This window comes from Electrophorus electricus, chromosome 6 (genome assembly GCF_013358815.1).
Source record: "Electrophorus electricus isolate fEleEle1 chromosome 6, fEleEle1.pri, whole genome shotgun sequence".
Lineage (NCBI taxonomy): Eukaryota > Metazoa > Chordata > Actinopteri > Gymnotiformes > Gymnotidae > Electrophorus > Electrophorus electricus.
Genome location: NC_049540.1, coordinates 17446359 through 17507306, shown reverse-complemented (window position 1 = coordinate 17507306; position 60948 = coordinate 17446359). Strand labels below are relative to the sequence as shown.

Genomic DNA, 60948 nt, shown 5'->3' with positions numbered 1-60948 from the left:
CTACCTTGGGGCACTGCAAATATTCCGATATACTGAATACACCGAGGTGTATTCATGAGACTGAAGCATTTGGGTTTAACAACGTTGAAACCAGTCTCATTACAAAGACACAGAAGTAAAGCTAAAATTTCATAAAAACCTTGTAACTAAGGAGGGCATGCTGCCCCAGTGTTTGTAAGGACAGAGATCACTTCATTGATTCATAAAATTAGTGCAAGTACATTCACTTTTAGAGCAGTAGTTCCTATAATAACCACACCCAGGTTAGTAATAAAAACTTATGTTAATCTTGTTGCTCAAATTGGTAGACCCAGTATTGGGTCTTTATTCATCTTAAAAATGTGCAAGTAAAAATAACAAGCAAAGCTAATTTGATGTTATACAAAACTCTGAATTATGGCCAACATGTAGGGGTCTGATCTGTCATAGAATGGCAGATAAAACTCCACAGGGATTCCTGCCCCAGCCAAGTGAATTTTTCATGTTAAGTAATGCTTACTTCAGTCCCTCTAAAGTGATATGTGGCCCAGTACCCCCTCCTTTATAGATAGTTTAGGTAGATTAAGGTCTTGCACAAAGGCATCTTAAGGAAACATCATGAATTGTGTCTGATGGGTAAAGGGTAGGGAAAAAAGTTAAGAATTTAGTGATGTCCAAGGGGATAGGGTGTTTTGTTTTGGGGTTTGTTTTTTTTTTGGGTGACCAATATTTTCAATGTCTGAATAGTTTTCATTCTGCTGGTGTCTCAAGGGAAGTGGTCGGCTTGGTTTTGTACCATCGTATTAAAACAGGTTTGCTCTATGGATGAGGAACAGGGCTTCATGTTGTAACAAGATACCAAGCTGGGCTTTATTCCTGCCTACAGCACTCAGTTACATAAAGAGACATGCTGTTTTTGAATCAACTGAGTTAGTGTTGGTTCAAGTTGGCACACTGTTCATAGTTTAAAATTTATTTATTTATTTTGAGAGACAAAGAGGATACATCCCTAAATGCAATTACAGGGTATTCAAGGATCTTCTACCGACCTACTTTTAGGTCTAAAATTCATAATAAAGAATTCACAGAATTCTTTCTACTTCCACACAGTTAAACGCCTCGGATCATTCTAATTAATCAAAGCAGTGGCAGTGCATTAGAAAGCATTATGCTTCAGAACGATACTGACAGAGATTTCATATACCCAAAACCTAAAGGAGCTATGCTGAAATAAGACTTTGACACTTTATTTGACAGAAGTTGTACAAAGAAAAATACACATAAAAAAAGACAAAACAAACGCATAAAAAGTTAAAAGAACGCAGCCATCAGGCAGATGTACCTGCCTTAGCCTCAGGACTCCTCACGGACAGGAGTACAGCCGGAGAAGAAGCTGTTCTTGAAATTATTGAGTCCTCGTTTGTTCTTCCTCAGGAAACTGGGCATGCTTGGCTCTTCACACTCCTCACTGTCGCTATCAGTGTCAGCCGGGACTGGTTTCTTCTCGAGCTTCAAAACTGATGACAGGTGGCTCATATCGCCAATCTCCTGACAGTTACAGGAAAGGGAGAAAAATAAATAAATGTTTTTAAAAAACTTTAAAAATGAAGCTGCTTCCGTAGATCTTTTCCAAGCAGCAGCACACCAGCATGCTGCCTGGTTTGGTGTTGACGCACTATAATTTTTCTGACACCACCACCACAATCTTATTTAAAATAATTCTGTAGTGTTGTTGATCCACATACAATACTAGATTAACAGTCTTGCCAAAGTGATAAAAAGCCTTACCTTTTTAGTTGGTGGAACACAAGGTGGCCTGAAGAAGGTGGCATCTCGAGGGCTTACAGCAGTGGGGTCTTCAGGAATAGGAACCGAATCTCCAGATACATTTACTTCAGTGACATCCTGAAGCTAATAAGATTAAAAATGCAACAAATGAAGCAAAAGCTTGCATGAAGAACTGTTGCACCTCCAGATAGGAATGTGACCTCATTCTTACCACACTGCCAGGGCTCTCCATATTGCGACACTTATCATGGTCACAAAGACAGTTCTCTCCGCAGGTCATCTTCCCCTTCCGACAGCTGCACAGTTTATTGATGCAGCGCCCCTTACATGCACACTGTGGGGCACAAACAACCATGAAACACTTGGTGCCAAAGAGAAAAAAGTTCTAAAGGAACCAACTAAAATTAAAGTAAAAAGTGCGGCAATTGGGATTCCCCCCCCTTTCAGCAACATCATGTACTACCAGATCAGCTTTAAGATGTGATTGATGTCTCGCTGCTGGATTAAGCCACAGAAGGAGTCAATCAATTCACACCCTCCACTCAAACCTCTGTCCATAACCTAATCCTTCAGAGACATGCACCCTTAAGCCTACCTTTATACATACTGTATAACGACAACTGAAAAGCAAGGACTGCTCGGTTCCTTTTCAATAATGTTTCCTGATTGGTCAATACAGCCATGCAATGTTGTAATGTATTTTATTTACTTATTATTTGAGCGCCCAGGATAGGTCACAGAGATTGAGGTTTAGATACAGTTTAGCTAAGGTTTTTGAGTTTGGAAGCGGTCATTGTCTTTCCTTACTCTGGTCTCTTAAAGCATCGGTCAAGTGCTCTCACCCCAGTCAGTTTGGATTTCTTGGAGCCTCGACGGCTTTTCCTATTCTTGTCTGGACGCCACTCGTCCTCCTCCTTCTCGGACTCCGATGAGGATACCAGTTCATCCAGGTCAATGGTGGGGTCCTGCAGAGGGACTCGTGCTGTGGAGAATCTTTTGGCTTTGGGCTGAAGGAAGAGGTGCCATACGGTGGGAATTAACAGTATATACATGTTGGAATTCTGTATACCACTATGAGATTCCTTAAGATTTAACCTGACATTAACCTACAATTAGTCTTTTTGTTATTTCATTTCAGTTCAAATAACTAAAGTGAAGTAGTAGGTGTAATTAATAACAGTGACGTGCAAACCAATGTTTTAGCTTTACATTACAAATGTTTTAAGCTTGTCAAACCTCTTAAAGGCTCAGTAGCTTTACACAGTTCACTGCCTGAAACTGTAAACTACAAAAAAAATCAGGTTTTTAGCTTAAACACACACACACACACACACACACACACACACACACACACACACACACACACAATAGTATACTAGTATTTTACTTCAACATGAGGTGTAACTGGTTTCCAAATACTGTCAGCACTATGGGTAAGACAGTAAATGCATCGCCACTCTGAACATTGCAAGAGACCAGGTGACGATAAACACTGGACTGTTGAACTGCAAGGAACAGTGCTGACAGCCCTGAACTTCCTGCAGTGTATGGAGAAGTTCACAAACACAGCTGTAGCCTTAGAGGGGAAATTGAAATAGAAACTGATGACTTACCTTCGGAGGGACATATTCAAACGATGTGTCTCGGGAAACAGCGGGAGCCGAATTTGCTTTCTTTGAGATGGTCAGCTGAGCCAGAAGTAATTTCTGTTGATAACAAATGTGCCCATTACATAACATCTGTGAATCATTAAAACAAAACAAACGCATGCTGTCCACTTGTACAGGCATCATCAGATCTACCTGTTTGTACTGTTCATTTTCTTCTGAGAGTTTCTGGTTTTGCTCAGCAAGCTCTTGCATCTTCTTAATCTCTTCCTCCTGTCAAAGAATTTCATATCTTGAATGTGAATTTGACTGTTCGGTAGTTGTTGGAACTAACACTCCACGACATGGCACATTATCCAAGGAAAAACGGCCAGGCTGCTGAATATGAAGGAGGCGGCAGGAGATCAGATTGTACCTGGAACTTCAGGCGCTGCCGCAGCTCCCGCTCCCTCTTGGACAGCTCATTCTTGTCCTGGTCCTGCTCCTCTCCCGCAGGCTTGCTCTGGAGCTGGCTGAGGAGATAGAGCACCTAAAGGGCCAAGGCAGGAGGAACTGTTAAAGAACATAAACATGAGCACAAACACATGAATACACATATGCAATAAAAGACACGGGATGAAGGGACAGCAAATCTGTAAAAGTAGAAAGAAACCTTTAGCATTAGCACTGAAAGCAGTCATTACCAATTGAATTCTTCAGGCTCTCCATCACTGAGCAACAAACTTAGACAATGAAATATTGTATAATTTCAAACACATTAATAATTCAAACTTGCGTCAGATTTTTTCACCAGCATTACACAACAGAGAGGGAGTGGCTGTCCCTGGGAGATGGATGCAGGGACCTTGTTATCGGTTGGTGCAAAGATGGAGAGGTACAGCGCAATCTGGTCACTAGAAACTTTACCTTGTTACATTTAAAAGAAAATAAATAAACAAATAAAAAAAAATATGTTAAAAAAAAAAAAAAAAGCCATTGGTGGCTGCCATACCTTCTCCTGGTGCCTCTGTTCCAGCTCCACCAGGTGGCTCTGGTGCTCCATGTCCATGGTGGACATGAGCTTCCGCTCGTCACACAGCACCTTCTGCAGGTCCATGTGGTTGGCGCGCTCTTGCTTCAGCTCACTCTCCAGCTTGGCATTTGCCGTCTTGGAAGTTATGACCTGCATCACATGTCTTATGTCAGTCGGTGCTCAGGAGTCGTGGGTTTCAGAATGAACTTAGCATAATGGGTCAAAGCTTGTGTAGCCGTTGGTTATTTAAGACTGATTTGTAAAGACTAGAAAGCATCTTTTAAAATAAGCAAAGAAATGTTTTTTAATACAGAAGGGATCAAAATGAGCAAGACAATTTGTTACACATCCTCTAGTATCATGGTCACCAAAATAGTACAGCTGCAAGAAACAGTTTGAAATTTACATAGGGAGTTTGTGGTGAGGTTGTCCTGTCAATTTAATGTAGATTTAGGGGGGAAAAAATACTGAAAGGGGAATTAAAATGAGTTCCAAATCTGTCATTTTAATCAACCTTAGAAAAGCTACTAAATGCAATGAGGCTGGAACTGATTGGGCCCCACATCAGCTGACAGTCAGGCAGATAGTTGGCAGATGGAAGACTCAGAACTGAATTCACGCATGCTGCAGCACTGTCAAACAAGAGACACACACATTACACTTGATAACAGTCAGCATTCTGGAGTCTGAAAGAGTGGGATTCAATCAGTGGTCATCATGGAAAAAACTACTGCTCCCTAAGGAAAATATAGCTGCTCTCAGGTTTGTTAAAGATGATGCTCCACATCACTGGGGACGTTTTAAAATGTTCTATAATCGCAGGAGGAAAAGCTTGGAGGTTTCCTGATATGTTCGTAGCATCATACGTCCGTATAAAACCACAAAACGCTAAACCTTTTCCTAAACGTGACGCATGATAAAGAAATGCAAGTTTTCAGATAAAGTATTTTAGGCAAAAAACACCACCCTTTTTTAATGCTTTGAAAATTTTTGCTGATGTGGTTGACAACAGTAACTATCAATAATGCTGGCTCAGGGGTCAATCATTTATTAGTTTCACACTAAACTTTGCTACATAAATGTAATTGCTGATGGAAATGCCTGTTTAGACATGCATATTTAGTGCTTGGCCCATTCTGTATATGCATGTCAGGCAAAGAGGACCCGCCTGCCTGTATACAACACGTTTCCTGATTAGTTACAGCCAGACCACATTGAGATTTTAAGATGCTGATTACAGAGTCCAGGGAAGTCAGAGACATTTGCTTTCTCAGAGCAAATTTTTTAGCGATATCCATCAGAATGCAAATACAATTTAGCTTGGGTGTTTTTAAAATAAATCACTATTGTTTTAAACAGAATAAACTGTCAAAATAGACTTCATTTTCAATAAATCATATTCAAAAACTAGTAAAATATAAAACCACTTTCTTTTACATTTCAGTGCAATTAATTACAAATGCATTCAACCAGCTTCAAACTCACAGGAAATACACGTGCTCACGTGATCATGCCTGATCTGCATGTCTGGTTTGCACTCAACACCACAAGAAATGGCTGTACACCGAAGTTAAATTTCCACATAATGTTCAATAGGGCTCCATGGATATCATTTCTTGGCCACTGACCCAATACCAATAATTACCGTGAGTCTCAACCAATACCAACTGACCCAGTGTTCCTTCTGTACTTGGTGTTAACCTCAGAGAAAGATAAGCAACTAGTGTTCTTTCGACTACTTACTTTGTCATGTGATAAACGTGCATAAAAATTAGGGCACATTTTTGTCATGTGCTGCTTTTAGATGCAAATCGGTACTGGTGGAGCAAGTTGGTTAAACAAATTCTCAGTCAGGACGCAAGGAAGTCTAGCAATCGTAACGCACCATGTTTCCTTGATATTCTGCCCTGCTCATTTCATGTGAATGGTATAACGGAGCACTAGAGGGGACATGCTGCATGGTGCCCAGTGACCCAGCTGGCCAAGGCAGTGACTGAGGAAACCATTAATTTTTTTTATACTTTATATTTACATTTAGCTGGCGCTTTTATCCAAAGCAACTTACAATTATGACTGAGTACAACTTGAGCAATTGAGGGGCTCAGGGGCCCAACAGTGGTAACTTAGCAGTGGGCTTGAACCAGCAACCTTCTGATTACGATTCTGATTGTTCACGTGAGTCCACTGTACATGTAGACATTTTAAAGCCATATGTACTAAAAGGACAGCATGCGGATGGCCCTATAAAGTCAGAATTGACACTCACCTCAGTCATGAGGATTTTCAAGGCACTCTTGGCCTCCACAAGTGTGGTGATGGAGTCCCAGCGCTGTTTCACACGTCCCTCATTGTCAGCATCCAGAACCTTCTGCTGCAGGTCAGCTATTTGAGCACTCCTGTGTGTGCATGCATGCATGTAAGAAAACAGACGAAATCCAAAGAGCTGATGTGTAAAATACACTCAACACAGACATATAGGAAAATGACAGTGCACTACTGCGTCTGCTGGGTTTAGTTTAATGGATGCTAGTTTCTGCATGTGGCTGACCTGAGGTCCATCTCAGTCTCCAAGTTCTCCACCTGTTTGCTGATGGAGGCCTCCAAGTCAGCCTTGCCCTCCAGCTCAGAGATGGTCAGAGTGCGACGCTGCGGAGAGCAGGTGTAACACACCGGTCAGACACATTCGTACGTTAAAATGTGATGGATAAGATCAGGTGGGTTCAAACAGTGATAAAGAAGCAGACAAACAGGAAGATCCAACATGATCATGTGCTCAGGAAGGCATACTCTTTCCTTTGACATGCTATTAACCAAGATAATAAGGAAAGCTTCAACTTTGCACACAACTGACTATATTCCACGTATGAAATAAGTGTACAGCAATAACTCTACCCATCGCAACAGAAAAACAGGTTGAGTTCCCACAAATTAATTTCTCAGACTAAAACACAAATTAACAAATAGCATTGCATATCACAATATACGCACTGGACGGAATTTCTGTTTCTGGACTGAATTTCTTTCAGTTGCCTCGCACTTCCTTTTAAAACCATTTCATGCAATTTTAATATATTCACAAATGCTAAACTCACCCCAACTCAAACATGCTGCAAGATATTATACTGTATACTGTGTACGGAACTGCACTGTATACAAGTCCCCTTTACCCTAATGCACATAAATACTCCAAACTACAAGGCTGCGCTGAAGCGAAGCAGGGCTGGTAGAAGTGCTCACCCGGACTTTAGCTGCAGGTCTCTCCCCGGACTCCATCTGCTGCCGGAGCTGTGAGATCTCCTCAGCCAGGATCTTCCTGTCCTCCAGCAGGTCCTGCAGGTGCCGGCGGGCCTCCTCCGTGCTCACCAGCACTTCCACCTCATTCAGCAGCCACGCCTAAACCCGGGTGGGGCGGAGGAGGATGAAACGAGTTGCAGTGTCAGAGTGCATTCATTTGACGTCCATGCGTGTTGTCTGTTGCAAGTGAAGCATTGACTCCTGCAACTAACGGCGGCCGGCGTGCTCCAGAGCTAAACACAGCGGGCGTAAGGAAGCGGCACATACCTTGACCCGGCTGGCCACCCCCTCCATGCCTCTGTGCTGCACGTCCTTCCGCTTCTCGGCCACCTCGCTCCTCTTCTGAAGGGCGTCCTTCAAGCGCTTGTTGGCCGCAGCAGCCTGAGATCAAGAGTTTCAGTGAGCTGCTGACATAAGCACGGCTTCCCCAAAACAAGGCACAGCTTACTTCTGTTCTGTTCTCACAGGCTCCAAGTGCTCGTTTCCCAGTTTAGTGTCAAGGCTGTCAAAGTGCTTGACACATTTCACCTTTACTCAGACTCTGGACAAAATCTAACTGTATATACCGCAACAACTCAGTCCTTCCAATGGCCAAACTTGCAACGCAAGCAAAGATGAAGTAAACACAGGATGTAAATAAAGGAAAACTTGAAACACATTTGTAGCTCTACAGACCTACTGTCCAAGGCTGAAATAATGCCAACACATCTAACATTAGCCAATCTCAAATCCTTTTCCCTGCTTCATGCATTCATGAGCACAGCCCCTGTGTGTGTTGCTATTGCCATCTCTTAGTCATGTTGATATGGAAAGTTCAGGTTCAGAAATTTGTCCCCACGATTTTTCATTCACCAGCAGGTGCAGTTTATTACTTTAAAAAGTACAAAGTCCTGTGTCATGATTTAAACTTGAACTTGCACACCTCTGCACTTTGAGAAAGGTGGTTCATGAGTGTGTTTTAGAGTCCCCGTCAGTTACCTCCTCTGTCTTGCGGCGCAGCACGTTGGCCTGTTTCTGGAAATCTCTTTCAAGCTTCAGCATCTCATACTGCCGTTTACGATCCTACATCAACACAAAAAAAGTTAGGTTCAGGATGCCTGTTCAATACACAATGGAATGAAACACACACACACACAATAATCTACACAGAAGTTTAGGTCTGCCAGAAGGAGCCCACGGGTAACATTCTGCTGCAGACGAATTTCTGCGGCATTAGGAAAATCTGCACCTTCTCTTTGAGCTGCAAAACTTCTTTATCCTTCTTCTGCTTCCAGAGGCGGAACTTCTCAGAGTCCTCCTTCATCTGTCTCATCAGCTGCACCCGCTGGGCCTTCATAGCCTGCGCGCGCGCGTGCGCACACACACACACACACACGCACACACGCACACACGCACACACGATGTACTAACAAGCCAGATCAGTTTATCACAAAACGAGAAAGCTCACGCAAAAACACTACAAGTAACAAACACTTAAAGAAAGAAAAAGGAAAAAAGAATTTACACCTCAGTGGTGACTACATCACTCAAGCAAACACACAACAGTGCCCGGAACACTTAACCAACTGAAGAAAGACGCTGCATGAGCTTGTTAACCCTCTCCTCTAGGCAAGGTGGCAGGGCCTGTGTTGGCATGCTGGGTGCCCCACACACACCTGGATCTCCTGGTTGAGCTTGGCTACGCTGCGCACCGATGACTCTTTGAGCTTGAGCAGTTTGGACTGTTCCTGAAGCTTCTTTTTCAGCTCGGACATCTGACCCTCCAGCTCCTGGAGCCGCTTCCTGCGCTGTTCACTTAGCCTGCATGGTGGGGGGGTTTCCAAGCAGAGGGAATCCTCATTAGGTAAGTTTATGTAAAATGAAGGCAGCACAAGTGTTGGAGGCAGAGTCTCACTTTGCCTGATTGACGTCTTTCTTAGCCGTGTGCAGGGTCAGAATCAGATCCTCCTTCTCCTTCTGTAGGGTCCCCACCTCAGCCTGCAGGCTCCTGATGTTCTCCTAGGGGGGGTTGACAGCTTACGGGCTGTGCTCATAATGGCACCAGTAACAGACTTGTGGACTCAGCTGGCCACACACTGCCAATACTAGCTGCAAGATTTTGACACCAGGTAACATCAACACAATAAAATAAATATTCAGACTGCAAACAAGTATTTCAATTAAATTCTCAATATTAATTTCTCACAATTAACTCATCTTAAGTAACTGGTTCGACATATGGCAATAAAAATCTCTCTACTGAAGTTCCTCGAGCAATTATTCAACCTGAGGTTTGGGTGTACCCAATTTGGGCTTAGAATACAATGTTGCTTTTTTTTGCTTTTTTAAAATGCAAAAAAAAAAAAAAAAAAAAAAAAAAATCAACTTGCCTCATTCAAGATTCAAACTCTCAATATATAGCATCTAACCTTAATATGGAATGGCTCCACTGTCCTCTGGTAAAATAAAATTCCTCTGTGAGGAAAACAAAACTAAATTAAAAACAAAGCAAAAGAACTACAGAAGGAACCAGTCCATCTACCTGATGTTCTGTTTGTATGGGCTCCAAGTGACTGTCATTCTGGCACATTTTCTTGACAAAGGCTTCCTTCAATGCAAGGACCTTATTGAGTTCAATCAGCTCCTTGGACAGTTGAGCCTGCCGGAGAGCATGCTGGGTAGTGAAGGCCTCAGGGGAGTCTTTGGTTTGTGCGTCACTGCCGTTGGCCTGAAAGAGAACGGGAGGTCCCAGAAGGACTATGGCAACAGGCGTTTTGTATGCGGTAAGGATAGCCGCATTGTGCAAGTCTGCATGTGAAGAGTACCATAGGTGAGCCGCTGGCTGGGCTGCCGGTCTCTGAGCCTGTGGTGGTGCCTTCCGTCTCTGCCTCCGCGGTCAGGGAATTACCCGAGGTCATGGCGTCTATGGTGGCTGCGATCCCTGCGCTCTCGCTCTGTGGAGAAGAGCATGCAACTGGCACGTAAGACAGTCTCAAAAGGTCAAAGTCACACACGCCCCTGCTGGGAACGATTAGTGTGTAAAGCGGACCCGTGCTGGCGGCTCTCACTTGCAGCTCCAGGATGAGGTGCTGGAGAGTCCGGATGACCTCCACGTTCTCCTTCAGCTCCTGGTCTTCCAGGGTCTCCACCACCTTCTGAAGGTCCACTTTGCACCTGCACCAAAGACATGGAATGCAGACAGCATTCAGCGCAGCCATGTCAGTCTCCTAACACTGGAGGTTTTGTTGTTATTGTTACGAGTTATTTGTGACATGCCTCCTCACACCAAAAGGGAAAAAAACAAAAACAAACCAAAAAAAAAAAAAAACACTCCTGACTTACGCAGAGTGCTGCTTCAGCTCCTCCAGCTTGCTCTGCAGTTTCTCGTTGGCTTGTTCTGTCTAAGAAGTAGCAGAAAACCAGAGATATCAAAGGGCAAATAGACTGACGTCCTTTAAGACATCCAGGTCATCTTAGCATGACTGCAACCAAGGACAGGCTGCCTGCTATCACTGACCAAGGGTCAATGAACCAACAGAAGATTTGACCCAAGACGTTTGCATTCTAATCTATATTTATGGTTGTTATTGCACTTAAATATTAACCTAGACAAAAAGAATATATCCAATTAATATAAATTTGGAATGAATTCTAATAATACATCTAATATAGTTTAGTGTTCTCAAGAATGCAAAGCACCAGTAGGCGATCAAATGAAAACTGATGCATTTTATATAACAGTCCGGCTTTGCAGAAGAAAACAGTTATGCATTATAGAACTACATTAGTGTGCATTTCAAATCTATTGTGCTGAAGTAGTACGCCTCAACAAGACGGCGTCCAAACCGCACCACACCGAACCACGCTGTAGCTTTGCCCAGATGTCCATGAAATGACCTACCACGATGACCCTCTCACACATGAGGGCAGTCTGGCCCACAGCCTCGCTGAGCTCACGGCTCAGCTTGCTGTTCTCCTCCTTCAGACTGCGGTTGTGCTCCAAGATCTTGGCCACGTTCTCGGCCGGCTCAGACCTACGGCCCAGAGTGACAGCAGAGTCAGGGAGAGCTGCTGAGCACTAGGTTCGAGCTGGAGGCAGGGCGCTTCTATCACCATCCCCTCCATTGCCAATCCAGGCTGCAAACAATGCCATTTCCTGCCCCCCAGTACACGTCTCCCGATTTGGATCCTACCCTGAGAGGACAGGAGCGACTCCTCCCCGAGCATGCAGCAGCATCACCTGAAGCTCTTGCACCTGTGGGGTAAAGTGGACTGTTTGTGAGGCACGGGTCCACGTTTCTAATCCCACACCAGGAAAAAACACACCTTAAGACCAAACAATTCTGCAACCCATCCCCCCTCCTCAAACACCCACAACACAAGAACTTCTCAACAGCCATGGCTAGTGCAGCCGCTCCAAACCTGCTGTTTGAGCCGCTTCAGTTCAGCGGCACGCGGGTCCACATTGAGGATGGGCTTGTTCTTGATCTTACGGGCGCGGTCCGCATAGCGCAGTGTGTTGATCGTCTCCTCGATGTTGGAGTCGGCAGGACTAACGCACGCGATCATTAGTGTGTGGCTGTTCCCACCCAGGGAGTCTGCGGAAGAGCCAGAGAGGGAAAGAGTTGCCATCAAAAAATTAGCCTTTTTCGGATGGGCTTCCTCTGACCCAATGATCCCAGCGATAACACGAAACCCAAAACATGCTGGCTGAGCTGATATCGAACAAAACTGAATTTTACAGAGCACCGATAAGGTACTAAGACGCTCACCCTGAAGTAGACGTGTCAGCTTGGAGTCTCTGTAAGGCACAAAGGTGCCCTTCTTGCTCTCATCACCGAGGGCACTGATTACATTGCCCAAAGACAGCAGGCCTTTGTTGATGCTGATGCCTGGACAACAGAGCAGCTATGTTGGCAGGGGGGTACCCTGGTGCGTATACATATATCTCTGCAGAAGAACCTGGCACGTGTTCAAGCTCACCCTCCTTGAGTCGATCGCCCTCTGCCTTGGTTTTCTTCTGCCTCTCAGACCCGGCAAGGTCTACCAGGTGCAGTTTGGAGATCACCGTGTCACTCCTGTAAAGCACAACCCCCCCAATGCTGATCCAGAAGTGTGTCACCATCACCCTCTGCTTACTCATTCAAGCTACACACAAATTATTTCCGCACAGCCATCCTCACATTATTGCTAGTGCCTGTGTGAACTGGCAGTGAATTCTGCATTCTATTACACAAAGCTCTTCCATTCGCTGCTATAACCCTGCAAATGAACTTCAGGATCAATAAAATCCTTATCCATCTACAGGACCTCTAATGGTACCTAGCTACAGCCACATAGCACAGCATCCAATGTAGAGGTGAAAGCAGCCACACAGAGTCCACCCGAGCGGGACGGGCGAAAACAGCAAGTGGCACCACAGGCTCGCCTGCCCTGCCCGCAGCTCACTTGTCAGCCCCACGCCGCTGCTCCAGGATGACGGTGAAGATGGCGTGCGAGCGCGACGAGGCAGCGTTCATGGCCGTGGAGGCCACAGTGCGCGCGCAGTTGCCCAGCTCCAGACAGCCCACCATCTCCATGGCATTGGACACGTCCTTCTCCATTAGGCCTACAATCTGCAGCACCAGAACAGGAATCTTAATCCGTCACCACGTTAAGGTAATAACGGCAGTTAAACGGTTCCGCTTACTGGGACAGAAAACGGCAGCTGGTTGATTGGTTTAATTTGCCTTAAGCTTTTGAAACCTTGTTTAAGCATTGGTTATGCAGTAAATCAGTTCTGGAAACTTCTAGCAAAATTCTCTTACTTTGATGCCATCCTTTGGGTCTTCCCTGATACTAATAACTGGTTTTTCCTTTGAGATACACAACAGGTCCAATATCTCTTCATTGTAAATCTGAAAGGGAAAGCAGGCACCAAAATATTTTTATCCATCACTATGCAGCATTTCATAGATCATAGAAATTACAAATGAAACTGGCTACAAAAGCAAAGAACAACTACTTTAAGAGGCATTATTTACCTCAAGATAAGAGACAGAAATGAAGAATTCAGTGTCTGTCCTCTTAGCTTTCTCCTGATATATCTTCCTGACAACTCGAGGGATAACCCCAACAGTAGGCTCATTCTCTTGGTCTGATGTATACGTGCCACCCATAGAGAAAGTCTTCCCTGAGCCTGTCTGGCCGTAGGCTAGCACAGTGGCATTATAACCTGAAAATGGAACATATGAGAGAATTCTTCTTCCACTTCAGTTCTGAGCTTCAGCAACAATTCAGCAAAGCAAAATCTGACACACTCTTGTGTTATCATCTCGGCACGACATGTTTATTCAAACCTTTGAAGAGTCCACCCATTAAAGGCGAAACAGCAGTGTTAAACACCTCCTCTTGTTCCGTCGTTGGATCAAATACATAGTCATAAGTGAACGCTTTATCGTTGCCAACCACCACCTAAAACAACAACAAAAACAATTTTTTTTTAAAACATTATAAAGAATGCTTTATCTAATGCAATTTCGAAGTAAATAAAACGTGGTGGAGTTAAATCTGACCTGAGGCTCCCCGGGCACAAATGTGAGGCAGCGCTGACATCCCTCGCTAACTTCCTTGGGAATCAGTGGCCGACACCGAAGCGCAACTCTGACTGGGATCACTTTGTCGTCCTCTTTTGTCATGCTAAATTAGTGGGAACAGTAAAATGGAAAACCGTTGGTGCAGTCTACGATGCACACAACACTGCTATTCAGTTGCTTTACAAATATAGCTAGCTAGCTCGACACGGCACAAAAAAAAAGTTTAGTTCATCACGTTAATCTAGCTGGGCAAACAACCAAAGATGACTTGATAAAAGTCACACACACACACACACACACACACACACACACACACACAGTTCACAACCAGTCAAACGATGTCCATATTGCTAGTTAGCCAAGTGTTAACTGCCTGATAACGTTGCCAAGACACTTAAAGTGAGTGGTAAATATTTATTCCATGCATCAAGGCTAAATATTATTTAACACAATCAGCAAGAAACTAGCAGAGCACCTCGTCAGCCAGCTTGCAAGCAATAAAAATGCCGAGCTAGTAGCATAGCTACTTACGTGACTTGACGCTACCTAGCTGGTTGACTGGACTGTTATCCCCGAAAGAGGAAATATTTGTTGACTTTGTGGATTCAGCAATGCATAAACCGACTTTCTGCGAGAAGAAAAACACAATGTACTCAAACAAAACAATAAGATTATATTCTGAACTGCTGTCACAAAATACAGCTATCCTAAGCAAGTAAACTAAACACTGGCACGATTTTCTCGCTGTAGCGGTTACCTCCTAGTGTACCCGCCACTTTCAAATAATCAGCTCCACCTCCAACGTCACACGTCGAAAAATTATACATTGTGAAGGTCATTTTAAGTTATTGCCCTCTGCTGGTGAAATAGGAAAACTATCCATCCCCAAACATTTTACCGGCATCTTGTTTATCCAAAGGAATACTACAACTCCTGCATGAATTATCTACGGAAAGCATTAAAATGTATAACGAACACTCGAGAAATGAGTTTAACTGTAACGATTCTTGGATTTTAGGATCTTGTAGAAGGGTCTATGGTCCTTATCTTCACATAAGCAGAGAAAGTCACTAAACCTACAGTGATGCTATTATTTAGTGACTCAAATTAACATCATCACAAAAATAATCACCATCTTTTTAATGATACATCAAACAAATAGCAAGGAAGCTAAGACTATTCCTCATTTTAGAATCAAGAATATCTCAAGATGCCTCAATTGTGGACCCCATCTCATTCCAAGCAGTTTTTACTCAATTATTTTTTTTTTTTTAGACTTTAGGTCAGGAGTGTGTGGTCAACTACTGCAAACTTCTATTTTGTTGTCCATCAGCCATGGGAAAGCATTGGATCCCTGTCCTACTGCTTTATTGGTGTATTCCTCCAGACAGAGGCAAAGAGGTTTTGCTCTAAAAAGACATTGCATAGTTTGATTCCATTTCCAAGAAAGAAAAATAATTACTAATATTCATTTTTCTCACTGTTATGTCCACAGTATATTTATAAAGCTATACAGAGCCAACCCTGTGATTTAACATGTCTGAAAGTTCTGAATGTTGCAGTTATAATTCCTTTGGGTATATTGTACAACTCGTTAAAAAACGAACACTAACATATACGTAAGGAATAGTCTTGTTCATATATTTCCGGAGTACAAAACCTACTTGGAAATGGGTTCTGCATTTCTACAGCTTGCTGTTAATCACAATATTTAAACATAAAATTCAGCATATTGTTCAAGTGCAAATGACATTTCGTGTATAAAATTACATCATACAGTCAGCATTATTATTTTTTAATCACCAGAAATGGGAAAGAAAATAACTTTAAAATGTTCCATTGGTACAGCCTCATTTGAGTTCACATGTGACTTTGGCAGTAACTTTGATTTTGGTTACACTTGACTTTGAGAATGTAGGACAGATTGGGCTGCGTTTATATTTGTCGTTCGCTTGTTCCAGACCAAAGCGTAAGATGATGCATGCTTGCATTTTAGTCCAGGTTCGCATCTTACGGAACAAAAGCCAACACAAATACATATATTCTGTGATAACCTATTTACACACTAATCTAAAATGAAATGACATTAAATCTTTACTAATCAATTGATGATAGAGTTGATGCATAATATTTGAGCCTTGTACCAAGTAGCATTGTTAGCTAGCTAATCTAACGCTATCTGGCTAGTTAGCTAACATTAGCGTTAGCGAGCATAGCTATATTTGACAACCATCCCAAATTAACTAACGGAGAACAGGTTACGTAATCAGGATACAAAAATGTAACTACGATCCGTTACACTTACAGAAATTGTATTACTGGTACATTTAAAAATACGGTGATTAAATCACATCTTAGCACTTCTTTGTTCTTTCATCCAATTTTTAAAAATGGTATAACACAGTGAACTGGCTTTGTTCATGAAAAACACGAGATTTGGTTTTAGGAGATACGTTTCTTTCGTATGACATTCATGTCAGATAAATGTTATTGATTAATTTCGTTTGTTATTATTTAAGGGTAAATGAGAGATTAAGGAATAAACAATTTAATTCCAAAATAAGAGTGCCCACTTCAGTTTATACAGACACATTCAATGTGAGACTGCTAGTAGAATTAATTTTCCCCCCTTTAAATACACATTAGCACCAGGTGTGCCTATATACAGTACATTACACAGTGGAGATTAAAGTCCCAATCCCATTGTCCGTGGTGCCAAACACACGTCCCCTCCTGCCATGGCAGCATGTGCCCTATGCATGCGTCTTTGTCAGGCTCAGCCATCACTCCAGGCCCAGGACGTAGTTGATGCCCTGAACGAGTCCGATTATCACCGACTGCCAGGCTACGATATAGCGGAGCCAGTCGAGCAGCTGGCCGTACATGACATGAGGCCTCTCCCATCTGAGGACACGCGGTTAAGGAGACTCTTTTTACAATACATTCAGACCAGGAATCAGAGCTTTTAAAGCCTCAGACTTTAGGCAACAATTAGAGGCCAATTTTTGGAACTGGCCTTATAATAACGACTTTCCAGACTATGCCCAGTACAACCAGGAAACACTCATTATTCCCAACAGTGAGACACATGACCATCAATTCCAATGGAAATCTGAGCATCCTAATGCCAATAATTACAACTTGAAATTTCCCTCTTACCAGGTATTTTCATGAGATCTTTCAGAATACTTTGTATAAGGAAAGCACTGTTTGGGAAGCACCAGAATAATCACAACTAAAAGACAAAAGTGTGATATGATGCCTTTGAGTCAGGGGCTTTAAACTGCAATCACAGAGCCCCAATGCCCTGACCAGTGTCAAGTTTTCACTGTTCTAGCACTGTACATCCAACTCATGAAGGACTTAATAAGAACAGCACCTGATGATTTGAACAAGGGGTACTGGAAGAAAGGAATATTTGACACTGTGAAGCCTTTAAAATAAAAGGCATTATATTAAGTAAAGTGAAAAACTTTGGAGTGATAAAAGTTCACATGACTATCCTCTTGGGGAGCATCAGTGATCTTACTCACCAGAGATAAATAAATACAGTCCAGTAATATGAAATCCCTGTATTTCTTAACTATTTACCATTGAGTGATTGCCAAGTGAGTCAAGCTAATATCAGTCAGGACTAAATTTCCTGCACTGAACATAAAAAAACCTAATATTTATTCCAGATAGCAGAAACAACTAAAGGAAAGTTTATGAGTCAGCATTACATAAGATGAGAAGTGGTTCAGCATGTGGCTTCTGATATAAATATAAATCATACTCAACTGTTTAAGTCTCGAATTCTCACCTTTTCCAAACTGACCAGCTTTAAATAGCCATTTCTCTGACCACAATGTACACAGTAACAAAACTGTATTTGAATTGAACAATTATGTAACAAAGCAACACAGTTCCCAAAACCTTGGCATAGGTAGGAAGCCAACATGTCTAGAAAACATTTGGTCCTGATAACACAAAAGGGAGTGGAAGAGCAGGAATTTAATATCAACGTTACCAGGAAAAAGAAACCAAAGAGACTACCACCGTACTGTGCTGAGTCAGGGGCTTCAAACTACAGTCACAGGGCCCCAATGTCCAGACCACTGTCCATCCAACTCATGAAGGACTTAATAATAAGAACAGCACCTGATGATCTAAACAAGGGGTACTGGAAGAAAGGAATATTGACGTTTCTTTCGTATGACATTCATGTCAACTAAATGTTATTGACTAACTTTGTTTCTATTTATTTAAAGATAAATCAGAGAAAGAAGTTACTGACAACAATTTTTGCTCGTAGTCGTTAGATAAGCTTTTGCTTACAGTGATGCTCTGAAAGGGAGACAGGTCACCTGATTTACTGTCTGATTTTCAGTGCACCCCCTCAGAAATGTTTAAAGTGGTGAAGGTGCTTAATTTGTAATCAGAAGGTTGCCAGTTCAAGCCTCTCCACTGCCAAGTTGCCACTATCGGGCCCCTGAGCAAGGCCTTTAACCCTCAATTGTTCAAGCTGTATTCAGACATAATTGTAAGTTGCTTTGGATAAAAGTGTTGGCTAAATGATGTAAATGTAAATAAGTGGTGTGGGTGTGGCAGACCAACAGTGCACATACTGTAAATAGGGGTACCAAAGCATGAAGTCGTACAATTCTCCTCTGTTCAAGTAAGTAAAGCTTTATTTTATATTCAAGTGGAGCCCTTTTCCCAAGTATGTTATTCTGTATTTCATTAATTTTTAATTTATTACTGTTATGAAGGTATAAGGTGCATGTTTTTTATGAACGTACTTTGGTATATTAACATTATAATTATCTGATGGTACTAGATGGTGTCTTATTTATTAGCTTCATTTTCAGACCGAGAATGTATTCCATGCTGTAGGGGACCAGTGTTCTGGAACACCATCACATAATGGGGTAAGTATAAAGTAAGTAATCCAAATGTAATGGAAAGTTTATGTTACTTTAATAATAGTCCTTTGTATGAAGACACATCTTTTTATAAATTTTTAAAGTAGCTCTCCCAACCCTGTGTTTATATGTCTGGTGGTATTTTTTCCAAGTTGAAAATTCACAAAGAGACCATAAAATGTATGTAGTAGTCAGAACAGTGCTAGGAAGTCCTCAGCATCTCTTGACATCACATCCTGTGTTTGGTGCATTTGGTGTCTTTGGTCCATACTGTGTTCATACTTCAGAGTTACCTTGAAAGTGCACCAAGACCTCCTAGGTCAGAATGGTTTCAGTTATCTTATCGGATGTACAATTGAACGTCCCTAGATGGAAAAAAAAATTACTACCAATAAAACGTTTCTACAGAAATTATTGAATCGCTTAGTGAGTTAAAGAGCATTAATGCACTAATACCGAATAAGTCCAAAACAGGCTTTGCATTACAACTGTAGAACTTTAGCGCAAATCCCTAATGAAAGCAGAGTGGGTGAGGGACTTTTAACAACAGAAAAAGCAAGAGGGGTCCAAAGAAAACAGGAGGCACAGAGAGTGGGCGAGAGGCACCAGCAGGCAGAGAGTGAGAGACGACACTCACGCTCAGTGTAGTAGATTTCATGTCATTCCCCGCAGAGTTCAACGCTACACAGGTAAGCTTTATTAAACAGTCTTCCTTGCGAGGCTCGTAGACCACCAAGTCAGTCAGGATGCATTCTGAGCCATCAGCAGAACTGTGAATTCTAAGGAGATCGTGTCGAAACATAGCAAGCTCCTTCAACATACATGCTGACCACTGATTTTTTCAGTGCATTGGAGTTTCTAATGTTCCGCGATGTTCAGTTCATAGATTTAAGCACGTTGGCTAACGCTGTTAATATAAAGTTCTAAAAACGCTGTCAACACCACGCCTCTGTTCCTCGATTACTAGTTTCCGATCAATTTTATTTTGAAATGTAGTTTATATTTAGTCCACCGTTGCATTCTATCCGTTTACAAATGGGACCCGTGTTCATCATTTCTCTTAGTCGTTTGACGCAAAATGTCGTTTGACTCACAGATGTCTTTTCTTACCGATTCTCCCTTGTTATCATCCTGTGATCGTCCTCTATAAAGCTGCCATTAGCCAACCAGTAAACAATAGTCTCATCATTAAACAATCCAGGTTTCACTTCGCAGGTGATGGTGTAGCTTTTCTCTACGAAACACCACATATACTTGAGTTAGGACGCTGATTGTAGTTATAGTCTCAAACACCAACATAAAAAAAAAATAATTTTTAAAAAAAGAATTTGTCTTCTGCTATACAATAGAACGTACAACACGCCATTGATCTGAACAGTACCGTACCACTACTGCGAATAATCTCGGAGTAGCCTACATTTTGAATTCATTCCAGGTTCATTCTGTATAGATAATTATCAACACCCTTGTCGACACACAACTCAGTAAAAAAAAAGGAAAAAAAAAAAAAGAGAGCGTAAAAGAGGATTATTAAATACATATAGTTCTTACCTTGTTCTATGTGAATCAGTGCGGTGATCTTAGGACCTTCAATATCCCCAGAATCTATAAAACAAAATATTTGTCCATGTTTTTTTAACCTTATAAAGCAAACTATAAGTTTTGCTCGGACATGAATTGTGTGCGACTATGGTGTGTGTGTGTATAGATGTGTATGTTAAATGTGCAACGGGCCATTTATTATCAAAGGTGCTATATAGAGAAGATGGACAAGCTCCTAATATTAAAAGGAAAACACTGTTGGCAGCAGAAGCCTGCGATAATTGTGAGTGGATATCTCTCTCCCATAAATATACAAGGGTGTCGCCAGCGATTTTGGACCCCATGAACAGATATCAGATTGGGCTCCACCACCTCCTAATCGAATCATTTTTAGGGCCACTGTCAGTCACGGGCCCTTATAACCGTCCTAAATATAAATACCTATAATGGTGGCTACAATTAGCCAGTAGACAATAAGTACTCTGACAGTTAGAACAGATTAAATTGGCATACAAAGCTTACGAGCCCATTTAAATGCATAACATAAAGCCATATAGGATATACGATCCAGTTTAGAAATGAGACCGTAGCCGATTCATCGTACCATAATCAGAGAAAGTAGAAACAGGTGATGGATAACACAGGAACAGCCTAATGGATAAAATGTAGACACAAAGACACCCTACAAAGAGAACATCACATTGTAGATTTCATTCTGGAGACTCATTCAGCGCACCTCAATCATTGCATCTTAGCATTTTACCAAAACTTTAAATAACGAGCACCCGGTAGTTAAAAGCATTAAAAAATATATATTAAAATTACATCCCGAGGAAATTAATACTGTGAAGTATCCGCTTAAGTTTTTAATTTACCTTTAAGAGTATGTGCAAAGGTCATGGTTGTTCTGTTGAATGTCTGAGGAACAGAAGCGCGATTTGCCTATTTATAGTTTGTTTCCCTATTTTACGTCAGTGGTTAATACCACAACTACCGTCGTCACCCCTGCCCCCTTTTTCACACACACAAACAGTCGTTATTATGCAAAGGAAGTCAACTGACAACGACAGTGCAAACAATTGAGTGTACCGGAAACTTATTTGTTTTCCTATAGATTAACGCGCTGATCCAATGAACTTGTCAAATAAACCAGGTTCCTGTGAAATAGTGTATGGGTTTGGAAAGGATTAAGATGACAAATATTAATGAAAATTATAAACAAATAAAATCACAAGTTTAAAACTCAAAACATGTATGAAATTCCCTCTAGCATGCTTTGAAAACTTTTTCTAAGACCATTCTGATTCAAATGGAATCCCTCACTGTATAAAGCACTAGTAAGATGTGAATTTCATTGACAATAAAAGAGCTATTCATAATGCTTTGACAAAATGTTATTCAAGTTATGAAACATACGGTCATCCAAAGTACCATTTCTTAGGAGCCCTTGGGGACTCCACACATACATCACAAGGTAAACGCACAATGACGCAGGACTTCAAAAGAAACTGGCCACTAGCAGACTCACCTTTATGGGGTACCCCACACCCCACTGCCCTCAGGGGCAGAGTCGTGCATGTAGTCTGTTCCTGACCCAGAGACGTGCCCTAAGACTATAAATCACTTCACGTGTCCTAGAGCTAAAGAGATGATGGTCTGTGGGCTATTTATATTAATGTACTGTATAGAAGTCCTTCATTTAACCATCACAAGATGATAGTCATGATGGGAGATGAAACAATGGATTACTGCTGATGGTATCCGTAGGAGAGAGTGTTTCACTGGAGAGGACAAGGGGCATATGATACATGCAATGACACTCTATTAAATACATGTGTGTTAACAAAAGACTCAAAAGGATACAAATTATGATTAAAAATATTAAGACTTATGAACTGATGAGAAATGTTTTGGGGAAGTAGGCCTAAAATGAGAAACCATTTAATTCCAAAAGAGTCCCCCACTTCAATTTATACAGAGACACATCCAATGTGAGACTGCTAGTAGAATAAATTTTTTTTCCCCTTTAAATACACATTAGCACCAGGTGTGCTTATATACAGTACATTACACAGTGGAGATTAAAGTCCCAATCCCATTGTCCGTGGAGCCAAACACACGTCCCCTCCTGCCATGGCAGCATGTGCCCTATGCATGCGTCTGTCAGGCTCAGCCATCACTCCAGGCCCAGGACGTAGTTGATGCCCTGAACGAGTCCGATTATCACCGGCTGCCAGGCTACGAGATAGCGGAGCCAGTCGAGCAGCTGGCCGTACATGACATGAGGCCTCTCCCATCTGAGGACACGCGGTTAAGGAGACTCTTTTTACAATACATTCAGACCAGGAATCAAGAGCTTTTAAAGCCTCAGACTTTAGGCAACAATTAGAGGCCAATTTTTGGAACTGGCCTTATAATAACGACTTTCCAGACTATGCCCAGTACAGCCAGGAAACACTCATTATTCCCAACAGTGAGACACATGACCATCAATTCCAATGGAAATCTGAGCATCCTAATGCCAATAATTACAACTTGAAATTTCCCTCTTACCAGGTATTTTCATAAGATCTTTCAGAATACTTTTTATAAGGAAAGCACTGTTTGGGAAGCACCAGAATAATCACAACTAAAAGACAAAAGTGTGATATGATGCCTTTGAGTCAGGGGCTTTAAACTGCAATCACAGAGCCCCAATGCCCTGACCAGTGTCAAGTTTTCACTGTTCTAGCACTGTACATCCAACTCATGAAGGACTTAATAATAAGAACAGCACCTGATGATTTGAACAAGGGGTACTGGAAGAAAGGAATATTTGACACTGTGAAGCCTTTAAAATAAAAGGCATTATATTAAGTAAAGTGAAATAAAACTTTGGAGTGATAAAAGTTCACATGACTATCCTCTTGGGGAGCATCAGTGATCTTACTCACCAGAGATAAATAAATACAGTCCAGTAATATGAAATCCCTTTATTTCTTAACTATTTACCATTGAGTGATTGCCAAGTGAGTCAACCTAATATCAGTCAGGACTAAATGTCCTGCGCTGAACATAGGTAAAACTAATATTTATTCAGGATACCAGAAACAACTATAGGAAAGTTTATGAGTCGGCATTACATAAGCTAAGCAGTGGTTCAGCATGTGGCTTCTGATATAACCATAAATCATACTCAACTGTTTAAGTCTTGAATTCTCACCTTTTCCAAACTGACCAACTTTAAATAGCCATTTCTCTGACCACAATGTACACAGTAACAAAACTGTATTTGAACTGAACAATTACGTAACAAAGCAACACAGTTCCCAAAACCTTGGCATAGGCTGGAAGTCAACATGTGGTCTTGAAAACAAAAAAGGGAGTGGAAGGGCAGGAATTTACCAATGCTACCAGGAAAAAGAAACTAAAGAGACTACCACCGTACTGCGCTGTAATGTCCAAAATATTTGTTTTAGGAACTAAAAACAAAACTGAAAGGACCACCTATCCTAAGTCAGTCCAATGCTACTGCTAATAATTTCTGAATCATTCTGAGATTTCCTCAATAGCGAATGTCATCGAGGAATTTCATACAAATTAGAAAGAATGTCCAATTCCAATTATGGACCTCAAACGTTTTAATCACTAATGGTTAATTAAATAATTTACAACTGTTTGGTGACACCTGACTGCTATTTAGAGGTGACTGACATGCACACACACGCAAATGCACACACCCACCCACCCAACAAGTATAAAGGATACGGGTTACTGAACATCCGTTTTAGGTCCACTTTTTCTTTGCAATATGGACACGTCTGCTTCTTACCCACAATGCACCACCCTCGTATGCAAAACTCATGAAATCTGGGAGAAAAGGTGTTAAGGATGGAACACTGTAGCTTAATTGAAAAATAAAGAAATATGCAGTGTTATATTTTTCCTGTACAGATTGAGACATTAGTAGACAAACTGTAATAGAGCTGTATCCGTAATAGCAGTTTTAACTACAGAAATCATATACATAGAATCCAGTTCCTTGTCACTAATGAACAAAACCAATAGTGACAACAAAAACTCCCTGAGTGATGAGGAAGAAACCTTGAGAGGAACCAAGGCTCAGTGGGGGAATCCTTCCTCTTCTGATTGACATTGGATGATGAACTAATAACACAAGGAATAATCCTGCTTTTGCTTTTAACTTGAATTTGTTATAAAACTTAAGAGTAGCTTATAAGGCTTAAGAAATTACTATCAAACATTCGGCAGAGATACCCATATTATTTGAGAACAAAAGTATTTTGTCTGACTTGCTGCATATTTGCTTTTAGTTTTGTAACCAGTAAATAAGGGACAATCTGAGAGAAAAAAAACAAAAACAAAAAATACATCTGATGGGAAGTAAAAGGTAGTACATCTCTAATAAACCAATTTAAGAAATCATTTCCATGGTCCGTTTGGAAACTTTGATTGGCAGTCAAGAAAATTGGCCTCAAACTGCCACAATGGCTAATACTCCCTAGACCAGACGCTGGTTGTTCCTTTCTTGTTTCAGCTGATAAGACTACCAGTGGTCACAACAACGAACTCAACCATTGGCTGTTTACTTGATAAAATGTACTTCAGTAAGCCTGAAGACACCTGGAACAAGGATCCACAGAGAAGCCTCCAGAACGCACCTGGATGCAGTTCATGCTACTAACCAGGTAAACTAGTTAACAGGGACATCTGAGTTAAAGGATATGGCATTATATGATTTGCTGCAGAAAGTCATAAATAACCTGCTTATATATTTGGTCACATTTGTCCAAAATGAAAATAATTAATGATCACATCTTTGCAAACTATAGTTTCATTTTACATTTACAGCATTTGGCAGACACTCTTATCCAGAGTGACTTACGAAAGTGCATTTCTCATTTACTCAGAATGTATTTCATAAATAAATAAATTAAATTTGTCAAGCAGCAGTTAAATGGGGCAAGTAATTTTAGGCATTGGATAATGGCTGCTGCATGAGGAAAACATCAGAATTTCTGCTTTTTTGGCTTTTTGTATTCTTTTATGCAATTAGGTTCATCATAAATAGAAATAAGGTCATGTCTAGACAAGTGGAATATTTCCAAAAAGAGCAGTGCATTTACAGAGGAACATGTCATAGCTGAACTAAAACTAAAGCATGCATCTCATTCCAGTGATTCATTCTCTTTCATTCTCATTTCAGTCAACCAATGTCAATGAAAATTAGCAGATTAAATTATCTGTTGTCATGGAAATATTAAACATCATTGCTAATACAGACGTCTGACGCATGAACTCATGAACTCATGCAAACTATGACACACAAAGAAATGCATGTTATGACCACAATAAGACATACAAACATTTCACTGGGCAAGGAAGTGAGAAAGCAGATTCCTCTTTTTGTTATAATAATAATAATAATAATAATAATAAAATAAGAAAAAAACCCCCACAAAAAACACACAACATGCCATACTGTTACCATTGTAACAAGATACAGGTGCATCTCAGTAAATTAGAATACCATTGAAAAGTTAATCTCAGTAATTCAATTTAAAAAGTGAAACTCATATTATATAGATTCATTACACACAGAGTGATCCATTTCAAGTGTTTATTTCTTTTAATGTTGTTGATTATGGCCTACAGCCAATGAAAACCCAACGTCATTATCTCAGAAAATTAGAATATTGTGAAAAAGTTCAATATTGTAGACTCATGGTGTCACACTCTAATCAGCTAATCAACACAAAACACATGCAAAGGTTTCCTAAGCCTTTAAATGGTCCCTCAGTCTGGTTCAGTAGGGTACACAATCATGAGGAAGACTGCTGACTTGACAGTTGTCCAGAAGGCAGTCATTGAATCCCTCCACAAGGAGGGTAAGCCACAAAAGGTCATTGCTAAAGAAGCTGGCTGTTCACTGAGTGCTGTATCCAAGCATATAAATGCAAAGTTGAGTGGAAGGAAAAAGTGTGGTAGAAAAACGTGCACAAGCAACACCACAGCCTTGAAAGGATCGTCAAGAAAAGGCGATTCAAGAATTTGGGGGAGAGCCACAAGGAGTGGACTGCTGCTGCAGTGCTTCAAGATCCACCACACACAGATGTATCCAGAGCATGGCCTACGACTGTCGCATTCCTTGTGTCAAACCACTCATGACCCAGAGACAACGTCAGAAGCCTCTTACCTGGGCCAAGGAGAAAAGGACTGGACTGTAGCTCAGTGGTCCAAAGTCCTGTTTTCAGATGAAAGTAAATTTTGCATTTCATTTGGAAATCAAGGTCCCAATTCAATAAATTATTTTTAATACATAAATGTTGGCCTACTGAAAAGTATGTACAGTATATGCACTCAATACTTGGTCGGGGTTCTTTTTCCATGAATTACTGAATCAGTGCGGCATATCATGGAGGCGATCAGCCTGTAGCACTGTTGAGGTGTTATGGAAGCCCAGGTTGCTTCGATAGCGGCCTTCAGCTCGTCTGCATTGTTGGGTCTGGTGTCTCTCATCTTCCTTTTGACAATATCCCATAGATTCTCTATGGGGTTTAAGTCAGGTGAGTTTGCTGGCCAATCAAACACAGTCATACTGTGGTTATTAAACCAGGTACTGGTACTTTTGGCAGTGTGGGCAGGTACCAAGTCCTGCTGGAAAATGAAATCTGCATCTCCATAAAGTTTGTCAGCAGACGGAAGCATGAAGTGCTCTAAAATGTCCTGGTAGATGGCTGCGCTGACTTTGGATTTGATATAACACAGTGGACCAACACCAGCAGATGACATGGCTCCCCAAACCATCACTGATTGTGAAAACGTCACACTAGACCTTAAGCAGCTTGGATTGTGTGCCTCTCCACTCTTCCTCCAGACTCTGGGACCTTGATTTCCAAATGAAATGCAAAATTTACTTTTACTTTTTCACAATATTCTAATTTTCTGAGATAATGACTGGGTTTTCATTGGCTATAGGCCATAATTATCAACAATAAAAGAAATAAATGCTTGAAATAGATCACTTTGTGTGTAATGAATCTATATAATATACAAGTTTCACTTTTTAAATTAAATTACTGACATAATTTAACTTTTCGATGATATTCCAATTTATTGAGATGCACCTATATATATATTATTTTGTACTTTACTGACAATATTTTTCTTTGCTGACTCTGGGGGAAGGGCAAACAGAAACAGCCAGCTAAGACACCTTTCCACATTTCTGAAACAACCACCCAAACCTGCACCCATGAGCCCAAGTATGAGGTACCAAATTACTCATTTTTATCTGCCATGATTTAAGGATACACATGGTTGCAGGAGAGGCGGTAGGTGTTCTCCATGATGCCCTCCTCGTCCACGTCCACCAGAATGGCCTGGCCGCACACAGCACAGATGCTGTCTGACAGGTGCTTGGTGGGCATCCCCGACGCACTGTAATACTGACGTGAGATCGTGGGGGGGTGGAGAAAGCACAGAACAGCACACTGAGTTAGCTCGCAGCGACTCGCTGACCATTCAGAAAACGTTCAAGACACAGCTGAAAGTGTGAAGGTAACAGAGGAAACCACAAAACACCACTCACCCCTACTGTGGAGGCCATGAAGTCTGCACACATCTCAGCAAAGTCCCTGCCCAGAACGCCGTAGTACAGGCCGTAAAAGAGCAGGGAGACCCCAAAATCCATGGAGTCTTCTGGCTTTATTCTGAGCGGAGAGGGTGGAGATGTGGGTCACGTGATGGTTCAACTCATTTGGTCCATGACTTATTAATATAGCTGCTGACTCATGTCCCCCCCCCCCCCCAGTCTACATTTAAGCACAAAATGGATTCAAATCAAACAGAAAATCAAACCAGTCACAGGTACAGGGGCCAATCCGAAACAACGGCTAATTAATGAGTCAGCACATCACTGAGATATCTCTCAAAAATCACAAACTTCATTTATTACTCTTATGGGGGTAAATATTACACTTAACTTTCTTTGTCCACATACTCACAGATCACAAGTGATGCTGGAAGAATTTGGAATGACTATGCTTTAGTGTGTACTGTGAAAGGTCATACTGTTCACATGGTCAATTCCTCTTTGGTCTTTTCACTTCCTTACTGCTGACATTAAGGGCTTTTTCATGTTTTAATTTACACTACATACATTTATGCATTTGGCAGATGCGAATTACAATTTCAATCATGTGACCGAGATAGTGTAGTGTAGTGTTAGGAGAATTGCCCAAGGACTTTTATTGGTATAGCATGGTGCACTTCCCGGATGGGGAATTGAACCCCAGTCAACAAAGAGGAACAAAGGTCTTGAAAGAATAGGTCCCAAAATCAGGCTTTCTGTGAAATTAAGCCACCTAACGACCAGTTCCTCATCTGACCACACATTACTTGGAAACATCATCAGTGAACTATGCAAAATAGTCTTACAAGAAGAGTAATGTATGTGATGAACTGCTAATAAATAAAAAACAGGAAGTTAAATTATATAGGCCTATTTAAAGCTCCTTTTCTCTGCAGTGTTCATCTGCCAGTTTCCTTCTGCAATTCCCCCTACCAACTTTGGACAGGTGAGGGCTAACACGTACCTCTGCTGCCACAGACTACATCAGAAAAGGCTTGGAGACGATCACAAGCATCTGTGTGTGCCGCTGGGTGTACGTGACCCATTGTGTGACTAAAGGAGAGGAACTCTTTGCCACCCAATATGAGTGGGACCACACGCAGTCCCACAGACTCGAAGCCATGCACAATCACTGTGACACGCATCGAAGCCTATCTAATCTAAATCTAAACTGCGCCACATAACCGTCAGATTTCTTTGAATTTACCAATGGTTTCATTCTACTATAACAAAGGGGGTATGCATGGGTGTCACTGTCACTTCTGAGCATACAATTAAAGTTCTCGAGAGTTTAGAGACTGGAGCATAAACCTGGAACAGACAGCACCACTCACCTGAATATCAGATTGATACCAAAGAGAGTGAACATGACAACAGCATATCCCACAATTCCTGTGGTATAGCTCAGCTTATACAGGAGAAGAAACCATTTGTACACCAGCCTATAGAGAGAGAACGAACACACATCAACAAATTTTTGTTGACATCAATGAGCAAGGACATCAGCAGACACTGACTAGGAAGACGAAAACATGTCCAATGTATGATTCAACAGCAGCACTGACAAATAAACAACCCGTGACTGGAATCACTGTCACTGACAGAGCAAACATTTACCCTAATTACATTTTTGTGCTACAGAGGATAAACGACCTTAGGTAACACTCGGTGCCATAACCCCACACTTCTGTATGCAATATTCAGGCTGTGCCACTTGAAAATTAGATGGCGCTAGCGAAGCAGCGTGGTGTTACCTTGGCGTGGTGCACTGCAGGGGTTTGCGGGTGGCGCGGAACGTGATGAAGGCGGTGACCACAGAGAAGATGAACCATGTCACAAGGAACCGCCACCAATGCAGCTTGGTGGTGAAGTAGAGAGGGACCACCCACATCTGAAAGAGCGTCACCAGCTGAAGAGAAAAAAAGAGAGTACCTGAACATTACCTGGACAAATGAGGACAAAACAAGAGTGCTGGAAGGGCTTGCTCACTTTTTTGTTAAACAATATCAGTTGTTTATAGCCAAATACAAAGAACAGCACAGCAACAACCAACAACAACAAAAAAATTACAATCTAATAATCATTCAAGACATAATATTAAGAGTAATAGGCAACCTATTCCATAGGTTTGCTACTTAAAGCAAGTGATGTCTTAAAAGACACCTCTACTAACGCTAATCTGAGACCTTTCATTGATCTGTTTAGGAACTGGAAGCACCTGACTGCCCAAAATCTGCGTAGGCATCCAGTGAACAGAGTTAGCTGGTAACTGAATACATGTAATGGAGTTACTCAATGATGATGCAGAAGAAAGGTGACTTTTGCTACAGTATGTTTGTTTTGCTTTTTAAAAATGGTTTAAATCAAGTGAACAAACTTTTTTTTTCCAATGTCAACAATACTTATTGTTTGTGGATATGGATTTTATTTTCCATGTTGAGTAAAATGATCTTGAAAATAATTTTCTTTTTGTTTAATTCAAGCTGTCAATGTGAGGTATCATTTCTTATGTTATATCCCCCAATCATTATTAGATGATAAGATCCTGCTTTCAGTCTAGTTATAATGCAGTGAATGTGAAGAACCCAGATTACAATCTGGTTCTGCCCCCCTCTCAATGGAATGCGATGCAATTCCTAAAAAAGGTACCCTCTTCTGCAAAATTTCTAAAGAGATGAGTCCATGATCTATCACATAAGAGGTACAAACTTTGTTCTCATTGACCCCAAAACATTCAGTACCTATCCAGGATGTTTACACTGATAGAAAGTTAACATATTAAAACCCTGTGTGTGTGTGTTTATATACACACACACACAAAGTGCTTCTGAATCAGTAGGAGGAGGAACCAGTTTATATATGAAAAAGTTTATGTATAAATCATTACATTCATTCCATACGTTTCTAAAGTTCCAAGAGTGTAGATCAGTTCTTTTGCAGATATAAACTGTACTGGTTACTCCTCCTACTAATTCAGAAGTATGCTAATAATTCAAGGTGAAGCCTTCCTCTAAACTCTGAGGCTCAGGTGTTTCAGGCAAAGGCTTCCAGTTGTGATTTTAAAGTACTTTGGAAAACAGGGGGAAACATGCTTGAACAGTCAGCTTTACACATACACAAAGTGACCATCCGTAGATCATTCACATCAAAACAACTACAGTGCAAATATTTGCTGTGATAATACTGTGAAACCAGGCCTAAGCACAAGGACTAAGTGTAAAGTAACAACGTAACAACCGAGAATGACTCAACATGAAAGAAATGTGTCCAATATAGACAAAACATTGACTGCACTAATGTCAAAGCAATCAAGCCAAAAAACAAGCTTACCACCTAGTTGTCAGGCATAAAACAGCTCAGACCTCACCTAGTGGTCAGGCATGAAACAGGTCAAAACTGTGTGTGTTAATTGTAAAGGAACATTGGGTTCCATGAAATGTGCTATATAAATATAACTTCATTCTTTCCAAAAAAACATTAGCGCTCACCTTGATTCACAAGTTATTTTAGCAATTCAATCTATGGTTCAGGTTAGGTAATCGTGCTTAAATAATACACTACATAAACAGAATGCCACTAACTGACTAAGTAATACATTAAATTCTATTATTAAATAATATATATATTAAATTCATATAGATGATTAAAATTCTTATCTCTAATTTCACACTAATGTTTCCCGTTAAATGTAAGGTGCTGGGCTGTATGTGCTCCAACAATACTACTATTAAGTTAGAATGTATTTATGTCTTCATGTATTTTGCAGTAATTACCCCACAATTACATCACAGTATGTAACTAAAATGTAGGTCAGACTGTGATAGAAAAACTGTAAAATATAGGTCATATTTGCCTTAGGATGAGCACAAGCTACAATGCAATTTTTATCGCCAGAGATTAGTGTATGTTCCATGTAGCAGCATGTAGGGACATACTTACATTGTAGGATTTAGGGTGCCGCTGCTTCCACTGAACAAGGACCAGCTGCGCTATGACGAGAGTGACGATGAGGATAAGAACCATCTCCGCATGCATGGCCTCATGCCCTTTGTGTTTGGCATGCATTCTCGCATGTTCCAGTCTGATAGATGTAGACACACAGACATCCCCCCACAAAATACCACATTTTACAAACCATCATCTTCAGGAGTGGACTTCTAGGCTAAATGATGAAAGGTGAAATGGTCTTGCCCTTTCATGTACGACACAACACAAACCTCCATTTTTCCTCTGGTGAGAGCTGGGACAGGTCAATCTGTTGAGAAAATTACAATCAAGGCTATTACTGCATTTTCTTTTTGCCATACCTTTTGTGTCACTGGGTTATGCTAGACATTTTTTTACCAATGCTAATAGTGAAACCTGTAATGTTAAAGTAACTGGATAATATACACTTAAAAAAAAACAAAACAATGAAATTTAAAATGCCCAAAACATTTCCATGTTGAACTAATAAGCATATATTTTAAGTAGTAGAGTCTGGCTGGATTAAGGTTTTAGCTCAGTTTGCTTGATCACACCTTTCAGATCACGAAAGAAAAAACATTCTGATCCAGTCTTGTAAACTATTCTAGTAAACAGGGCTGTTAGTGAACGTCATGAAATATCATGCTAACCAAATATCATAACTTCTTCTAAAGGAAGGACACTGAACATTATCTTGCGTGAAAATGGACGTAAACTCTGAGACAAATGCCTGATTTTAATTTCAATTATAGCTGACAAAAGCAAAGATTAAGTACACAACGCTAGCTGGCTGGCTATCTGGGATAGCTACTCTGTCGAATCAACCGAGAACACTGCTAGCGGCTAGCGGCTAGCGGCTAGCTCTTCACGAAGCATCCCGTAAAAAAAGTCGAGGATACATCGTACAGAATAATTTTAAAGGAATACGCTATCTTTGAATCTACAGTGGTAAAGCCTTCAGTTGCCATACCCGAGAAGCCTCATCTTGGTGTCCATGCCCATGGTCGTGCTCTATACCGTCAACTTCCACCTCAAACACCCCCGCCATCTTCGGTAGCACCGACAACCGGACTTTTCCATTACCTTCCGGGTTAGGAGATTCGCGAGCCAATCGCACTCCACCACACCTGTTCTTGTTCCATTTGCCAACATGTAGGTTTTTTTAATTACATAATTTACATAAACGTTACCAAGAGAACAACAATCAGTAAAGAACAATTTCTTTCCAGTATGTTTTCAGGATTAAGTTGTCTGCCTTTTACAATGCAAATAATGAATAGAGGAGACATGTAACTGTAAAAATCAACTTTGTACCACTGCTCTATAAAAAAAGAAGTACCCTATCATTTAAGCTTTGACCACTTAGACAGTTCTGTGTGTGTGGCTGTGAGTTTGATTTGTTTTTGACTTTCCTACCATGACAAATCTTAAGTATTTGAAGGAAGGGAGGTATATATTTAAAAATAGTCGAATAATAAAGGAACAAGTAAAACAAAAACACGAAGGGCATATCAAATCAGCAGATAAGATGGTGGATAGAATTCTAGTAGTTTTTCTGTTCTCAAGCTTTCCAAGTCACTATGTGCAAAATCTATTTAGTGCTTATTTCATCACTTGACATTTATGAATGTAATATAATAGTTATAATAATTTTACAGCATCATCCAAATGTTACTGGCTGTATTACAAAATAAAAGCAACACCATGACGACATTCATATCAATGAGAATGTTAAAAGGTTAAAAAAAAAAAAAAAGTAATCTCTCTCCCTAAACGTGAAGCAAAATCCCATTTGAAGAATAAAATGTTACAAAGACTTGTTGATCTAAGCAGACAGAACAGTTCACAAACATTCATTTGTTCAGTAACATTACATTGATAGAGATAATATAAATATACAAATGTACTTTTGTCCTTTATTATAAACAAACATTTATTAGAATATGTCCAAATCTTTTTATAGATGTACAGCCATTAAAAATCTTTCCTTTTTTTTTCCCAAAAAGAAATAAACAAAACCCATTAAATTAATGAAAATCCATAATACAGAGTCCAAGTCCAATCTCCAAAACAGGTAGCTACTCAGAATGTTCTCTATAGTCCCTCTGTAGATTGATAGATGGTGATGGAGCTGGTGTCAAACATCCAGGTTAGGTTCTCCACCATGCAAACTTGATGTGGTTTGAGCTGTGCATTGCTGCACAGTCAGGGGTCTGTAGTGTGAACAACCATGGACTGAGCACACAGCCCTGGGGAACCCCCAGTGCTCAGTGTGTTGGGGCTGATCCAGGGGGCTGGGGTACCTCAGTCAGGAAGTCCAGGCCCCAGTTACAGCGGGAAGTGATCAGGCCCAGCAGTCTCAGCTTTTCGATCAGATGTTGAGGAATTACAGTGCTTAAAACTGAACCGAAGTTTATGAACAGCATGTGTCCTTTTAGTCTAGATGAGTAAGAGACAGAAGAAGGGTGGTGGCAATGGCATCGTTTGCTGAACAGTTGCGCTGATACCATGAACTGCAGGGAATCCAGTGACAGAACAGCCAGGAATGTTGTCTGGTCCAGCAGCCATGCGTGGGTTAACTCTGCACAGTTTTCCTCACATCAGCTATGGTCAGATATAGCACTTAATGGCAGGAGGGGTGGTCTTTTCTCGCCTTCTGTATCAAAGGAGTTTAAATTCCCTATTTTTGGAACTCATTAAGCATGCCATAAATTCTCTACCACAAAATTTGAAGAGCAGTAGAGTGAGAGAGAGAGAGAGAGAGTGAGTGTGTAAAATGGGCAGTGAGAGCTCAGTGGTTAAGATACTTGACTACTAATGAAGGTTGCCAATGAAAACCCCACTGCTGGGTCCCTGAGCAAGACCCTTAAACCTCAATTGCTCAAATTGTGTTCAGTCACAATTTTGTAAATCACTTTGGATAATTTAAAAAAAAAAAAAAAAAAAAATCAGCTAAAATGTCATAAATGCATCATTAAACAATTGGAAACAAATGGAATGGAGAGATAAAGGACAAAACAATGAGGCGGAAAACCATAGGAATTCAGTATTCTTTTGTTATTATAGTTTTGCTTTTTGGATAAGCATCTGCAGAAGTTCCAGAGTTCATCTAGGATTTCAAATCTTATATAAATAAATGTACAACAAAATAATCAAACCAGATTCTCTTGAAAGATGTACAAAACATTTGATCTGAGCTTGTACATTGTGTTCACAATTTGAGGATTCATTTTATTATGGAACAACTACAGTGCTCTCAGTCCAAAAATGTTAATAAACCTCAAATCTGAATATATAAGAAACTAAATGAAGTTATGGCTTTCTTAGGAGAATATCTGTCTGCATAATTATTGGGCAACTATTAGTGTGCAGAATTATGTGACTAAATGAAAAACAGAAGTTTTCAGAGCTCACTTGTTTCATTTTTCATCTGTTAAAGCAAAAATAAACATTTCACGTTTTTCTAAAAAAATATATATAAATAAAAAATATAAATAAATAAAACAAAATAAAAAAGTGAGCAATATAGCCACTCTTCAATAAGTCATAAGCCTTCCATTCAGAGTGTCAGATTTTTAATCTATTGATCTCAGCCTCTCAGACACACAGCGCAGCTTTCCTTCACTGTAAGTCTTCTGTTTTAAGAAGGGCCCACAAGTTCTCAACAGGGTTTAGGTCAGGTGAGGAAGGGGGCCCCATGTCATTATTCTTTCATCCTTAAGGCCTTTACTGGCTAGCCTCGCAGTGGACTACCGCGATGCATGCAATGGAGCATTGTCCTGCATGAAAATCATGATCATCTTGAAAGATGCAATTTTTTTCCTGTACCACTGCTTGAAGAAAGTGTCTTCTAAAACAGGCAGTAGCTAATCTTTAATAATACCAGCCCATGGCAGTATCCCACCTCCACTTTGCTGGCATCTCAGTCGAAGGCATCTGGTCCATCAAGAGTCACGCTTGTCTCATCAGTTAACAAAACCTTTGAAAGATCGGTCTTCAGATATTTCTGGCCCCGTATTGATGTTTCACCTTATGTGTCTTGTTCAGTGGTGGTTGGGTTGCAGCCTACCTTACCTTGGCCATGTCCCTGAGTATTCAACACCTTGCACTTCTGGGCAATCCAGGTAGGTTGCATTTCTGGAATATGACAGTATTGGAAGATAACAGGTTCCTGGTCACTTCACGTTTGATTCTTCGCAAATCTTCGGCATTTAATTTGCATCTTTTCTTCTCAACGCGCTGACTATTTGCAATAAAATGTTTGATGGTTCTGTGATCATGCACCAATATCTTAGCAATTTACAGAGTGCCACATCCCTCTGAAAGACTTTTTACAATTTTTGACTTTTCAGAGTCAGTTAAAACACTTCTTTTTTGGCCAATTTTACCTGAGGCAAAGAAGCTGCCTAATACTTATGCACACCTTGATATAGGGTGTTGATCTCCTTCAGCCACACCCTTCCTCATTACACAAATACACATCACCCGATATGCTTAAATCCAATAAGCATTCAAGTTATACAGCTTGGAGTTGTAAAACATGCATACAAATTATGATATTGTCAAAATACTTTCTTGCCTAATCATTGTGCACACAGTGCATGCTAACAATTTTACATGAATTAATTCTAGAAAAATATAAGAATTATAATGATTTATTATTCCTATTCATTTGAAAAGCAAAAAAACCCATTTAAATAAACAGATAAATGTTTTAATAAACAGGTATAGATTCAGTTTATCTAAAATCTCCAACACTTCAATGGTCTTTCTGACACCAACGTATCAGACGCCTTTGGGATGAGGGAGAGTAGTAAGTATAGTAAGTATAGTTACACCACTACTATGATTTACTGCCATCTAGTGGATCAGTGTCATAACTACGTTATCCAAAACAACATTTTCTCCTCAAGTTGTAGAATCGTATCCACTGAACATTCACGCCAAATTTAATGTATATGGTTTTAAAGTTCATAAAGGAACAAAATCCTTTTAAGTATGGATGGAATCATAACAGAAATGATAGGATTAGATAGAACGATAAAAAAAAAAACCCAGAAAGCCGAGATGAAAGCGTGCTGTCAAAATGAAGAGCTGTATTGTGTTTTGGGTCGGTAGTTAAATATTAATATCAAGTAACAGTGTTAATGTTTAATAAGAGAACATTAACACAAGTTTTAAAAGGAGAGCCGTGATTTAAGGGTAAAAGTGAAAATATAAAGAAAAATATGGTATAGTATAAAAGAGGACAGAGGAAATAAATTAAAAAGGTTGAACAGCCTGAATGACCAATAAGGTGTATTCATAAAGGCGTGTGACTTGTGTTTACTTACTGACTCCTGTAGTAGTCTGTTGTGCTAGTATCCACCACAGTAGGTGGCGATACGCGTGTTACGTCACGCCAATCTTACCATACTGGTAAATAGAAAAACAAAGAAGAAATTCCAACGGGCTCATTTCTGTTCCCTGATTGGCTAATAAAAAAATATACGCGAAGGCGATTGGCTGATAGTTTTAAACGGACTTCTGGCTGATGTGGTTGACGTATATTGATAAAGGTCCAATAAGGATGCACCTTTACAGATACTGCGATTTCAAATTTTTTAAAATTTAAAAATAGATCGATAACTTTAAAACGAAAGCGCAAAAATTATGTGCGATTTATGTCTTTAAAATCGTAAATCGTGAGTGAAGTCGTTGTTGAATACGAAAATCTGTAGGCGATCAGAGAGCGCGTTTACCTTTATTCATCTTTAACTGGGATTAATTTACATGAACTGCTAACCAGACAGCGCAAACATGCAGTGTTAAATGTGTTGCTCTTGATTTTACTACTACATTGCATATTAGCTCGCTATCGAGTTATCTTAAACTTCACCAAGACGGCAGGAGAGGTGTTTTTACAGCCAGATTGTAATAAACCATGCCGTTCAAGCGGGGTAAACACTGCACGGTCTCTAAACCTAAGGGTAAAGTGAATGGTCTTGACAAGCAGGTGAGAACACTGACGTTTTGTGTTGATTTACGTTAGCTATCTACCTGTCAATCTAGCAGATTTCATGTCGCATTTAAGATTTATTTGTATCAGTAGGTTATATAGCTAATAATTATTTTTGCATATATTACTCTTCAGATTAATTGTGAACCGTACGGCGTTGGTAAACAGCAACACAAACAACGTATGATGGTTTATTTGTTTTCCTTTGTTGCAACATTATGTTTATCAGGTCAAAAGAACCTCATCCTCCCCTCAGGGTGGACCCAAGAAAAGATCTGCTTTTACTGATCTTACAAATGTAAGCAAAAGGATTGCTATATATTTAAATAAAAAATAAAGCTTGCTTGGTGTGATTTGATATAATTTACACTTTCACTTATGCAGAGGGTCTTTGTTTTTTACATATCAGACAGTATTTCTCTTGGAAATAATTTAAAATAGAATGGAAGATAAGCATTGTCCTTTTCCAAACAGACCAACAAATCCCAGAATGGTGACCCAGCAAAGAATGGCAAGCAGGGCAAAAGGGCACCAACAAGCAAAATGGTTAAGACTACAGTCTGTCTTAAAGGGTAATGATTGCTAACCTTCAGACCATTGCTCTCAAAAACCATTGTTATCTTGACATTGGCACAAGAACAGGCAGCTCTGTATTTTCTTTCAAAAATTGCTTAAACAGTTTTCACTCCAGGTCAAAAAGTGTCCCACATGAGAAGCACTGCAGTGAGGCTGAAGGTCCAGTGGAGAAGGCTTTATTAGCAGATTCCAGCGAAGCACATCCTGAGGAGCAGTCCCCGGTCCCGCAACGTCTGGAATCTGATGGTCAAGAGCAAAAGGTCAGACTTGAGGAACTGTTTATCATATATGTCAGAGTGAGTCCTTGTATCATCAGTCATTTTACCATCAGTTTTGGCATTTTTAATAAGAGATGCATTTATATGGAATTTGGGGTTGCACCTTCATAAAAATGCATGCATCCCATTGACATCTGAGATAAATGTCTGCATTAAAGATCATAAAAACATGTTCATGAACAAAAGAGGTATGTCATCGTGCATTAAAAAGGATAGTGTTCACTGTCTCTGCAAAAATGTGCTTAAATTGTAAGAAATTTTTGGTCACAAACATTTATTTAGAAAACTCATCCAACAGGACATTTTTAAAATTAAGCTTAAATTATAATCAGTTGACAAACTGAGGAAAAATAGGAAAAAAGAGGGGAAGTAAATTTACACGGGAGAGTTCCCTCAGGGATTGTGAATGCTACCTAAAATTGGACTCTTGCCAAATGTGTTCCCTTAGTCACGGAGAGATCCATTTTGCTGCTTGAGGCATCTAACAGACCCATCTAATCACTGTTGGCATTGATGCATATTAACAAGTTTGGTCAAACCTAATTATGTGTTAGCTTAATGACCCTCCTGCTAATCTAATATATCTGCATGGCGATTTAATTTCCATGGTAGTAGGGCCCTGTTCTTTTAAAAGTAACACATTGAACGTGTATGAAGACATTGGTGAACATCCATGTGGCACTGGGGCCTGTCTTGACAACAGTTCACAATAATTTCATGTGGAAAATTAAGTATAAATAATTGCTCCCAACCTATTGCCACATTATGTCAAAGAGAGGGAATACAATGAGTCATGTGTGTTACAGCTATGTAATCATACATCAACAAAGATCAAGCACCAAATATTTCAATGCCATCCTGTTACAGTCATATCTAACTCGTCCTGAATATACTACTCCAGGTATTTTACTACAGGTATCTAACTGCAGGTATCTCTTATCTATGTCCAAGTCTTTAATGGTGTTCCTTTCTTGTTGCTTATCCTCCTCAGATAGCAGAAGCTTTTGACATTGATAAAGATCAGGCTGGTGACTACTTGATGAGTCCGGAGTATGCCAAAGATATTTTTGACTACCTCAAGCATAGAGAGGTAGCATTTGATTTATTTAAAATTATTTTTTGCTGTTTTTGTTTGGATGCATTTATGTTTGTTAGTATGTTGTGTTTGGCCCCAATTTTCAGCTCCTTCTGATATGTTTGTTCATTAAAAATATTCATGATAATATATAATCTTCTTTTGAAAATGGATGCCCTTGGTATAAATGTTTGTGTGCATTTGTTCATTTGTTCATTTGCTTCTTTCCAGGAGAAATTTGTTTTGACAGATTACATGCACACTCAGCCAGACCTGAACGAAGACATGCGGGGCATCCTCGTCGACTGGATGGTGGAGGTCCAGGTATGCCTCCCAGTTGCTGTGTTGTGCTTTGCCGTTTAGCGACATTTCCTTCACTTGGGAACCTTGACAAGTTTCTGCTTTGCCTGTCTCTCTGGCTTCTCTGTACAGGAGAACTTTGAGCTGAATCATGAGACACTGTATCTGGCAGTGAAGCTCATAGACCACTACCTCTCTGTCACTGTGGCAATGAGGGAGTCCCTGCAGCTGATTGGTTCCACAGCAATGCTCATTGCTGCCAAATTTGAAGTAAGTACATAAAGAGAGTCTTTCCCAAAAGCATCATAAAAAAGGTTATCATTCACTGCTAGCGCAAGTATCACACTGAACACACTCTCTCTCGTTTGAGATGATCTTTACATTGCAATTTGCCTAGAGCAATAGCAAAAGGAGAGAGTTAGCTGAGCACTGTTTGTTTCATGCATGGCTCCCATAAGCTCATATTCATAAATATAACTTAAAAGTACTTAGTGGTTAACTGACTAGTGTTGATGATATAAATGTGTGGTATAGCTGTACAGTGTACATGATGGTTGTACTTCACCTACAGTCGCTAGCATGTCTATAATGAAAGTAAGCATCAGTGAGATGACCTCCTTTAGCTAATATTAATGACATGCATAATGAGCAATGTTTGCATTTTATGAAGTGGCCCTTTACACCCTCAATCAGAACAAATGGTTGACTGTACTTTTCCGTAAAATACTTCAATCTTGGAATAGGAGCAGTGCCCTCCCAGTCTTGATGACTTCCTCTACATTTGCGATGATGCCTACAAAAGGCAGGAATTCATTGCCATGGAAAGAAACATATTACAAGGACTTAAGTTCGATATAAACATCCCTGTTCCTTATAGATTTCTCAGGCGGTATGCAAGGGTAAGTTGTGGGTTTTTTTGGTTTTTTTATACTACTTTTTGATTTTTCATTTATTTGTATTTACTTCCATCTATAGTTTACATGGTCAGTCTGTATGTCTTCTGCCTCTGTAACCTTTGTAAGTCTGCTTTTGTAGTGAACTCTTAGAATTTAGCTTAGAAAGCAGCCCAGTGGCCCAAACCTAATTAGCCAATCTGTAAAATAGATTTAGAAATACCCAATCCAGTGCAAGCCACCTTCTCTAATTTAATAGTTATTTTATTCAAATAAATGCATAGAAAAACACTGAAGCTTTTTAAAATCAAAATTCCTTATTTTAGACTATATCATGGCAGTTGCCATGAGTGTATCTTGTTTGTTGTTGTTTTTGGTCTAGCTCGTCCATTTGCTGTTATTCTGGAGCCGGGCTTTTAAGTTAATTGGGGGGTTAATCATATCCATTCAGGTGCAGCTAAATGCTTCATTGTGCACTTTATTATGCTGTAGGATAATGGCTGTAAAAAACTGCTGTACCAAAGAATTGCTTAGGACTAAAATAATAAATGACCCTTGACAAACTTCTGAAATGAGCCAAGACTACAGAACCCGGCGGGGAATGTCTGGAGCTCATATATAAGCTAAATTCCGAGTGTGCCTGACTCTGGCTAACTTGGGCTTGCGTCCCTCTCTGATTGCATTTTTCCGTTTTACTTGGGCCGGGCCCCGCCACAGGTGGCTCGTGCGAGTATGGAGACGCTAACGCTCGCGCGCTACGTGTGCGAGCTGAGCTTGCTGGAGCTGGAGCTGGTGGCGGAGAGGGCCTCGCGCCTGGCTTCCGCCTGTCTGCTCCTCGCTCTCGTCACCAAAGGCCTGGGAGGATGGGTGAGGAAGCGCACGCGAACGCGCGGTGTCTGGCGCGTGCCCGTCGGTGCGCCGCAGCTGTCGGTAATGAGGCGTTTTCTCTCGCCGCAGACAGGGGCACTTCAGCGCCACAGTGGCTACGCCTTGAGGGACCTGGCTTCTCTGGTGAGGAAACTCTACGCGATGCTGGCCAGCCCGTCGGACGAGCAGCTCAAAGCTGTGGAAAACAAGTATTCTCATAAGTGGGTAAAGCAGATGCGCTGTACTAAAATCACACACGTGCGACTGCTGTTCCGTCTGATTCTCCGGTTTGTCTTTTTGTGTGTTTTGCAGGGTCTTTTTTGAAGTGGCAAAAATTCCCTTGGTCCATATTGAGACACTAGAGGAGGCTCTGTCTGAAGAAGATATTCATCAGTAAATCAGGAGATTCCGTCCCAGAGGATTATAAATGTTTTTTTGTTCCACTCAAATGTTATTTATTATATTTTGTATGTATTTAAATGTTTCGTAGTTTTGTACTATATTTAAAAATTCAAATATTCATTTTATGTGTAGTTCATAGTTGATTAAATAATTAAGCAGAAATTGACCGTATGTTTAGGGTACATCAAGAAAATGTGGATTTGAATGTACAGTTTAACGAAAACGTAATGTTATCTTTTAAAATGTTCTGTTGTAATGTTTAATCTTTGTTAGAGTTGTATTTCTGTGTAGTTTTACGTTCTTTTATATACTTGTATATCATTTTACACCTCTTTATCATGATTCTGTTATTATATAGGCAGTACTTTTTAATGGCTTTCTTCTGAAAAATAAAAATGATCCCATGTGTCTTTTTTCAGTCTAGTTTTACAGAAGTACAACAATCTGACTGAAAGGTTCACACTCTCCAAACACTTCGTTACTTTCAGAGGCATTTGCGGAAATACGTCCTTGCCGCCACAAGTGGGCAGCATGCATAGACTGCATTAGTTTCTTGTCTCAAACTAATGTTGAGAGATTCATAAATTACCATTTTGAGCATATTGTTAGAAGCAAGCAAAAAAAGCAATATGGAAAAAAGTCAAGTGATCACTAAATTCTGAAAAAGTGCATAAATCTGATATATTTTGTAGCAGAGTGCAATCTAAATGACAGTGAGTGTCTCATTCTCATTAAGGAACCAGTGCAAGAATTGTTTGACAAATTATAATAATGTGCTAAATAGGTTGTCTGTGTGGAGCAATTCTCATCTTAATCTTTGGATGTATAGCTAATTTTGCTTTACAGAAGGCACAGAACAAATTCATAAGTGAATTCTGTAAATACACTGGCTGAGTAAGACACTAATAGATGGATGAAACTAGGAAAAGTGAGTTGGGGAAGTTAGATCCAGAGTTTTGGGGCCATCACACTGTACAACCTGGCACTAGGAACAAGAGCCTTATCTGGAGCACTGATAGTACAATACAATTAACAAAATTGAGCACTGTATAAAGGAAATAAAAAAAATTGCATAGCATCTAACCTTCTAAATGCTGGTAAGACTGAGGTGCTATTGCTTGGACTCAAAGATGCTAGGGGCAAATTGTTTAATATTCTACTAAATCTTGATGGCTTTTCAGTAACACCCAAAACTGCTGTAAGAAGAACATAGGTGTTACTATTGGCTCTAATCTCTAAAGTGACACATATGTAATGTTACTAAAATTGCCTTTTTTTTAAATTTGCGTAATATTGCTAAACTGAGACATATACTTTCCTCATCAGATGCAGAGAAATTGGTCCATGTTTTAATGCACTAAATATTCCAGCCCCACAGTATCTGAATGATCTTATTGTATACTATAATCCACTTTGTATACATTCTATACTATAATTACCTACAGTATATACTATATACTATATATTATATACTACATTACCTACATTGTATACTATAAATACCTAATTACTCTCAAAATATAGGGTTTCTCTTGGTTCCTAGATTTAGTTAAGATTACAGCCAGAGGTAGAGCTCTCTCCTATTAAAAACTCAAGACACACTTGCAATTTTTAAATCTAGGCTAAAGACTTATTTATTTACTCAAGTGCTTGGTTATCCTCCTGTATATAAAGGTGCAGAGCCTGGGGTCCCTGATTGTAGCGTTTTCTGATAATCTGAGATGTTGACACTGTCATCTTGCCACTTTGTGCTTTCACTCATATTTGTGACAATGAAACCTGAGGGGGGGTGGAATACAGTGTCTTAGAGAGCCCCCAGGATGGTGGTCAGTCTTCGGCACTTCCTTTTACTCATGTTGCTACAGATGAACCTGCTGTACTACATGCTGCATTCATGGGTTGTTCATCTTTACAAATCTAACCTACATCTTTCTGTTTTATTGGCATATTACTGTGGAAATGATGCCAACACTTGTCTAGACCTGTTCTTCAGTGACAACGCATCTAAAACATGTCGCAGTCCTGCCTGTAAATGAACTGATGCTGCCAGTAGATGAAATACGGCCATGTGCCAGGAACAGTGTGCCCACCCTAGGCCCACTGCAGTAACTGAGGCTTCCACATCTATACTCAACTACTTGGACTGAACACAACATAACAAATCATGGACTGGTTACTAGCTGGGCTGCCCAATGGAGGATGGTCCTTCCTTGAGTCTTTGTCTTTCCAAGGTTTCTTCCTTAATTCTGCCAGGGGGGTTTTCCTTACCACTGTCACCTCTGACTTGTTATTAGGGATTTGGACCCACACATTCATAAAGCTCCTTTGTGACAACGTGTGTTGTAAAAAACACTATATAAATAAATTTGATTTTGAGTTTAACTTTAACAGTAGATGAGCTATATAAGTCTTGCGTGTACAGGCAGGGGTGAGGTCATGTGATAAATTGGTGATGTGCTGAGGAACAGCGCCATCAAGATCTTTATATGTTATGACATATTAATGCGTCCAATTAATGCGTCTTTCAGAAAGCTGTCTGAACTAAATGCCATTTTCTGAAACATTTTGATCACAGAGGAGTTCCTTAAAAAATCTGAAGTGCTGTGACATGGTGCTTATGTGGATGTATGAAATAGGAGCAGTGAAGTGCTGCAGAGAGTGACTTAGTCATGAATGCTATGGTCAGGATATTTTGACTCTCACTGAATATGAATATGTATAACTCTGCATCTACAATGTGTGTGTGTGTGTGTGTGTGTGTGTGTGTGTGTGTGTGTGTGTGTGTGAGTGAAGCTGGGCATCATAAATTAGATGGGGGGGCCTGATGCTTCAAAAATATAACCTCTTTGTAACAGGCCTCCACTACTCACATCTCAGGTTAGTCCTATTCAAGCAAACCTTTCCTGAACAATGACCTTAAATGATTCAGTTATTTATTTATTTATTTTTCTATTTTATTTATTTGATTTTTTTACAGTTTTGATCCAACGGGCCCATTTCATCTTTGTCAACCAGCTATCATTACGTGGGAGGTTTATATATTTTGCTAACAATTCTGCACTCGGTGAAGGAGTTTTCAAAGATTCAGCGTTGAATGTTCTCTCACCCACTCGTGTCCTTTCTTCACTTCACGCTCACACATTATGTAGGCAACCTCATAACGTTTGATGAACGAAGGACGGGTGTCTGTCGGACAGCTAATACTTCAGCACCATCTTTTAACAGATTATTTCGTTCATGACCTTTTTGAATAAAGGTGATCATCACTGACTTCCTACCGTAGAAGCGGCGCTAACCTACGACATTTTTAGTGATACGAGTGACCAAGCAGCACCAGCGTTCGCGCAGAGCTGAGGTGCAAATCAAGTCGTTGTTTAACGCATCTGGCACGACTGACTTCGGTTTAGCAGCAGAACTTCTTTAGCAGACTTTGAAGAAATAGCACGATATAAAACCAGATTACGATCGACCACTAAACGAGTAAGTGTGAGGCTACCATTTTATTTTACAGATACATTTAGTAAGAATGGATTTGTTTGATATTTCTTTTGGGAGCGCATATATCTTAAAGTCTTCCACTGTCTTTGAATTAGGTACGATAACTATTGCATTAAAGAATCAGTTACATAATTTGTCTCACTTATTAATCATAAGACTCGTTGCCTCCTTGTTTATTTTATCTAAAGTAATTCGGATACATAAAACTATGGAAATGTAAACCGTATATAAGCGATTGGATGTGTAATATCCGGTGCAACAGCGAGTTAATTGTGGGAAGCGGCTGTAATCATTTCCCCAGTAACTGATTATTACGTTCCCAAATAGCAAACATTGTTTCTGTTCCTTTGTGGTGAGTTGTATTTGACATATGTATTTCCTCATGTCCTGAAAAGTCACAAAAACCAACATGTAGTTTGTGTGTGCGTGTTTGTGAATTTTCAGGATGTCCTGACTGTGTAGGACGATTGTAAAATATTGGTTACCTATCTTGGTAGGACCAACAGAAAGGACCTAGCAAGATAATGTACTATAAAAAGCTAAATTGAATTGTTTAAAGCTGAAAATAAATATGTATTTATACATTGTAGTTACATTATTAGTTAAGTGCATATAACAGATATTTGACCACATTACCGGGAAATTCTCAAAACCAAACGAGTGTGTGAATGCGCGCGTCTGGCTGCTGTATTTAAATCCGCATCTGCCAGTTACATTCACTCCTGGCACTAGTCATCTCACTGGAACCAAACGCTATTGTCTAAAACAAGAGCACACTGTGCTATAGACAGTAGTATATATTTACTGTCTTGTTATAAAGACATGTTTACGGTGCATCACTTTTTTGTCTTTCCGAGTGAAATGACTGTGAGCAGGGCTTCTATCAGTGTTTTACTATACATTCCGTCCCCTTTGGGTTCAGACTTGTATGTCCACGATGTAATCTGACATCACCGGTGACAAGCAAAACCTGTGAATGTTGACAAGCGAAACGTAAAAATGGTAGTTGCACAGCCGATGCTGCTGTTACCGTACAGCGGGGGGAGCTGAACTGTGAGAACAGAGTGGTGCAAAAGTAGTGCTGAATAAACATATGTTTAGTGCGTGCGGGGCTCGTGGGATCTGTAAGAAAGGATTGCAGGTGCTGAGCACAACACAGTGAAAGTCGTCGAATCATAAATGCGCTATTCAACTCATTGTTTTGAATATGTGAGCATCATCATCAGTAGCTGTTAGATTTCACGGGATGGTCATGAATAATAATTTGACAAGTCCAGAAATGGTGAAATCCATCTGTTGTTAGTTTCGAGAGATATGTAGACCAGCGCATACTATAATGAGCTTTAACGTGATTTTTATCTATAAGACACAGAAGTGTTTTAGTGAGAGTAAAAATAACAACTTATATGAAATTCAAGGTACAGTTCAAGTTACTGTGGAGGATGGCTAGTGGGTTCATTAATGTTCAGTCTGCTCATTGTGTTGCTGCTTCTAGTACACAAATTAGTTGTATTCTAATGACAATTGCAGAGAGAAAAATAGGCACCATAAAAGGCTTTTTTTTTTTTTTTAGAAATTATTTTACAGATTTTATCTGATATGATTACAAAATTAAGTTTTTTAATTTAAAAAATCATTGCTTGTACTGAACGTTAATTTACAGACTAGTTCTAATTTTCACATTTTGATTGTTATCGGGCTTGATGGTACATGTTTGGATATCAATTATTAAATAAAGTTGTTCTTTCATCAAATGGTACCCATGGATGCTAGTATCATGTGTTTCAACACACTTATGACACTGATCCCTTTTTTTTTAGGCTTTGCTAGATGCTTCCTGAGGGGAAAACATTTGCTTGAGACAACTATGCTTGATACTTCAGCAGATAACATTGATTAGAATTTCACTGTGTTGAGGTGAGTTAAATTCATATGAAGGTAATGCTGAGATGAAGGTGATGTCAGAAAACCCATGACATGACATATGTAAACATGACATATGTAAACATGACACATTTAAACATGAAATATCTAAACATGACACATCAAAGCATGAAATATCTAAATATGACACATCTAAACATGCCATATCTAATCATGACATTTCTAAACATGAAATATCCAAAAAATGAAAGAGGGATGGATCATGGTCTTGTGAGGCCATACTCCTCCCCAGGACTAAGCACAGAATAGCACTTGGTAGCACAGACAACCTATAGCACAACATGAGCAGCAGGCTGTCAAGTATGAATGGCAATAGCTCTCAATCAGCATCTCAGTTAAATGCACAACTTAGTCCATATCTGTACCACTGTTCCAATGTTTATGATAATTTTGAATGTCAAAAGAAAATGAATGTCGGCCTAAATGTCAGACATCCTCTGATTGCATACCAGCAAGCACCAGTGCTTTTTGTTGTTTTGGTCAACCTGATTGTATTGGCTATTTTATTCTGAAAAATACCAATATATAGCAAGCCTATATTTTCCTGCATATCTGTGTGTGTTTAATTATATGTGGAGGAGGCTTGCTGTAAATATCTAAGACATCTAAGCTGTAAATATCTGAAACATTTAAGCATAATACATCTAAATATGATACATGTAAACAAGAGACATCTAAACACGTGTGAGCTCTTGAGCTCAAACTCAGGTCTGACAGGAGATAAACGTGAACTCTGACCACTGGACCAAAGAGCCAGCTCTCTGAGTTAGCAGCCAGAGCACCCATTTAACCTTCCGAAGTGACGGTCTCCGTCACACCATCATCTCCTTCGGAGGTTGAAGGTCTTCGTCATACTGCCTTCACTTCCAGGGAGTGCCCCTGTGCGTGACACTGTCCAAGTGTCCCTCTGCACAAAAGTGTCCTTTCCATCAGGGCCATGCCACAGAGACATCTAACCTTGACACAGAGACATCTAACCTTGACACATGTCAACATGACATATCTAAACATGACACATCTAAACATGACTCATCTAAACATGTTACATCTAAAGTAAGAAACATTCAGTAGAAGAAAGGCTACATCTTTCAGGGCGTTCAATGCAACAGCCAACTCTGTGCAATATTACCTTGTTGAAATGAGTCGAGTGCATCTAATTGGTGACTTAGACCACTTCTTGTCACCATGCAGCACACAATGACCGCGGCATTCTTATTTGCCTAAGGCACTTGAAGCTAAGCTCAGTGGTGAGCTATTCAACTTGCCGTCATTAAAATTCTTTTGTTCGCTCTTTTCAGAGAGAAAGTGTTAGACGGTCTGCTGCAGGAAAAAGAATTGACACTTGGATGTGTCAGGATTTGTCACAGCGAATAAGCACAGTTATTACGTGAAGAGATATTTTTTGTCAGAAAGATCCTAAGCAAAATATTCTTCAGTCGAGGACATTACAACTGTCTACCTATTTTCAGTTCTTGGTTTCATGTGTTGTTCTTGTACTGTATCAGAGGACATTTACTGTATATTGCAATAAATGCAGAGAGAATGTTAATGACATCCAAAGACAGATTATGAAATGGAGGGAATAATTGTGTCTTGCCTAATTAATATAATGAGCAGTCACCTATATGTTTAACAATCAATGGTATTCATGTGCACTAGGCAGAAGCCTACCCCAAACAGCAGACTAATTGTAACATTGTCTGTCTCCAGGTATCACAGTCAGCCACTTTCCAGCTGATGATGTCAGCTTCTTTAACGGTCAGTTGGTCATAGTAAGTCAAGTATATTGGACTCACCTGTCAAGGTTGCTACACGTGTCTGTTGTTATTAAAGGTCACATTCCCTGGGGCTTTCCTTCATTCTCTCTAGGGTATGTAGATACACAATCTCTCCTGGTGTGTCCTCTTTCCTGGGGCCCTGCCACAGTCAGTTCCATCTTTTTGACACCTGCTGACATTTTCAGACAGTAACAGAACTGAGCTGGGGTTCAGAAGGTGCATGTTCCAAATGGCCCTGTCGAAGTGAATAATTGTAGTAGGGTATGTTGAAATTTCTCTCAAAGATGAATGTTTCTGTCATGTAGAAAACCCACACAGCTCATATTGCACTGTAAGAGTTCCTGAGACCATGGAGAATTTCAGTTTTTTGTGATATTTATAGACCAATCTAGACTCAGTTTTTGCCTGATGTATCCTAGTAAAAACAATTATGTGGCCAACATTGGCCTGATCTCAGATTAGTAATCTGTCCATGATGTGATAAGTATGAACGGGAGTGTTTTAGGCACATCATAAATTAGAAGCGAACTTTCAACTCTCCACAGCTTTATTCCTTGGGATTTTTTAAATGTTCTTCTGGATCACAGGCGTATTTCTGTACACTGCTGCAGTGCTTGTTTCAGGAGAGGTTTAGCAGGACTGAAGGCCTTTTAGCATGCATGTCTGAAGAAAGGACCATGAAAAAACAAAATGGCATACCTTTCAGGGCCTTTAGTGCAAGAGCCAACTCATTTTACTATAAAGCTACACTTTTTTGTTTCTTTGCACTTTGACCAGCTCACAAGTATATAAGCTGTTGAAAATACTCTCTAAGGATTCGTAATTCTAAATCACAAAGGTGTTGTAAATAGGATCAGAATACAAATAAACATGCTGGCATAGCTAATAATACAGAAAGGTTGTTAGCCCAGCAAGGATGTTAAAGTCATATTAAGGCATTCTCCCTTAACATCTATTCCTTATTAGCTGTTGGGCAGAGCAAGACTGAGGGGATAAATACTCAGATACATTAAGGACAACAAGACACAGGTGAAATCAATAGACTGGGGATTGGGAACGCAAAGGAGGATTATGGGGAATGTAGTCCTACGGAGGCGCACTGGAGGCTGAAGACGTGACAGTAAGACATTCTGTGATTGGGAGACTAAATCTACCTCATCCCACAAATATTTTGGGCCTCTTCTGTGGTTTAGAGGTTTCCATTTCACTGCATCACATTAAAGTAGTATATTATATTTCAATGTGAGTAGTTGTGCCTGACTTTACCCCCACTGATGCAAAAACTAAAGCTTGACTCACTTCATAAGTTACTTTGTGAATCAATTATTAAAACCAACATCTGTTATCTCCCTGTACTACATTTTAGCCTTAAATAAGCAGATTCTGCTAATTTTGTTCAGTTATGAAAGGCAAAGAGCCTTTATCATATGCACTGGGTGTAAATTTATTAAGATTAAAACATCATTTCACTTTATTTTAATTTAAAAATCTACCTACATCATGCTTTGTATACTACTCATTTCTATATTATGTCAAGTGCTGATATGTGTCTTTATGGAGAAACCAGTATGTGACACAGACAAACTGAGTCAGCAAATGTGTGCAAGAATGCCTGATTTCCCATTTGGTCATTCCCCACTTGGTTGTTCATGAGTTACATGTCATGATTCCCTGCAGGTTTTAATTCTTTGGGCCATTTCTCCTGACTGCTCTATAATCCCCTATGTGTGCATATGTATTTGTGATTGGGTCTTTTACAGTGATCCCTAACCCAGTCTCTATTGCTCTTTGTTTAGATATGACTCGTACACACTCAAGCAAGCAGCTGGGGCAGAGAGAACAGCCAGACGAACTCACACATGGAGTCCCAAAGCACTGGCAATTGCTGAAATCTATTAGTTAAACTAAGCTGGTCGACCCTGGCAAGCTCCATTTTGGTTTTGCTATGGCTTCACTGCAATGTACAATGCAGAGCCATTTTGGATCCAACTCTTCTGAATCCAAACTGACGAACAACTGTACAGAGAATGGGAAGAACTGGCCTGCCTTGATCATTCTGGTCATAATCTTCTTCACTGTTGGCGGGAATATCTTGGTCATCCTGGCAGTCTCCCTGGAGAAGAAGCTACACAACGCCACCAACTTCTTCCTGCGCTCTCTGGCTGTGGCGGACCTGCTCGTGGGCATCCTGGTCATGCCAGCTTCACTAATCAGTATCCTGTATAGTGAGTACTGCCTATACACTTCAATAATCAGTAACCTTATGCAACTTGTAGTTTAAATCAGAGTGAATTTAAAGAAAACCACCAGTCATTAAAATAATTTAATACAATGAAATGCAGTTGATAAACCAACCAACCAGATTACACTGTTTCTGCCAAGCAATTTAGATTTTATATATATAAATTTTATCTTTACATTGGATACTTAAAGTCAATTTTAACGGAAATATTTTAACACTTTTTCAGATGAATTTTTGAATGCTTGTTTTTCAGTTTTAAAACAATGATATTACATTCAATTATTCCTACTCTAAGGGAAGGATTTGAGAAGTCATTCCAGACCTGACCTTGAAATGTATATCCTGAAACTTGAAATTCCATACCCTGCACACCTTACATTGTGTAAGAGTAGCAGGATTGGTGCAGCAGAATGGGGGATCCATTTACATGAGGTAACACAAGTGTTGGTATTTTTTGTAAATGTAATTCAGGTAAGAACCTTGAAGATAACATTTTAGCTCAGCGCCTGATCCTCGCCTGACTCCACCAGCATATTGGGAATAGAAAGAGATTACAGGGGTTTGTGGAACAATGCATTTAATATCAGTTATGGTACAGTATGGCTGTTGTAACTACTAACAGTTATATTATTTTACAGGTAAACAACCTATTTAGCTGTAGGCTACATGCAGTGAGCTATAACTAGAGCCATCCTTACCTAATGTATATGAGAAAACCTCACAAAACACAAACCTCATGCTCCAATAGTGTTGTCAGAATTGCATGAAATTCCATAAGGGACAAAAATGTGGCCCTAGGACACCTCACTAATTTGCTAAGTTAATATTCTATAAATTTGGCATCCAGTGGCCTACATTTCATAATAACCTGTCTGAGTTTTGGTAGTTCCTGAGCCTGTACTTGAAGGCCAGTAATGCATCAGAAACATGTAGCTAAACGTTATATGTCACTAAGTACAAACAGAATAATGTGACTTAGTGTTTTTACCTGTGCAGCTATGTTGAATTTTTCTTTTTAAATATGAGATCATGTGTACCCCAGGATAAGATTTGTGGGTCCACTCAGCATGGTACATGTTCTTTAAACAATAGGTCAGTAGGGAAAGTGGTCATTTCAGTGTTGGGCCAGTCTTGAGAGTAAAGTGCCCCTTTTGGCCATTCCTGCCATATATGAACAGGAAATGTATCTGACTCTCAGCAATGAACTCAATCTGCGTTTTGAGGCTCTCCCTTCTCAGCAAGATTCCACCGTTGCCACGGTGGCTCAGCTGTGGGCTACAGGTAAAAATCAACTGTCGATAGTGGCACGTGGTGGACGCCACTGCACGTTTAATCTCCATGGACACTAATTGAACATACTGATATGAATCTGTTTTTACTGTAGGCACTGTCCAGCACTTCTCTATTCATACACACTGAAAACATGAAATATTAGAAAGCCTATCAATACCCTTTTGTGTACTTCTTACTGCTCTATCAGACAGCTCTCTCTATAGGAGTTCTGGGCTATTATCATTTTGATGTTTACCTATTCCTACCATCTACAGTCTTTTCTTTACATAGTGTGCTTTACAGTTTGTGGTGCTGCTAATTATGTCAATATCCTTTACAATCTTTCATCCACATTCTTTTTAATGTATGCAGATTTCCTATAGTGCCAGGTCCAAACATGCTTATTCCCAACTCCTGTCATGCCTTAGTTGGTGTGCAAACATTGTTGACTGTTGGCAATCATATCCAACATTTGTAATGTTCTGTACTAAATGCTTTATAATATACTACTCTACTATACTTTGATTAGTTCCACCAGAACCCTCATCTACATCAAAACCAAAAACCAAGAAGGTTGCTAAGAAACTAAGCCCACAGAACACAGACTAACTGTTTTTGTTTGTTTCTTTTCTACAAATGTGCACCTCCTGCCAACACATGTGACTGTAACCTTCTAAGCCTAAAAGGTCTTAAAAATGAATCCTAGATCAGGAAACTGTGGAGATTTCACTCATATTTTAATGTACCTGTCCCCAGATTACACATGGCCTCTGCCCCGGGTTCTGTGCCCCATGTGGCTCTTCCTTGATGTGCTTTTCTCCACTGCCTCCATCATGCACCTGTGTGCCATCTCGCTGGACCGCTACATTGGAATCCGCAGTCCCATCCAATACAGTCTCAACAACTCCCCCTGCAGGGCCATGGGCAAGATTGTAGTAGTCTGGACCATTTCTGTGGGTCAGTAAGATACATATAACAGAATCTTGTGCAGTGGAACTATTGAGGAGTTGTTTAACCTTGACTCAGGGCAGGCTTGAAAAATTTCAGTTAGCTTCTCCTTAAAGTGATTGAGAGTTAAAAGTACAGTGAAGACATTTTTGGAGCTAAATATTAAATGAACCAGTCTTTGTGTTCAAAATAATTCATTTAAAATAAGTGTTTGAATGTATAATCCATGTTCCTTTTGGAACAAACCAAAGAGTGCTTTCAGCCCATTATGGCAACATCAATTTGAAAGCCCCCAAAAATAAGAAACAAAAAAAATCCCAAACAAAACTATTTTCTGAACACCTTTAAGGAAATGTTTGATTTGTACAAGCTGACACATAACCTGTTCTCAAAATAGGCAATCATTCACTACATGTTTGAAATAACCTCAGACCACTATTCTTGTATCCCTCACATTCTCACACACAATATGGCTACCATGGTTTTGTCATTTTTGTAAAATGTCAGTGTTTTAGCTAATGGGGTAAGGCAGCTTTGTAGTCAGCATTTTAGCTAATAGGAAGATGACAAGAAATAAGGAGCTCAGTGCATGCTGGGACTTTTCTGACATATTGCTTTTGTTGTAGTTTTGTAGGTATTTAGAGTAAGAGGAGGATCAATGTGAATCTCTGCCTGAAATGAAGGACATTTGTAGTAATGTGCCAGTGATCTTTTGCCATAGCTTCCTCATTCATCCAGACTGAGATCACCTCAGTGAAGCCTGCTGTGTAACACTCTGTGTAACATTTTTGATTCTCTCCTGCACCCTTTTCCTCCCTACTTCTCTGTGATTTTTTTATTCCAGTGGTCTCCTCCCCAATCCCGGCTATTGGCCTTCAGGATGAGGGGAAGGTGTTCCTGAACTGCAGCTGTGCACTCAACGAGCCACGCTTCGTGCTGGCGGGTTCCTTCGTGGCCTTCTTCATGCCCCTCCTCATCATGGTGGTCTGCTACTGCCTGACCACGCGGGTCCTCCAGCAGCACGCCGAGACCATATCGCGCAGTCATGCCCTGCACACCGATCCCCAGCGACCCTCGTCCCGGCAACCCTCACCTCGGCAACCCTCGCCGCAGCTCAGCATAAGTGACGCCAGCCTCCTGAATGACGAGGCACCCTCTGACGGTGGGCACATGACGCCGCGCAGCAGAGCAGTCACTGGGTACCTAGCTGCCCCATCGAGGGGTCCCGAGGGTGGGACTCCTCAAGGCCTGAGGAGGCGGGGCATGGTACAGGCCGTCAAGAATGAGCGGCGGGCCTCCAAGGTCCTTGGCGCTGTTTTCTTCCTCTTCCTGGTTATGTGGTGTCCATTCTTCATCACCAACGTGCTGCTCGCCGTGTGCCAGAGCGACTGTGGTGAGCACCTGTCTGAAATGATGAACCTCTTTGTGTGGGTGGGCTACATCTCCTCAGGGGTCAACCCACTGGTCTACACTCTTTTCAACAAGACCTACCGCCACGCCTTTGCCCGCTACCTGCGCTGCAGGTACCACAGGCAGACGAAGGCTTTGCCAAGCAGCTCACCCTGCCAGGTTTACTCTGTCACACCCACCCCTGTCCTGGGGGGGCGAAGCTACACCGACACCAATGGGAACAGGGGCTTACACAGCTCACACCTGATACATAAACAACCAGATCAGATGCCCAAAGAGGGTATGAATAACTTTGCTGGCCCCACAGAGCATGTCAGCTGTGTCTGACTGTAGAAGACCAAGGAGAAGGCTTCTTTTACTAGTCTAATTCTTAGTCTTTGTTCAGGTGCATGAGGTTTCTTTAATAAGTTTCAGGAACTAAAGATAGTTCCATTTGCCAGCGGATCTTATTAGCAGAATCTTATTAGCAGAATTAGAGGTGCTAATGATGACTATGTTCACATAGCATTACTGTTTATAAACCTCAGTATTTAATGTCAGTAATGTTTTAAACTAGGTAATACTCCATTAACTTGCTTCATATATTATTTGAATGTGAAACACATGACAATAACAGGCAACCAATTGTAAAGGTTTTCAGAACTTGACAGTGTTCAGGAACAAGAAATATGACAACCCTCCATATTTTCAAACATTTCATACACCTGAGTCAGCTTGCGCAGCCTGGCACTTTTATGGCTTTGTGGGAAAATTTGAATCCTGAAACTCAACAGTAAAGAGCAAAGTCACAGTACCACCAAGTGGACATAAGACTATATTTACATTATATTTTCAGCATTTGGCACTGCTCTTATCCAAAATGATCTGTTCATCAGAATCTTTGGGCTAACATGGGAAACTGTACTCTTGAATTTTCAGTATTTCAATTTTTGTAGTTGTGACACATGTCTTGTTTCAACCTGTTTTGTCATGATCTTGATTCTTATTTATGTTCTTGTTTTGGTATTTCAAACCTTTGCACGTGTATTTTGAAATATTTACTGGTATGCAGTATTTTTGTTAATTTGTTTATTAACAATTCTAAATGTGGGTGGGAAGGACATCCTTTTGCTTTCTTATCTGGTTATGTTAACGTGAACATGGCATGCATGTGCACAATCCTGATATAATGTACTATTTCAACAAGATGGACCCGAGGTGACGTAAAAAGTAAAAATGAGGAAAAACATAGCAGAAAACTTTAGTCCTTCTCATGCACATGTGCTGCATTCCCATGGAAAATGAATCACAAAATGGGCAAATGGGACTTTTTTCATTGAAGGAAACAAACTACACACTATTCTTGGACTTACATATATGTAATCTGGTGTGTGTGTGTGGGGGGGGGGGTTATTTGGACAGACAGACCTTTTTAAATGGCGAATTTATTTGGTAAACATATCAGTACAGTGAGAGGAAGCAGTGAAGAGGAGTGTGAGAAGCTTCTGTATGATCCTGTCTCCTAAAACTGTGAACAGAGCTGTTTTTCCACTTGAATGGGTTTCTGTGGTGAACCCCCAACACCCCGATCTGTCTGTCTCTCTTTCTCTCTCTCTCTCTCTCTCTCTCTCACACACACACACACACACACACACACACACACACACACATACACAAGAACACAATACATTTGATTCACTCAAGCTGTTTCCCACAGTGCCCACAAGAGGATTCTCATCTTACTAACCATGAAAAGGTCCTGTCACGTCCAATGCAATAATCAACACTAATCTTTCAGAGCTACGTATTGAATATTGTTGGTAGTAGCTCATATCTACTACTTTTCAATCAACATAAAGATATTTCCGTAAGGGAAAACTGCTCGTTCATTTCTGCTTCCTAAATTCTACTCATGCTTCTGTCCATCCCTGATACACTGGGTGGTGGTCCGTGAATCATTCGCTCACGCATGCGCCGTGGAGGCGTTGCTGCAGAGCGCTCGGCGAAGAGAAGCGACGCTGCCAAGGAACCACACATGAATACATAGGAGAAGCCCCGATTTCGGCACCTAGTTAGTCATCCACTCTGAACCACCTCTCGATAATCCATCGATAATTATGGCACCACTCCTAAATGCCGGTGGTTCCTAAAATGCCCAGGGTATAGCACTGAATATTCGCTCATCGTCGCATCGGATAAGTCTGAAAGGGGCAACTACAGTAGCTGGTGGTAAGTACATTTTAATTACAGATGCATCATTAGATGGTATTTCGCGGTCTCGTGATGGTCAGACATAGATATATCGTTTTGTACCGTTTCTAGGTCCAGATGTCAGAAGCACTTGAGTAAGGAGTCAGCTATTATCGTTTATTCATTGTGCAGCGCCTTTTAAACACCTAATTAGTGAGACTATTTGAAACGTCAAGATAAATGTTCTCACTACAATATCCAGGTTTATTGCCCCTCCCCCCTTTTTAAAAAATTTTCTTTTTTATTTTCATAAAGTGTGTCAATGAAATGATGTTATTCGTAAATGTGTCGAGGACCCAGGTTCTTACACCTGTTTGCCTCGTAGCCTCGTATCACATGCCAGGACAGTAGCATGCATGAGTGACGTAATGGTAATCAACATCCCAATACGGTCTGTCGACCCATCACGGGAACTACACCTTTAATCACTTTAATAGTGCTGAGAAGACCATTAGAAACACCAGCGAGTGTCAGCTAAAATCATATAACTGCCAGAATTACAGCAGTATGGACGTAACAAGCTCTAAATTAAATTACAAATGGGATTATTACAGTTCAACAAATGTAAGCTTTACAGTTACTTCTGTTGGTCCTTTTCATACTTACCTTCTCTGCAGCTGTTGATAGTGGACAAACGACTGGATACATACATTATTTATGCTAGTACAAGGAAACAATGTGCAGGACTCCAGCTGTGTTCTTATGCCAAACAGTTCTTATGCCAAACATTATATATATATATATATATATATATATGTGTGTGTGTGTGTGTGTGTGTGTGTGTGTGTGTGTGTGTGTGTGTGTGTGTGTGTGCGTGTATGTTTCACAATGACAGTCTGCAGTTATGTGCCATATAGAATTAATATGATGAAACTGCCCTACACTGTTAATGTGCTTGTATATTCCTATATAAATGAGGGTTATTCTATTGATATATTCATGTCATGTACAGTAGTACAGAAGCCACAAATGGTATGGGACCTTATCAATAATTTATGTTAATACATTGAAAGTTCAACCAATCTATTTATTAGCCAAGCTCACAAATTGCCCGAGATCACAATAATCGGTCAATTCTGACAAAAAGCATGCTAGAGGGATGTGGTAGGCTTGTTCTTGTGACTTGCTTTTTTATGCTTTAATGGTAAAATTAGTGTCATCAAAAAAGAAATTAATAGTGACATTATTGAACTATCATTGAGTGTGCAAGGGTTTTGACTGTAATTGCTTGAGAATGGGTAAATGCAATGTTTTTAGGGCTAGACCTGTAATTCATATTTTGGCATGTATTTTTCAACACAAAGTAATGTTTTGAGCATTCTTTTGTCTATAGTATTTCTGGAAATCTGATATGATATTTTGTGAACTTTGCAATACCTAAAGGAAGCTATTTTTTTGTGTTTTTAATATTAATTTCATATACAGTGTATTAACCTAGCACCACTGTGTCAAAGGTGCTGGTGCCCTCTGACTTAATATGTACTGCATGTTAGTCTGTTCTTGCATCTCGTTATTAATTTTGCATTAACCTAGAATAATATTAATAAACCTTGAACTATAATACACCTGCCATAGATCACTTGTCTCCGAATGCAATTCAATTCAGTTAAGCTCATATTTAAACCAGATGCCTGAGATCGATGTTAACGCTACTACAGTTTCTAACAGTCCAACAAATGACAGTTAATGAAGTCAAGTTAGCCTCATCCAAGATGTCATGGTAACGGGTTCATTGTTAGATTGAATCATCCAGTTGTTAAATGACATAGTCTACTCCAACCCACACACATTTTTTAAAAAAAGGTCACATGAAAAAGCACTTTTTTGTGTAAAAACCATGGACACAACCTAGCTTCTCATGACAGCTATGAGTCCCTTTAACTCCTTTACTTTGCTTTCTACTCCTATTTTTTATGAACAACTGGGCATTCCCAACCGAGGGGGAATGTAATTGAGTCAAATTCCCCAGAATCTCGGAAAAGGAACTATAGCGTGCAACTGAATCCAGTCGCTTCGTTTACGCTCCGCAAGCCTGCGCCTCCAGGAGACTACATAAACGCGTCTCTTTGTAATACCAGCCTGGTGTGTCATACCACTGTCGTGGCTGCAGGCGTTTCCATGGTTTCCTCTTATTAATCTGTACAAGTGCTTCAGACAGGAGACAGGCCACGTGATCTTCCAGTCAATGAGTTTTAGTTAATGCTGATTCTTAAGGCCAATTAAAATGTTCTTAATGCCTCGCACATCTGATGACCTCAGCAGCGTTCGGAGGCAACTCTTCAAAAGCTTCAAAGCTTCAAAAGCTCGAAGGAACATTAGACCCATACTGCCTTGTCCTACTGTAGCGAGAATGGGTATATAGGCTACTATTGAGTACACGTGCGAATGCTGTCACTGAGTCTTCTCGTGAACCCAGCAAAACCATTTGAAAATTAAGTGTGAACATGTGCTGCTTTCAGATTTTGTTATGCTTGTATGCCTTGGTTAAACTGTAAGATTGTAACACAGGATGGTTAAGGACATAGTCTCTTAAATGTAGATATTTATCTGATTTCAAATGTTATGCTGTGGTTAAAGAAAGTACTAAATTGAGCTATGGTATACTAAATCAAAATTTAAAATCTACAAATGAATGTTCATGTGTGATTTCTCAGTGCATTTGAAAAGTCCTATAACACAATGTAGCATGTACAGTGAAAACATCTGTTGCAGGCTACTCTGCCTCTTTCTGTCAGTGAGTTATATCACGGGTTGGAGTGCTTTTAGGCCAGTGCTAGAAGATGAAGCTAGACTTGGGTTAAGGAATCCCCCTACCCAGAGATATGTAGTGCAAACCTGCTCACCCAACATGATCTTAATTCTTAACTGTCACTTTACATGTTTATGTTTGCCTAACTTAAACTTTAAGTGAGTGGAGTGTGACAGACTTATAAAGATACAGCAAGTTTGAGTCAATCCA

At 40.2% G+C, this 60948-nt stretch overlaps 5 protein-coding genes across 5 annotated transcripts in view; 3 read left to right on the top strand and 2 right to left on the bottom strand.

The window, feature by feature from the left end:
- Positions 1-920: 920 nt before the first annotated feature.
- kif4 (kinesin family member 4) lies at positions 921-14970 on the bottom strand. The gene is made up of 31 exons (XM_035527395.1): positions 14766-14970; positions 14214-14337; positions 13998-14112; positions 13683-13873; positions 13467-13556; positions 13108-13274; positions 12643-12737; positions 12432-12551; positions 12082-12257; positions 11853-11914; positions 11561-11693; positions 11002-11060; positions 10728-10833; positions 10485-10613; positions 10202-10387; positions 9575-9678; positions 9336-9480; positions 8909-9019; positions 8659-8742; positions 7948-8061; positions 7624-7779; positions 6935-7032; positions 6653-6782; positions 4366-4536; positions 3790-3903; positions 3570-3647; positions 3381-3473; positions 2610-2774; positions 1979-2101; positions 1768-1890; positions 921-1527 (listed from the first exon to the last, which is right to left on the bottom strand). Exons 2-31 carry the CDS (start codon positions 14334-14336, stop codon positions 1333-1335), a joined length of 3756 nt encoding a protein of 1251 aa, XP_035383288.1. The 5' UTR covers position 14337; positions 14766-14970; the 3' UTR covers positions 921-1332.
- A 7088-nt stretch (positions 14971-22058) lies between these two features.
- Positions 22059-33343, bottom strand: rnf121 (ring finger protein 121). Its single transcript, XM_027018812.2, has 9 exons — positions 33250-33343; positions 32531-32568; positions 32253-32394; positions 30068-30222; positions 29648-29755; positions 28272-28392; positions 27995-28128; positions 24428-24529; positions 22059-22977 (listed from the first exon to the last, which is right to left on the bottom strand). The coding sequence occupies exons 1-9, from the start codon at positions 33325-33327 to the stop codon at positions 22857-22859; spliced, it is 999 nt and encodes a 332-aa protein (XP_026874613.2). The 5' UTR covers positions 33328-33343; the 3' UTR covers positions 22059-22856.
- Positions 33344-37823: 4480 nt separating this feature from the next.
- LOC113582857 (G2/mitotic-specific cyclin-B3-like) lies at positions 37824-43066 on the top strand. Its single transcript, XM_027018875.2, has 11 exons — positions 37824-38274; positions 38507-38575; positions 38752-38849; positions 38969-39113; positions 40123-40221; positions 40438-40530; positions 40639-40776; positions 41250-41405; positions 42117-42266; positions 42357-42487; positions 42579-43066. Exons 1-11 carry the CDS (start codon positions 38203-38205, stop codon positions 42661-42663), a joined length of 1236 nt encoding a protein of 411 aa, XP_026874676.2. The 5' UTR covers positions 37824-38202; the 3' UTR covers positions 42664-43066.
- Positions 43067-51442: 8376 nt separating this feature from the next.
- LOC113582305 (5-hydroxytryptamine receptor 2C) lies at positions 51443-56087 on the top strand. Its single transcript, XM_027018014.2, has 4 exons — positions 51443-51454; positions 51798-52113; positions 54159-54359; positions 55195-56087. The coding sequence occupies exons 1-4, from the start codon at positions 51443-51445 to the stop codon at positions 56085-56087; spliced, it is 1422 nt and encodes a 473-aa protein (XP_026873815.1).
- Positions 56088-57701: 1614 nt separating this feature from the next.
- Positions 57702-60948, top strand: part of si:ch73-362m14.4 (wiskott-Aldrich syndrome protein family member 3) — a 12491-nt gene continuing 9244 nt past the window's right edge. Inside the window, exon 1 of the mRNA XM_035526842.1 lies at positions 57702-57968. The gene's annotated coding sequence lies outside the window, so the exon portion shown is untranslated. The remainder of the gene's footprint in view (positions 57969-60948) is intronic.

Excerpts from the sequence above, each read along its gene's own strand:
- LOC113582305 (XM_027018014.2), top strand. Across the intron at positions 52,114-54,158 it reads ACTAATCAGTATCCTGTATA|ATTACACATGGCCTCTGCCC; the intron begins GTGAGTACTGCC and ends ACCTGTCCCCAG. Across the intron at positions 54,360-55,194 it reads AGTCTGGACCATTTCTGTGG|TGGTCTCCTCCCCAATCCCG; the intron begins GTCAGTAAGATA and ends TTTTTATTCCAG.
- rnf121 (XM_027018812.2), bottom strand. The coding sequence starts at position 33,327 with ATGGCGGGGGTGTTTGAGGTGGAAGTTGACGGTATAGAGCACGACCAT. Across the intron at positions 32,569-33,249 it reads ACCAAGATGAGGCTTCTCGG|ATTGACCTGTCCCAGCTCTC; the intron begins GTATGGCAACTG and ends TTTTCTCAACAG. Across the intron at positions 32,395-32,530 it reads TCACCAGAGGAAAAATGGAG|ACTGGAACATGCGAGAATGC; the intron begins GTTTGTGTTGTG and ends TACATCTATCAG.
- kif4 (XM_035527395.1), bottom strand. The coding sequence starts at position 14,336 with ATGACAAAAGAGGACGACAAAGTGATCCCAGTCAGAGTTGCGCTTCGG. Across the intron at positions 13,275-13,466 it reads ACCCAAAGGATGGCATCAAA|ATTGTAGGCCTAATGGAGAA; the intron begins GTAAGAGAATTT and ends CTGGTGCTGCAG. Across the intron at positions 1,528-1,767 it reads GTGTTCCACCAACTAAAAAG|GAGATTGGCGATATGAGCCA; the intron begins GTAAGGCTTTTT and ends TGTAACTGTCAG.
- LOC113582857 (XM_027018875.2), top strand. The coding sequence starts at position 38,203 with ATGCCGTTCAAGCGGGGTAAACACTGCACGGTCTCTAAACCTAAGGGT. Across the intron at positions 38,576-38,751 it reads CTTTTACTGATCTTACAAAT|ACCAACAAATCCCAGAATGG; the intron begins GTAAGCAAAAGG and ends TTTTCCAAACAG. Across the intron at positions 40,531-40,638 it reads ACTGGATGGTGGAGGTCCAG|GAGAACTTTGAGCTGAATCA; the intron begins GTATGCCTCCCA and ends TTCTCTGTACAG.